We start from the raw sequence: 72,089 nt of genomic DNA, 5'->3' as shown, positions 1-72,089 counted from the left end.
TTGTAAACCGTTGATAAGCCTGATTTAATTGCAGAAAGAATATTACAAACTGCAATATTAATTTAAGCTCAGGGGAGCTATTTATGTTGTTATTGTTAACAAATACCTTTCTGTTTCTTGTGAAAGCAGATCCACTGGTTGATTACGATAACACTTCCTCCCTCAAAAACTTCGGCAGTGAGTGAAATAAAAACTGTTACACGGTTTGAAATCACAGACCTTTGAAGTCTTCACGGAATCACTCACGTGACTCCGAAGTAAAATAGTAAGATTAAACGAGTACTTACCAGTATGAAGTTTGATCTGTATTTTATGAGGAGTTACGGTGAGGTATTACGTGCCCTCCGCTCCCACCCTCAATATATAGATCAAACTAATAAACTGATGTCTCATGATCTTTACTATCTTACTTCAAATATTGTGTTTATCCCGTGATTTCACACCGCTGCTTCGAAGTATGCCGCACCTGCGCACTGGGCTGGGTTCTTCACGTAATACCTCACCGTAACTTCTCATAAAATACAGATCAAACTTCATACTGGTAAGTACTCGTTTAATCTTACTATTAAAATACACTTGAATGGGTACAAAGGAGAGGTTTGGAAGAATATGGGCCAAGTGCAGGCAACTGGGACTAGTTTGGTAGCATTGTCAGCATGGGTGAAGCAGGCTGAAGGCCCTGTTTCTGTGTTATTTTGCTTTATTATTCTATCAATATACCATGCTGAGCACTACTGATAAATAATGGATCGCAAGCGAGTTATTGTAATGGAGTTCATTATGAAAAAGTTTCACAATAGACAATAGACAATAGGTGCAGGAGTAGGCCATTTGGCCCTTCGAGCCAGCACCGCCATTCAATGTGATCATGGCTGATCATTTCCAATCAGTACCCCGTTCCTGCCTTCTCCCCATATCCCCTGACTCCACTATTTTTAAGCCCTATCGTGCTCTCTCTTGAAAACATCCAGAGAACCTGCCTCCACTGCCCTCTGAGGCAGAGAATTCCTCACTCACAACTCTCTGTGAGAAATAGTGTTTCCTCGTCTCCGTTCTAAATGAACATTTATTCATCCAACCATTGAAACCTATCAATGTACTTAGTGGTCTGTTTGGCCCATCTTCCATTGGTTTCCATTGTTGTTCAATGACAGATCATTTTAATTTCCTAAAATATAAATGTCACTTTACACTATATTGAGTTAATAATCTGTCAATTTTTATTTGAAAACTAGACTAAGTGGGACTAAGTGGGACCCGTTGGGTCCCATGTTTACACGGGAGGGCTGGTCCCCCAATGCAATATTCCACCTCTCCACCAATTCCAATATTGGTGGCCAGTGGGGGTGGCTTTCTGGAGCGCTAGTATAGGTGTTGTGGGGCAAAGGGACTGGTTTCCAGAGGGCTAGTATGGACATTGTTAGCCAAATGGATTCTTGGTCTGGCAGTTCAGTCACTCAGGCCTGGTGTGCTGGCAGCTCAGTCACACAGAGCTGGTGGGATGGCAGCTCAGTCACTCGGGCCTGGTGGGCTGGCAGAACAGTCACTTTGGGCTGGTGGGCTGGCAGTTCACTCACGGGTATTCCTTGAAATTCCATTTCAAGCAGAGTGCAGGCCACCAAATTCAATTTCATAGCATTTCAAGCAGAGTGCAGGGCACCAAATTCAATTTCATAGCATTTCAAGCAGAGTGCAGGCCAAAAAATTCAATTTCATAGCATTTCAAGCAGAGTGCAGGGCACCAAATTCAATTTCATAGCATTTCAAGCAGAGTGCAGGCCACCAAATTCAATTTCATAGCATTTCAAGCAGAGTGCTGGCCACCAAATTTCACACACACACACACACACACACACACACACACACACGCACGCAGCACGCATGCACGCATGGCACGCGCACGCGCACGCACGCACGCACACGCACACACACACACACACACACACACACACACACACACACACACACACACACACACACACACACTGACTCACACACCATATTTAAGACAGTAAACTTTCTTGAATCTACTCCCACGGCTGAATGCGATCTCTCCACCGTGGGCCTTCCACAGTCAGTGGCACATTTCCGCAATTAGCAAGACCTCTGCACTGTCCGGCAATTACGCAATAAGCGTGACCTCTGCACTCACCGAAAATTACGCAATCAGCACGACCTGTCCACTAAGTGAAAGTCACGGAATGAGCGGGAGCTTTGGACTAAACACAGTCGGACCGAACAAAGCATTTATTCCTTCCAAACACAGTCGGACCTAACAAAGAATTTATTCCTTCCAAACACGGTCAGACCTAACAAAGCATTTATTCCTTCCAAACACAGTCAAACCTAACAAACTATTTATTCCTTCCAAACACAGTCAGACCTAACAGAGCATTTATTCCTTCCAAACATAGTCGGAACTACAAAGCATTTTTTCCTTCCAAACACAGGCAGACCTAACAAAACATTTCTTCCTTCCAAACACAGTCAGACCTAACAAAGCATCTATTCCTTTCAAACATAGTCGGACCTAATAAAGCATTTCTTCCTTCCAAACACAGTCGAACCTCATTGCATTGCAGCTTCAAGCACAGGCAGGGCAGGCCAAATAACTCATTGCATTGTCACTTCATTTCCAATGTTAAACACTCATAACTTTTTTTTATTTATCATCGATCGGAAAAATCTTCAGGGCTGCCTCAGCAGAGGAGGACTGTGAGTAAGATGGCCAAATATCATAGTGATATATGGTAGCGTTTTTTCTAAAATCAATATACAGTACAGACAGGAAGTGATCAAGATGAGACTTTTAGTTATATAGATAATCAATGATGTTAGCATTTGTTATAATACAATTGCACAACATCATTAACTAAAATAAATTATCATTTTAATTAACTCTATCATCATTATCTCTTCAACCATTTTGCATTTTTTTTACATTCAGTTTCTTAATTATGTCCAGGTTACTGAAATGCTGGATTAAATGGAACACATTAGAACTGTCAAAGCAGTTATTTTACTTGCATTTACAATTTGTCCAATGAATTATCAAATACATATATGTTGCTTGAAAGGATATTGGCATTATTATCGACAATAAACCTAAATTGTTACAGCAAAATAATGAGTACATTCATCATTTAAAATAAAGCAGTCCAGTGAGAAAATAATTTGTCAAAGTTTCAAAATTAGCCATTTAGTTCAGAAACGTAGGCAGAGGATACAATTACAGTACATATTCCATTTATATAATTTATTTAACATTTACAATGAAAGGTAAGTAAATCACAAAAATTACACCATGTCAGTGTAATCTTGGTGATTTACTTAATTTTCATTGTAAGTAATTGTTACCAATGTTGATTTTTTATTAAATTCACACTTATGCTCACATATCTGATATGTACTCTGGTTCAAATAACATTTGGTTTGATGTCCAGGGAATAGTAGTGGGAAATGTACAAGTAATTTAACATGGTTGCAGTAATTCAACAAAGGATATGAAATATGAAAGTCTGAAGAAGGGTTTCGGCCCGAAATGTCGCCTATTTCCTTCAGACCATAGATGCTGCTGCACCCGCTGAGTTTCTCCAGCAATTTTGTGTACCTTCAATCTTCCAGCATCTGCAGTTCCTTCTTGAACAAAATGATATGAAATAAATATCCGCATTTGTACGATGTTACATATTGGAGAATCTGTGAGAAATACAGTATGTCTGTGGTAAATTTACAAACCACACTCAATGGAAATTAAAGACCTAATAATTTCCTCAAGAATTCGAAGACCATTGTAAATCAGATATCCTTCACTAGACCAGGAGACTGTTGATTGCATGAAGTGGAGCACGAGATCCAAATTTTTTAACAGTGGAACTTTTCATGTGGCCATGGCTCCGTAATTTCAAAATGCAGGGTGGTAGAGAAAGATTCTGTTTCCCTGCCAAATTAATTCCTTACAATGGAATAATCACAGTCAGTACCCCTAGGCTAGAGTGAATGAATTGAGCCTCTGTCGGGCTGCAGTGTTGCAATATGAAGTTCAGCAAACAAAGAGTCTCATCAGAGAAAAAGATGCTAATAGAATACTAATGCATGTCAAATGTTTGTCATTTCGGTTTACCTAACGGCTTGTGAATTTTTGGGACATTTCTGCAAAATAGCCAACATTTCTTCACATGCATTTTAGCAACTTTTGACTTTCTGCACATTCACCCCCAAACAGAAAACATGAAATTCCAACTGCTTTTCCATAAATCTTCTGGGGTTTTTTCTGAGATTGCCGGTCGGAGAAAAGATAAAAATAAATGAACTGATGTGGTCCATTTGGACCCCAAGTCTTTTGATAAGGTATTGGTATTAGTATTGGTGTATTATTTTAATGCACCAAGATACAGTTTACTAATGTCATGTGCACTGAGTTATGTCCTCTAATCTGCAAAGATGGAAATTGCATTACAGCAAAATCTGGCCGCAGTGTCATAAGTGTATATAGAGTAGAGTAAGGGGCTGAGAATGACTATTTGTGGTGAACTGGTTTTGAAAATTGTGAAGAATGTTTTCTCACCTATCTACACTAATTGCCGTTTATGTATCAGGAAGTTGAGGAACTAGTGATAGAGGGGGATACTGACTCCTAGGTTGAGAAGTTTGGAGATGACCAAGGTTAGGATTATGATGTTGTAGGTAGAGTGATAGTCAATAAATAGGAATGTCCAGATTTTCAAGTAATGAGCTTGAGTTCACAATCGAGGGAGTTCACATCCACTGTGGTGCTGGTGATGGTAGGCAAACTGCAGTAGATCAAGGCCGACTGGAAGCTAGAATTAATATGTGCCATGACCAACTTCTCAGTGAATTTCATGATGTTGGATGTCAGAGCTATTGGGCAAGAGTCATTAAGACATGCTACCCTGTTTATCTTTGGAACCAGGATGATAGTAATCTTCTTAAAGTCGGTGGGAACCTTGTCTGAAGAATGGTTTCGGCCCGAAACGTTGCCTATTTCCTTCGCTCCATAGATGCTGCTGCACTCGCTGAGTTTCTCCAGCTTTTTTGTGTACCTTAAAATGGAGTAGTGAGAGATTTAAGCTGTCCATGATTGCTCTTGTCAACTGGCCCGTGCAAGTCCTGAGGACATCGCTGAAGCCTCTGTCGAGGCCAGTTGCTCTCCGTGGGTTCACTCTCAGGAAGGCCAATCTGACACCTGAGGCGATGACCATGAGTACAGGTGCAATCAAGGCTGTTGGAGTGGATGATGCGATTCCACCAACCTTCTGCTCATAGCGAGTTTAGAATGCACAGAATTCATCAGGGAGAGACACAGTGTTGCCAGCGATACTGCCCATTTTCCCTTGGTAATGTATTATAACATGCAAGCATTGTCATAATTAGCAGGTATTTATGTGGTTATCGTAAGAGTCTAGTTTGGTTTAGAAATCTTTTCGGCATCCTTGAGAGGAAGAAGATTAGATTTTATTGCCTTCCTTCACAGTGAGGAATGTGGAGAATCTTGTTGTTGCTTGGAGAAGGTAACAACAGAGCAAACAGAAATAAAATGTACCTGGAGACAGTAAGACTGATTGGAGAACTAAGAAGCGGAGAGATGAAGAGAGAAGGAAAGCTCCAGCATTTTTGTGTCTATCTTCGGTTTCAACCAGTATCTGCAGATCCTTTCTACACAGTTCATCAATGGTTTCTGGTGGGGGAACACTCATATCGTTTTCTTTGGCAGGAATTACTTGACACACTTACTGATGAAGTCTGTGGCAGCAGTGGCATACTCATTTGGGTTGGTAGTGGAGTTCTTGAATATTGACCAGTCCACCGACTCACAGTGGCCATCTCAGTAGATGTCATCTGTTTCCTCAGACCAGCACCATGCATCTTCCTGTACCAGATCCTCCCGCTTCAATTTCTAAAAGTAAACCGAGTAAAAGCACAGCCAGGAGCACTGAATTTCCAAAATACTCGTCGAGGGATGGAGGTCCCTCGAGCAGTGGTTGGGGGTGTTTGTGCCTTTGGTGAGACATGAGATAGTATTTTGGTAGCACACTATTGAATCAGATTGAATATTTAATAGACAATAGACAATAGACTGTAGGTGCAGGAGTAGACCATTCGGCCCTTCAAGCCAGCACTGCCATTCAATAAGATCATGGCTGATCATCTAAAATCAGTACCCCGTTCTGGCTTTTTGCCCATATCCCTTGATTCCTTTAGCCCTAAGAGCTAAATCTAACTGTCTCTTGAAAACATCCAATGAATTGGCCTCCACTTCCTTCTGTGGTAAAGAATTCCACAGACTCACAACTCTCTGTGTGAAAAAATAGTTTCCTCATCTCCGTTCCAAATGGCTTAGCCCTTATTCTTAAACTGTGGCCCCTGGTTCTGGACTCCCCCAACATCGGGAACATGTTTCGTGCCTCCAGCGTGTCCAAACTCTTAATAATCTTATATGTTTCAATGAGATTCCCTCTCATCCTTCTAAATTCCATAGTATACAAGCCCAGTCATTCTATTCTCTCAGCATACGAATCCCGCCATCCCGGGAATTAACCTGTGAACCTACCCTACACTCCCTCAATAGCAAGAATGTCCTTCCTCAAATTTGGAGATGAAAACTACACGCAATACTCCAGGTGTGGTCTCACAAGGGACCTGTACAACTGCAGAAGGACCTCTTTGCTCCTCTTGTTATGAAGGCCAACATGCCATTCGCTTTCTTCACTGCCTGCTGTACCTGCATGCTTACTTTCATTGACTAATGAACAAGGACCACCAAATCCCATTGTACTTCCCCTTTTCCCAACTTGATACCACTTAGATAATAATCTTCCTTCCTGTATTTGTTACCAAAGTGGATAACCTTACATTTATACACATTAAACTGCTTCTGCCTTGCATCTGCCCACTCACCCATCCTGTCCAAGTCACCCTGCATACTCATAGCATCCTCCTCACAGTTCACACTGCCATCCAGCTTTGTGTCATCTGCAAATTTTGTAATGTTACTTGTAATCCCTTCATCTAAATCATTAATATATATTGTAAATAGCTGCGGTCCCTGCACTGAGCCTTGTGCTACCCCACTAGTCACTGCCTGCCATTCTGAAATGGACCCGTTAATCCCCACTCTTTGTTTCCTGTCTTCCAACCAATTTTCTATCCATGTCAGCACTCTACCCCAATACCATGTGCCCTAATTTTGCCCACTAATCTCCTATGTCGGATCAGATTAGAAAAATCAATTAAACCATACTGTCTCACATTGAGGAGTTATAAATGAACAGGAATATGAAAATAAGAACAAGAACAAGAAACAATTTCTCAGTTGGGGATATGACTAAGAGGAATCGTGTTTGTGGTTCAAGCAACTCACAATCTATTTCAATGATCTGGTTGAAGGGATCATAATATATCTATAGAAATATATATATATATCATATCATTATATCATATCAACATATTATTTATTAAAAGTCTGATGTTGTATGTGTGTTTATGTGTATATGTGTGTGTATATGTGGTTGTCTTTACATCTTCGCAAAAACACTATGCGGTAACGATTACATTTTTAAATATTCTGATTGACATTTTTCCCCTCGAGGCCGAGAGCTCCTTCACTGAACATTCTATGCTTTATTTCTAGACTTATTATTAATTAAATTAAAAATAAATAAAAATACTGAAATTATAACGACCAGCGTCAACTGATGATATCACAATTGCTCGGCTAGCAGTTATCAGCTTCACAAGATTTCATCCTATATTTCACGTTATTCATGATTAAAGCTTTAAAAATGCCAACTTTCACAAGATTTATACTGTTAGAACCATTCCTGCCATCTTCCAACAAACTTCGACCCAATGTTGCGACACAGGAACACTGAACCTTTCACCTCACTGGAGGGGGAGGGCAAATTGCTATTGCAATATGAAGGTAAGTGCAAGTGGGGCATCCGAGTAGAGAATAGGTGTGTTGGAGGAGCAGAACCAATGGGTCTGCACTTGGTATAGTATTTACTAAAACTCTGATCTTGTTTGTGGGTATAGGTGTGTGTCTTCACATCTTCGCAAAAAGACTACGCAGTAACAATAACATTTTTACATATTCTGATTCACATTTTTCCCCTCTAGGCAGAGTCACCTTAACTGAACATTTTATGCTTTATTTCTCGACATTACTGATTATTGTTTAAAAACATCAAAAGACTGAAATGAACAGCTTTCACTGCAGCAAGCACCCCCCGGGTTATTCACACCCCATGCCCCCCCCCCCCCCCCCCCCTCTGAGTTATTCACAATCCCTACCTCACCCCCCCCCCCCCCCCCCATGGGTTATTCACACATGCTCCCCCTCCCCCGTGGGTTATTCACCCCCCCCCCCCCCCCCGGGTCATTCACACTCCCCCTCTCCGGGTCATTCACACCCCCCTCAGTTATTCACCCCCCCCCACACACTCAAAAAGGCAGCCAACATCCCCCTCCCCTCTCTACCCTCCCCTCCTTCTCTACCCCCAACCCACCCCCTATACCTCCCTTCCCTCTCTACCCCTCTCCCTCTCTCTCCCCTCATCCTCTCTGCTCCCCCTCCCTCTATGCCCCCTCCTTCTCTATCCCACTCCCTCTGTACCTCCCTCCCACTCTCTCTCTAGCCGCGCCTGTACAGCTGCGGGCTATGCGTATGTGGTTAGGGCGGAGGATGTGGAGAAATTAGTGAATGAATAATATTAATATAATATCAAGGGGGGAGTAGAGGGCATGTGTGTGGAGGGTGGTTAGTGTGTGTGTGCGAGATGCCGCAGGCCCCCCCCCCCACCACGCTACCATGCGCTGAGGGGACAGGATCCAATGGGTCCCACTTGGTCTGGTATATTTATCTATATAATTAAAAGTCTCATCTTGACCACTTGGCTGTGATTTTTTGGCTATCTTACTCATAGTCCTCCGCTGCACAGGCCCTGAGGATTTTTTCCATTGATGAAAAATAAAAGACTTATTAGTGTTGAGATTCTCTCTCCTGTCAACCACCACCATGAAGGCCACACCCCTTTTGGTGGGAGGGGTAGGGACAATAAAACCTGGAGGTGTGGGCTCAGTCTGTCTGCACGATGGTGAGGGAGAGGTCATGACTCTCTGTCTGAGCTTGCATACTCACAGGACACTGTGAATATGCAATGTACTTGAATAAATGATTTATTAGTTCTTAATGAAAATGAAATGAGTTGTTTGGCCTGCCTTGTGCTTGAAACTGCAGTGTGTGTGTGAGTGTGTGTGTGAGTGTGTGTGTATGTGTGAGTGCGAGTATGTGAGTCTCTGTGAGTGTGTGTGTGTGAGTGTGTGTGTAAATGTGTGAGTGTATGTGTGAGTGTGAGTGTGTGAGTGTGTGTGTGTGTGTGTGTGTGTGTGTGTGTGTGTGTGTGTGTGTGTGTGTGTGTGTGTGTGTGTGTGTGTGTGTGTGTGTGTGTGTGTGTGTGTGTGTGTGTGTGTGTGTGTGTGTGTGTGTGTGTGTGTGTGTGTGTGTGGTGGAGGGTGTTTGTGTGAGTGTGTGTGAGTCTGTGTGTATATTGGAATTGGTGGGAAGGTGGAATATTGTGTTTGGGGACCAGCCCTCCCGTGTGAAGCTGGGACCAAACGGGTCCCACTTATTCTAGTATATATATGTGCGTGTGTGTGTGTGTGTGTGTGTGTATGTGTGTGTGTGTGTATATATATATGTATATGTGTGTGTGTGTGTGTGTGTGTGTATATATCTATCTATATAATATTAAAACTCTGTGGCTGCTGGCTGGCTGGCTTCTGGCTGGCTGTGTTCCTGCCTGGCTTGTGGTTGCCAGCCTTTGACTCATTGCTACGCCAACGCCAGACCCAGAAACGCCAACATTTCGGTAGAGATTTCACTTTTCATTCCAAGTATCCATTCCTCATTAAATGTATGTACACATTTTTAATAAAATCCTTCTCCCTCCCCCCCCACTCATACATTTTGCCGCATCCTGCTGGCCAGCGACCATAACGGCTGCTGGCGCCCACCTCTTGCCGCAAAGACGCCATTTAAAAACAGCCGCACTACTGACTGCGGGAACGGCTTGACTTAGAGGACCACGTCTCCCGCGGGGGCTACGGTTAGGGAACGGCTGCATTGGGGGAGCAGACCCAACGGGTCTGCACTTGGTCTAGTATATATATGTGTGTGTGTGTGTGCGCGCGCGTGTGTGTGTGTGTGTGTGTGTGTGTGTGTGTGTGTGTGTGTGTGTGTGTGTGTGTGTGTGTGTGTGTGTGTGTGTGTGTGTGTTTGGTGTGTGTGTGTGTGTGTGTGTTTGGATACGCTAGACGCATGCAATCGCATGCTGGTGGGACAGGACCTTAAGTGAATGGACAAGCACAAGCAGATACAATATAGGTGGAAAAATGTGAGTTTGTAAGCTAAATAGAAAAGTGACATTTGAGTTGTGAAGTTGGCACAAGATGCCAGATAGCTGACTACGGCTTTTCTAATGTCCTTACATTCTAATGAAACCATTGTTTCTTCTGACTGCATCATGTTCCAACCAAAGTTATATGCTGCATATGTTCCGTAGGATTGCAATACTCTTGTAATGGCAATTTCAACTTTTCCAATGTCCAACTTTCCATTGCCATTGCTACACAGGCAGGTAGGAGTGGTTGTACGCAGATGATAAAAAGAAACGGATCCTGCAGTCGTTATTTCCAGTTTAATTGATTCTTTATTGAAGTAGTTGTACAGACAAAAAAGTAAACATACAAGATCCTCTTAATTCTTGTTATAAAATTTGTAGCTTTCCATTCTTACTATCTGATCTGGTAAGAACTGCATTTTCTCTTCCGTGCCTGCTAGTCTGATCTGCCCACACCCTCCCCTGGTATGTTATATGTAACGTTCATCTAAGTATCAAAAGCCCATCCCCAAGCATTCAGAATAATACTGCTAGAAATATCTAGACAAAATAATATAATATGCTAACAGTAACTTGCTAAAGCATGAATGGCTCCTGCAACTCATGTTGTTTACATTCTGATGGTAGAAGCATCAATGGATCATGGAGATCATTGTTGGAATGTGAACTTGCTGGATTGTTCACAAACATCCTGCAGACGATTGGACTTGCTGTGGGAAGATTTTCCTCATTCATTTCAATTGACAGGAATGACAGTGCAATACCTATTAGGTATTAGATAACTAACGTTGTGCTTCCAGCTACTAATGGCTTTAATTTGCATCTAAAATTGTTAAGGAATTGAACTGGCTAGATGCAGGAAAAATGTTCACTATGTTGGGGGAGTTCAGAACCAGGGGTCACAGTTTATGAATAAGGGTTAGGCAATTTAGGACTGAGATGAGGAAAAACGTTTTCACCCAGAGAGTTGTGAATTTGTGGAATTCTCTGCCACAGGCGGCAGTGGAGGCCAATTCACTGGATGTATTCAAGAGAGAGTTAGATATAGCTCTTAGGGCTAATTGATACAAGGGATATGGGGAGAAAACAGGAACGGGGTACTGATTTAGGATGATCAGCCATAATCATATTGAACGCGGTGCTGGCTCGAATGGTTGAATGGCCTACTGCTGCACCTGTTTTCTACATTTCTATGTTTCTATCTCACTCACAATCTGACAGTCTTTGTTCTCTTCCATTGTTCCAACAAAGCTCAATGGAACAGTATCTCAACTTCCAACTGGACACATTAGAACCAGGTGCGTCCAATGGAAGATATTTGACCGTAAAATCAGCTTTGTTTCCTTGGCTAAGAAAGAACTGCAGATGCTGGAAAAATGGAAGGTAGACAAAAATGCTAGAGAAACTCAGCGTTTGAGGCAACATCTATGGAGAGAAGGAATTGGCGACGTTTCTGGTCAAGACTCTTCTTCAGACTGATGTCACGGGGGGGGCGGGAAAAAGAAAGGAAGTGGGCGGAGACAGTAGGACGTATGGGAGAAATGGGAAGGGGGAGGGGGAGGAAGGAGAAAGCAAGGGTTATCTAGATATCTAGCAAGGACTATCTAGACCCCACATCTAATGTTTCCTTCTTTACAGCTGATTCTCAGACTCTTGTATTTCAGGTCTCCGGAAGCTGCAGTATTTCAGCCCCAGCATTGTTCTCATCCCTCTCTCCTCAGCTCTCATCCATTTCTATTGAGCTACATCTCATCCAGACAGATAATACATCTCATCCAGACAAACAAATTAGTATTCATCGCTCTGTGCTCTCTGGCACCATCACCACCCACATCATTCAGGCACTCCGTTTCTCCATTCTCTTCCAAACATTCTCATTATTCACTCCATCCTGCTCTTTCTATGCAAAATTAAAACATATTTTATTTATTTCTATCTTTTCCTAGATTTGATGAAAATCACCAACTTTGATTCCTTCTCAACAAATGCTGATTTATTTGCTAAATATTTCCAGCAATTTTCATTGTTTATTTCAGATTTCCAATATCTTCAAAACTTTTGATAACATTTCAATTAGGTAAGATGAAAATGTCATTATATTTTTATTAGTCATACATTATGGAAATAGGCCCTTCGCCCCAACTTTCACATGACGACCAAGATGTCCCATCTACACTCGCCCCACCTGCCTGCATTTAGCCTATTTCCTTTCATCACTTTCCTAGCCATGTACCTGCCCAAATGTCTTTTAAATGTTATGATAGTATCTGCTTCAACTACCTCCTCCAATAGCTCATTCTATACACCCACCACCCTTTGTGTGAAATTGTGCCCCTCAGGTTCCTATTAAATGTTTTCCTTCTCACCTTAAACCTATCTCCTCTGGTTCATGATTCCCTTACTCTGGATAAAAGCTTTTGCACATCTACCCTATCTGCTCCTCTCATGATATATAAGATCACCCCTCATCCTCGTGCACTCCAAGGAATACATTCCTGGCCGGCTCAACCTCTCTCTATGCCTCAAGCTCTCAATTCTTGGCAACATATATATATATTTTTTTTAATTTTATTTTTTTAATTAGAAGTACAGTAAATTACAGTAATACACATCACATATATCTTATTACATTTGTTGTACCACTTCGTTTTTCTAGCTTTAAAAAAGGTAGAAATAAAAGAAGTAAGGAAAGTGAGCAAGGTCGTGAAGGTGCAGGAAAGTGTTGGGAAAAGAAAGCCCCTTAGGGAAGAAATTAGAGAAGGAAGTAAAGAAAGGAAATAGACCCTAGAAAGAAAAGAAACAAAAGGGAGAAACAATCGCTCTATTATAAAACAAAACTCTGCAAAAAAGGGTATACCAACCGTGTTTTTTTTTTTACCTCCCGTTACCAGATCCTGGTACAATTTATTTTTAAAATTACTATTGCACCTTATGCTTGTAATAGTTCCATAAATGCAGACCACGTCTTTTGGAAGTGGTCTGCTTCGCCTGCTCGGAGGAGTCACATCTCTTCCAGATGTAATGTTTTGAACATGTTTGAATTCCACATTTTTATTGTTGGTACTGGAGCATTTTTCCAAAATTTGAGTATAAGCTTTTTTCGCATTATTAGCCCGTAATTAAGTAAGTTCTTTTGAAACACGTTTAGTTCGGGGTTACTTTCCGATATTCCAAAAATTATCCATTCTGCTTTTGGTACAAGTTTTATTTTAATTAATTTTGTGAAGATTTCAAATATTTTGTTCCAGAATTTTGGGATTTTTATACAAAAAAACAAAAGAGTGCGCTATGGTAGCTTCTTGTGACTGACATTTATCACAAATGGGTGAGACATTGGGGAAAAGTTCATTTATTTTAGTTTTTGAATAATATAGTCTATGTAATGTTTTGAATTGAATTAGAGTTTGTCGTACGTTGAGAAGCATTTATGCACATATAGTAAGTGTTTTTCCCTGCTCTCTTTTGAAATTTTTATAGCCAGTTCTTGTTCCCAGTCTCTTCTAATTCCCTCGGTTGTAGGTATTTCTATATTTAAATTAATGTTGTATAAGTATGATATTGGATTTGCTGATTCAGCATTTGTCTTCATGGCTTCATCCAATAGGTATGGGGGCATGTTATGGTAGTCTTTTGTGTATTTTTTCAGCTAGTCACGGATTTGAAGATATTTTAAAATATTGATTATTTTTCAAATTATGTTTCAGCCCTTGCGTAATTGTTCAAATAATAGTTGCATGTTTTTCCTAATTCATACAAGTCTCCCCCGTTTTGATTCCCATTCTTTCCCATTGTGTAAATGATTTATCTATAATTGAAGTCTTTAAACGACGGATTATTGACTATTGGCATTTTTCCGATAAATTTCTTAATTTTAGATTCTGTTTTATTTTGTTTCCAAGTTCTAATTGTGCTATGTACCATTGGATTTTTATTGTAATTTTTGTTATTCAGATTCATTGGTGAGAGGAGTCGCTCCTGTATTACACGGAGAGCAACCCTCTCTCAAATTACAATTCATTACTATGGGGTTAGAGCCACTGATCGAAAGTGATTATGGCATATTTTTAATATTTACGGCCCAATTATAATACATAACTTTATTTACATTTATTTTTTAATTTTATTTTTATTGCAGTGACATGTTAATCACATTCTGTACATAAAATATATCTTATTACATTATGTTGTACCACTTCATTTTTTGAGCTTTAAAAGAGAAAGAAATAAAATAAGTAAGAAAAGTAAGCAAGAATCGTGAAGGTGCAGGAAAGTGTTGGGAGAAAACAACCCCTTAGGGAAGGAATTAGAGAAGGAAGCAAAGAAAATAATTAAGACCCTAGAAAGAAAAGAAAAAAAAAAAAAAAAAAAAGGGAAAATCAATCGCTCTATTATAACACAAAACTCCGCAAAAAAGGATATACCAACCGTTTTTTTTTTTATACCCCCCATTACCAGGTCCTGGTAGCCTTTTATTTTTTCAATTACTATTGCACCTTAGCTTGTAATAGTTCCACAAATGCAGACCACGTCTTTTGGAAGTGATCTGCTTTGCCTGCTAGGAGGAGTCTCATCTCTTCCAAGTGTAATGTTTCGAACATGTTTGAAATCCACATTTTTGTTGTTGGTATTGGAGCATTTTTCCAAAATTTAAGTATAAGCTTTTTTCCGATTATTAGCCCATAATTAAGTAAATTCTTTTGAAACATATTTTATTTCGGGTTACCTTTGATATATTCCAAAAAAGATCCATTCTGCTCTTGGTAGAAGTTTTGTTTTAAATAATTTTGTAAAGATTTTAAATATTTCGTTCCAGAATTTTTGAATTTTTATACAGAAAACAAAAGAGTGCGCTATGTTAGCTTCTTGTACTGACATTTATCACAAATGGGTGTGACATTGGGGAAGAGTTTATTTATTTTAGTTTTTGAATAATATAGTCTGTGTAATGTTTTATATTGGATTAGAGTATGTCGTACGTTGATCGAGCATTTATGCACATATATTAAGTGTTTATCCCAGCTCTCTTTTGAAATTTTTATAGCTAAGTTCTAGTTAAAATAATGTTGTATAAGTATGATATTAGATTTGCTGATTCAGCCTTTATCTTCATGGCTTCATCTAATAAGTCTGGGGGCATATTATAATAATCTTTTGTATATTTTTTCAGATAATCACAGATTTGAAGATATTTAAAATATTGATTATTTTTCAAGTTATATTTCAGTTGTAATTGTTGAAATGGTAATAATTTCCCTAATTCATACAGGTCTCCGAGCGTTTTGATTCCCGTTCTTTCCCATTGTGTAAATGATTTATCTATAATTGAGGGTTACATAGTACATAAAGTTAGGGAGCGCTAGACCACCCATCTCTTTTGGTTTACTAAGGTGTGCTCTTTGTATTCTGTGGGATTTATAAACCCATATTAAATTTGTAATGTCTGAGTTTTTTGAAAAACGTTTTTGGAACATATATAGGTATTAATTGAAATAAATATAGGATTTGTGGTAAAAAGATCATTTTTATCACATTTATTCGACCTATTAAAGACATTGGGAGCATTTTCCAGAATTTGATTAGATTATTTAGTTTCTTAAGGGACTATAATTGGCATTAAACATAGCCTGATAGTTTCTAGTAATTTCAATTCCTAAATATTTGATTTTTTCTGTAGCTATTTTAAAGGGGAATTTCAAGAGATGTGTTGAGTCTTTCGGTTTTATCGACATAATTTCACTTTTGTTCCAGTTTATTCTGTATCCTGAGAAAGATCCAAAGTCCTCAATTAGATTTAATATGTTTGCTATACTGATTTGGGGTTTTGTGATATACAGTAGTACATCGTCTGCGTATAAAAATATTTTGTTATTTGAATATTTTGTATTATAACCGTAAATATCAGGGTGTGTTCTTATTTGTTTCAGCTAAAGGTTCAATTACCAGAGCAAATAACAGCGGTGATAATGAACATCCTTGTCTATTGCCCCTTGATAATTGGAATTTCGTAGATAGTATATTATTAGTTAATATTCTAGCCGTGGGTTTGTTATATAATAATTTTATCCATGCGATGAAGTTCTCTCCCATTTGAATTTTTTGCAATACTTTAATCATATAATCCCATTCTACTTGATCAAACGCTTTTTCTGCGTCCAATGAAATGATAGATTACTCTTGTTCTTGAGATTTGTGAGAGTGCATTGTGTTAAGCAGATGTCTCAGGTTATTAAATGAATGTCTCTTAGGTATAAATCCCATTTGATCATTTATTAATTTACTAACATATTGACTTAGTCTTCTAGCTAGTGTTTTCGCTAATATTTTTTGATCCGTATTTAACAAAGCAATAGCTCTATATGAGCCTGGTTCTTCTATATCTTTATCTTTTTTAAGTATTAATGTGATCGTTGATTCTGCTAGTGTTTCAGGTAAGATTTGTTCTTTAAAAGCGTATGTATACATTTTCTGTAGTGTAACTATGTTGTCAAAACATTTATAAAATTCATTACTGAATCCGTCTGGTCCTGGTGTTTTCCCATTCTTAAGTGTGTTCATTGTGTCTTCTATTTCCTTAGATGTAATTTGTGCTCCCAGTTCCTCTTGTTCCTTCAGTTCTAGTTTTGGAAGGTTACAATTGTCCAGAAATTCTGAAACGTTATTATTGTCTATTAGCGTTTTCGATGTGTATAAATTCTTGTAAAAGTGAGCAAATCTTTTATTGATATCATTAGGTAGTGTTAATAATTCCCCTCTATCTGATTTAATCTTTTAAATTGCATGATCTTTTTCTCGTATTTTCAGTTGGCGTGCCAAAGGTTTATGGGGTTTATCCCCAAATTCGAAATGTTCTTGTTTTGTAATTTGGAATAGTCTTATAACTTTCTCTGACAATAATTTATTTAGCTTAAATTTCAGTATTAACATTTTATTATGTTTATCCATAGTTGGATCTTTAGCATTATCTATATCTAGTTGTCTGATTTGTTCTTCTAATTGGCTTTGTTCATTCTTATTCTTTTTGTTTTGAAAAGCTTGATACGAGATAATGACTCCTCTAATAAATGCTTTGAAGGATTCCCATAGTAAAGTGGACGATATACCTGGTGTATCGTTTGTCTCAAAAAATAGGTCCATCTGTTTTTTTAGATATATACTCCCTTGTGGGTCTTTCAGAATTTGCAGAACGATTTGTTCGTAGACATTCCTCTAATTTTAAAACGAAAGTTAGCTGGGAGTGATCTGAAATCGTATTGGTGTGATATTTAGGGTACATAGTATAAGGGATTAGTTTTGTATCCACTAGGAAGTAGTCTATACGTGAGTATGTTTTGTGTACCATTGAATAAAACGAGTATTCCCTTCCAGTCGGATTTGCGATCCTCCAGACGTCTGCTATATTTGATTTTTTTAATATATGTATTTAAGAGTTCACTAGTTTTAGATTTCATACTACCTCTTTGTTTTTGCATCGTTTTATCTCAGTACGGATCTAAAACACAGTTGAAGTCTCCTCCAATTATAACATTTTGGTAGTTAAATTCTGCGATTTTATTCAGGATTTTATTAAAAAATTGAGGATTATCAAAATTGGGCGCATATATATTTACCAAAGTGATTGGCGTAGAATGGATCTCTCCTGTAACTATAAGATATCTCTCTTCCTTATCTGATATAATGTTCTTTGATTTGAATGGCATTCCTTTGCGAATAATAATTGTGGTGCCTCTGGATTTCGAAGTATATGAGGAGTGAAATGTTTGACCTATCCAATTCACCCTCAATCTCATCTGATTTTGATGTTTAAGATGCGTTTCTTGTAGAAAAGTAATGTCCGTGTTATATGATTTCAACTGAGCTAGTATTTTGCCCCTTTTAATTGGTTCATTAATACCCCTTATATTCCAGTTACAGAGTGTGATTCCTCCCATTTTCTTTTGTTTATCATCTTGCATTTTCTCTGATTTTAATACCCTTATTTATTACGGTGCATCCATACCTCAGGACTCTGGATATTTGGGGGGCGTTTATATTACTAACTTCCTTGGTAGATCCCTTTTGCGATTGTCCTTGAAAAAAAAACCACATAGTTGTGACATATTGTGATAAAAAAAAAATTGAACAAGTAAAATTACAGTGTCTGGAGCATTCGACACTGTAGTGAGTGTCCCACCCGACTGTGGGATTCGACATCTATTCGACGTCCGAAGTTGATGTTGTACAATTAGCTCCACTCCCTTAATTACTCTAAACCTAGGAGGGCGGTACCATTTCAAAATCAGTTATATTTCACCCAATTAATATATATATATATATTTCATTCAGACTTATCAGATCTTGTGTTCAGCTACTGTGAAATTTATATATCTAACACTTTCATCTACTAATTATTTATAATTAGTTATACCTTTGATAATAGTAAGCTGTTAGTTGAAAGGGTTAACCAGAATCAGGCTCCTGGAATTATGCCAGGTGCCTGAGTCTCCTCCCTTCCCCACACGAACTACATAGCACTTAAACTTTCAGTATTATCTACTTTAATTCTAAAATTTGTTATTTATTATTTCTTTATCCCTGCTTAATTGTCTCGCTCTATATACGAGCTAGTCAGTCTTTTTAACACTTTATTACATTTTGCCCATTATATTGCTCAGGTTAGTTTCCATTTATATTTCTATATTAGTATTGTTAATTATTGTTAATTCTCTATATTTTGTAAAGCTATTTTAAGATCTTAAACCACCATTTGTCCTTGTGATGTTTCCCACATTCGGCTCTGCTGTTTGTCTCTGCGTTGCTTATCAGTCTTTCCTTCATTTTGAACAAAGAATGTCCTTGAGTTGAATTCCAAAGCGTCCAAAGGAGATAAGGTGTCTATACCAGCGCACGTGGAAATGCTCTTCCATTTTAAACTTTTAGAGAATGGTGTTTCTTCCCTTATCTTCAGGTATTCTCTGTGAAGTCATAAAAGGAAAGAATTTGTCCATATCGTCCCACTGCCTTGATTAATCTTCTGTTTCTGCCACAATCTCTTGGGCATATTTATAAGATGCGTCCGATATTAGTGAAAGTTTTCTCTTTTCCCTTGAAAGTAATGCGCATCCTGGACGGATAAAAAAACCGCCACATCTGACATCTTTAACTCCATGGAGAATCTGTCTTGTCTGTGAGAACGTTCTTCTCTTTTGCACGATCTTATATGGATAATCCCGGAGGTGTTTGATAGAGTCGTTTCCAAACGTCATCTTCACTCCGTATTTGATTTTTTTCATCAGCTCTTCAAGTGCTGAAATGTCCCGAAGTTTGACTATAATCTGTCGTGGGTGGGCTGGATCTGCTTGTGATCTTGGCTTAAATCTGGGTATTCGATGTGCCACTTCAATTTCCGGTTCCACAGGTAAATTGAGTACATGTTTGATTAAGATGGCAGTGAACTCACGGGCATTGTTTCCCTCTGCCCCCTCTGTTACTCCCAGTATTCGGACATTTTGGCGTCTTGAGCGAGCTTCGAGATCAAGACATTTATCTGAGACTTTCGCCAGTTGACTCTTGAGGCTGTCTAGTTCTAGCTTCATTCCCTGCATATCTTCAGCCATTTGTTCAACAACTGTTTCCATGTCTTTCATTGCAGTTACTTGTGAAGAAACAATTACATGCACAGCCTCAAACTTCCTCATAGACTCTTCTTCCCCTTTATTAATTCTCCCCGTTAGCTCTTCATGCACATCCTCAATTCGTTTTTGTATAATGCCAATGCAGTCAATAACTTTTTGATTACCAGCATTGATGTTCGACATATTTTCCATCAATTTAACATAATATTTTCCATTATTTTTGAGTTTCCAGCCTCAATATCCTTTCTCAGTTATCTTACCGAGTTCTTTATCTCCTCCATTTCATTTTTCTCCGTAGTAGCCATTTCAGTTTTGGATCTTGTAGCCATTCCAAAATCCACTTCAGAGGTCTGTTCTTCAGTTTTCTGGGTTTTCAGCAGTTGTTTTGAGATTGTTCTCTGAGGGCTCTGATCTGAAGACGTTTTTTTCATTTAAAAGCCTTTATCCTCCGTTTAAATCACAGCGCTTACTGATGACGTCATCAGCGCGACGTCCCGGGGCTCCGGTAAGTTTTTTGAATTGGTCCCGACCTCCAGACCCGATTTTAACGCGAAAAATCGCGATTTTACAGCAGCGGAGCTAAAAGTTGCGACTGCTAGTCCAGCATGGCGCCACCGGAAGCCGGCAACATATTTTAAATGTCTTTTTTTCCCTTCTGCTTTTAGAGACTGTAATTTTTGTAAGACTTTTGCTTTGTTTTTGAGTGACGCAGTTCTAGCTAAATCAGAAGCATGCATTTGGCAGCTGTCAAAGTTCTTTCCAATTCCCACAAATTCCCACATTAGGGCTGGGCCTCATCAAGAGCAATTAGGCCAAATGTTTCACCCCAAAGTAGTAATTGTCTAAATTACCTGAGGTAAGGTGAAGTCATTGGAAAATAACGGCAAGGGTAAAATGGTCTCAATCGAGCACTGATTTTGGCCCGATAATTTAAGGACACTCGTACAGTATGTTAATGTTGAGACGGTGGACTCTGTGGGCCAAAACGCCTGTTTCTATGCTGTATCTTTTAATCAGTCAATCAATATGTGGAATGTTTCGTATGGGAAGGAACTGCAGATACTGGTTTACACCAAAGATAGACACAAAATGCTGGAGTAACTCAACGAGACAGGCAGCATCTCTGGATAGAAGGGATGGGTGACGTTTCGGGTCGAGACCCTTCTTAAGACTCCTTCTTATGCTGCTGAGATTTTCTAACGTGGAAACTTGTACAAAATGCCATAAACCACTTATTTTTGTACACATTTCACTGGGCACATAAAGAAGGGCAACATTTTAAATTGGAAACATCTACTGCATTGGGAGAATCGTGATAACCAAATTTTATTTAATTTTGTAGTAATGTTCATGAAGTTCATTAACTTCATTACTTAAATGTGACATGCTATTGTGGAAAACATATCACATCTATCCGCAGATTGTTTGTTCTATTTGTAGGAGGGTTTATATATTCTACATTGCAGTACGTAGCTTAATCAAAATATCTGGGTTGATATTAGCCATGGGAAAAGTAACGTTTTTAACTGAAAACATCGCAAAATCAGCTTAAAAACTTGCTTCCCTACAGTACAAATTGGTTCTGTAAATATTAATAGTATTAAGCATAATTGCGTTGGAAATTGCTGCTGGAAATAAAAACATTCTCACCAACAAGTAGATTTTAAGCTCTTACAGTATAAACAGCTACCTTAATATGCTCCGTCATGAATTATTCAAATAACGGATCAAACGTGAGCATATGAGGTTCTAACAAACCTCTCATACGAAAATACTTAATTCTATTTGATCCAGGATGTCTATTATTCATTTGAATTTACGAATTTTATGAAAGTTTTAAACTAATGTCAGGAAATTCTTCCTGTTAGTTTTAAACTAATTAGATTTAAACTAACGTCAGGAAAGATTATGGGTCTGAGATTCCACTTCAGATGAACTGGCTGTTATTTATTTACCTGGGCAAAAGCTGAAGGTTCACAAGCACAGGCTGTACGGCACTGTTCGAAACATAAAAAATAGCTACAGGAGTAGGCCATTCGGCCCTTCGAGCCAGCATCGCCATTCAATATGATCATGGCTGATCATCCAAAATCAGTACCCCGTTCCGGCTTTATCCCCATATCCCTTGATTCCCTTAGCCCTAGGAGCTAAATCTAACTCTAACTCTCTCTTGAAAGGTTTCACAGTGGCCCCAGAAGTGAAATCTTCTGCAGAATTTTAGGCACTTTGAGTCCACTTTGTCTGCAAATTAGTAACTTTTGGGGAGAAATGGCTGCATACAGGGTGCAGAATCTAGTTCACAACATTGTAGTGCACCAGTTCCATAGACAAAGGTCAATGTCCCCAATAGAGATGGAGGTGAATCGGACAGTACCATAGATAGGGAAGGACTGTACAGAAGCCTGAACAAACGGGAAAAACGCTGTTCTAAACTAATTTTATTCTATCCTGAGTTTCGCAGGATCACACCATTATTATTCAGCTGATCCCGAGGTGCTATGCTAAATATCTATGTTGATGACCTCTGCTGACCTTTGTAGATGTCAAGCTGGTAGTAATGTACCTCTTAGCATCCAGGCAGTGACAGGGAGAGGTGGATATTGAGGAGAAGTATGGTAGGTTTTATGCTTATTGCCCTGGAAATTGTTCTGACAAGCACTGCCATTGGGCACTTCTGATACAACTGAGTTTTCAAAGCACAGATGTCATTGAGGCAGAAGACAGACACAACATGCTGGAGTAACTCAGTGGCTCAGGCAGCATTTCGGGTTGAGACCCTTCTACCAACAGAGAGTCAGGGGGAAGGGAAATGAGAGATATGGATGGTACTTAAGACAGATGAATGGAAGATATGCAGCGAGTGCAATTTTAAAATATTCTCCTTGCCCAGGGAACCCAAACCAGGCCTGTATGATAATTTGTCACATTTCTTTTTACCACTTTATAGCGTTATGACATTTAAAAGACATTTGGACAGATATATGGATCGGAAGGATTTAGAGGGCTATGGGGCGAGAGAAAAATAAAATTGGAGGGCAATCAGTGTTTACACTTTAAAGGAATTTACCAAAAATTCGGGAAATTCTGGTTCCGGCCCACCGGATGATTTGGGAAAAAGAATTTGCGACCATCCATGCCTGCACAGTTGGGGGATGCTGGTGACGCAGTAGCGATGCAAAATGACGACACAGTCTCTCTGTGCTTGCGCAGTGAGCAGGATCAGATCGCCACCATTTTCACTGCATCGCCTCGATGCGCCGGGCCTAGTTTGGGGGAGTGTGGACCATGGGGGGTTGCGGTGTTTGCCCGCCCAGTCCATTGCCTCCATCCACGGTATCGGAGCCTCGCCGGCGAGACCGTTCTCCCGTCACTAGGCGGGATGCGGGAGCTACTGACTCTGAACACACTCCTGGCAGCGGCCGTGACCCTGGCCATTGGCCCACGCCACCCCCCCCGCTGCCCCCCCGCCCGGCCCCTCACCTCCCCCCCCCCTCCCCCCCGCTGGCTCCTCGCCTCTCCCTCCACAAGGAGTCACCACACGTCACTACATGCGTCACCACGCATCACGCCCCGTCACGACCCGACCACAACGCGACAACATCTTTTCACGCGGTGCCGAAAATGTCGCCCAAGTGGGACAGGCCATTCATGCTGTAAAACCTGAGGCCAAGGCTTTCAAAGGCGGCGTTGGCGGCAAACTTCTCCCTGGCAAGGTTCACGATCACCTCGGGCTCGAGTCCACAGTGCTCGAAGAAACTGTCCAAGCCCAAGCAGGCTTGGGAGAAGTGGCAGCTGAGGTCAGAGTGCGAGCGCCGTAATCCGCCTTCATCAACCCGCCGCTTGAGCAGCTCCTTGGGGCGACCTGTTGCTGCTTCTCGTGGCACTGCTGGTGTAGTTACTTGTGAACCCTGGGGTGTTGCTGGCGAGGCTGCTGTTTCTCCCTGGGGTGCTGCTGGTGTAGTTACTTGTGCTCCCTGGGGTGCTGCAGCCTCTGTACCCTCTGCTAGTTACCAAATGGAACTCACTGTGGAATGATCAGAGACCGTGAGGCCTGGCATCTTCGATGTTCTGACTTGCCGGCTCTGACACGCTGGCTGTTCCCCTGCTGCTTTTCGGCCAAGGGGAATCCGATGTTTGGCTTGAGGCAGCGTGACAGAGCCGGGCCGGGCACCTGCGATAGGGAAAATTATTGCCGTTTTTCGAGCAGAGCCGGGCGTCAGCAGCCGTTATGGTCGCTGGCCAGCAGAGGTGACAAAATGAGTGCGTGGGGGTGGGGGAGTGTTTGGAGGATTTTATTAAAAAACGTGTACATAAAAATGTCCAAATGTTTTGAGGAGTGCATGAGTGAATGTAAAAGTGAATTAGCTAGCGAAATGGAAAACAATGACAGACAGACAGACAGACAGACAGACAGAGTTTTAATAGTATATAGACCAAGTGCAGACCCCGAGGAGGAGAGGTGGGAGAGGAGAGGGGGGGAGAGGAGGGGTGAGGTGGGGATGGGGGGGGGGGGAGGGGGGGGCAGGAGGAGAGGAAAGGGGGGAGATAGAGAGGGGGGAGAGGAGGAGGGGGGGAGGGAGAGGAGAGGGGGGAGAGGAAGGGGGGGGGGAGAGGAGGGGGGGAGAGGGAGTGGGGAGAGGGGGAGAGAGGAGGGGGGGGGGAGAGGAAATGGGGGAGGAGGGGGGGGGGAGAGGAGGGGGAGGGGGAGAGGAGGGGGGGACTAGACCAAGGGAGAGGGGGGGGGAGAGGAGGGGGGGAGAGAGGAGGGGGGGAGAGGAGAGGGGAGGGAGAGGAGGGGGGGAGGGGGGGAGGGGAGGAGGGGGAGAGGAGGGGGAGAGGTGGGGGGAGGAAAGGGGGGAGAGGAGGGAGAGAGAAAGGGGGGAGAGGAGAGGGGGGGGGAGGGAGAGAGGGAAAGGGGGGAGAGGAGAGGAAGGGGGGAGAGGAGAGGGAAAGGGGGGAGAGGAGAGGAAAGGGGGATAGGAGAGGAAAGGGGGAGAGGAGAGGAAAGGGGGATAGGGAGAGGAGGGGGGAGGAGAGGAGGGGGGGAGGAGGGGGGGGAGGAGGGAGAGGGGGGGGGGGGAGAGGGGAGGGGGGGAGAGGAGGGGAGAGGAGAGGAGAGGGGGGGGGGGGGAGGGGGGGGAGGAGGGAGAGGGGGAGAGGAGAGGGGGGGAGAGGAGAGGGGGGAGAGGAGAGGGGGGAGAGGAGGGGGGGGGGGAGAGGAGAGGGGGGAGAGGAGTGGGGGGGGAGAGGGGAGTGGGAGGAGAGGAGAGGGGGGAGAGGGAGGGGGAGGGAGGAGGAGGGAGGGGGAGGGGGGGGGGGAGGAGGGGGGGAGGGAGGGGGGGGGGGAGAGGGGGGGGGGTGAGGGAGGGGGGGGGAGGGGGGGGGGGGGGGGGGAAGGAGGGGGAAGGAGAGGCGAGGAGGGGGGGGGAGGAGAGGGAGAAGGTGAGGGGGGGGGGGGGGGAGAGGAAAGGGGGAGAACCTAAAAAACATTTTAGAACCAAAAAAGACACATTCTACAAGCATTGTAGAACCAAAAGAGACACTTTTTGCAAGCATTTTCGAACCAATAAACACTTTTTGCAAACATTTTAGAACCAATAGACACATTCTACAAGCGTTTTAGAACAGTTACATTTGAATGGAAATGTGTTCAGTGTTATTCACAGCTCAGAGAAACGTGATCCTCTGCCTTCCTCCAGCCTGCAGACACTGATTGAGGCACACCACTTCCTGGTTTTATAGTCCCTCCCCCCTGCCGCCAGCAGGGGCAGCAGAGAGAATGGGGAATTTTGTAAAATCATTAATATCTCTGTCAATTTTCATCGACGGGAAAAATCCTCGGCACACATATGGCGGAGGGGGGCTCTGAGCAAGGTGGCCAAAAATGACGGCCATAGGTTGTGGCGGTCTCTCGGAAATCACAGCACAGATGGCCAAAACCGGTCAAGAACAGACTTTTAGTAATATAGATAGATATGTTATGGAATCAAAATGAAGAATTATAAATTCACATTTCATAAATGGTTTCACAATTCAATAGTATTGATATTCAGTATTCCATACTGAAATTTGAGAATACATGTGGAAAGCGGCTGTGGAAAGCATCTTGTCCGGAAATATTACAATCTGGTTTGGGAATTGCTCCTCCCAGGACAAGAAGGCTCTGCAGAGAATAGTGCGTTCGGCCGAACGCACTTTGGGAACTTCACTCGCCCCTCTGCAGGAACTATACATCAGGAAGTGCAACTCCAGAGCCAATAAGATCATGGGAGACCCCTTCCACCCCTGCAACGGACTGTTCCAGCTGCTACGGTCAGGCTAACAGCTCTGTTGCCAAGCTGTGAGAACGACGAGGTTGAGAAGGAGTTTCTTCCTAGAGGCCATTAGGACTGTAGACTCCTATCTCACCAGGGACTAACTTTACTGTACCACTCTACTGCTTTTTTAAAAATTGCTGTTTTATTTTCCGTTTTCCTTCCGCCCACAATATTTAATATGTAAAAGAATATGCGATTCTGTTCCATTCTGTTTGTAGTTTGTTTGGTTGTTTGTTGTTTGTCTTTTTGCACAAAGTCCACAAGCATTGCCACTTTTCATTTCACTGCACCTCTCGTATGTGTATGTGACGAATAAACTTGACGACTTGACATGAGGTTGCATGCAAAATACTGATTTTCAAAAATCCAGTTTCTGCGTAGTACGTTCTATTGCATTTATGTGAGAAATACCTATTTCCCCAACAAAGTACTGATTTTCAGCCATCAAAATATGGAAATGCTTGGTGAAACCTGGCAGCTCTGCAATTATTCACAATCACATTATGTTTCAGAATTCAAAATGTGATTTGTGATCTTGTTTATCAGTCATCATGGAACTAGAATTTGCTATAATAGTATAACAGTAAAATAGGTTAGTTTGAAAGCGATCATAGTAATGTTAATACACCATTTAGTTTGACTTCAATTTTCATGATGGAAATTGAAGTTGAACTAAATGTCGTATTCACATCACTATTCCATGTAGAAATTGATGTGATGTGAAGTTGTCAGGTCAGGAGGACCATTAAAAGTGCACTGCACACACTAACACAGTCTAACAGTAATAAGCAATCAAACCAACACACAAAACATTTTCTAAATAAAGGTTTTCTTTACTGGAAAACTTACAGTATATTATTTGCAGTTTTTGCATGCTCCTTTATAACATTTGACATAACATTTTACAACAGTATAACTTGATTATTTAAACAAGGACAACAATTCTTGATTTAAAGAAATGTATACAACAATGACCCCAATTATCCCATTCCACCCAATCATTACTCTTGACTCAACCAAAATTATTTCTGAAATATTGGTCATGGATTTGGTAGAAAAATGCTCCAAAATAATGCTCAGAATGCACCAGAGAGCATCTAAAATCCCAGAGCTTCATACGGGCCTGTCCTATGCCCTCTGGTTCTTGGCATTTCCACCAGTGGAAATAATTTTTTTCTACCAACTCTGACTAAACCCTTTATGGGTTCAAATATTTCAAATCTGATTTCTTCCCAACCCCTGTTCCAAGAATAGCTTTCCCAGATTCTCCAGTTCATCCAAACACCTAAAGTTACTCATCCCCGGCCTCATTCGAGTGAATCTCCAATGCACCCTCTCTAAGAACTTCACACCTTTTCTGATGTGTGGGCCCAGAATTAATTATAAGGAAATCTTTAAATGCTTGCACAGTGGCATCTGCATGTGATCAAAATGATTATTAAACACTTGCATCTTCTCCATTAAATTTAAGTCATTTGCTGGGGTGGGAATTAGAATACCCTTTCAAACAAGGAGCCTCAAGATAACCTCACCCCGACTTGGTTCACAAATATTCCACAGAAGTCTGTGGATTCCAAGTCAATGGATATTTTTAAGGTGGAGGTGACAGGTTCTTGATTAGTAGAGCCAGGATGTTTAGGCACTAAAAAACTCTGAAATAGGCAGGCTAAGAAGCATAATATAATTACATAAAGGCTAAAAAAAAGGCATTTATTGACAAAAAAGGCATAAAGAGGAATGTATTTCCACCACCAAAATATAGTTAAAATTATAATATAAATGTATACTACATTAAATGACCAAGTTGCTAGCATTTTTACGAGCATTTCTTTTCATATTATCTGGTGTTAAACTATTCCGTCTGTCAGACAGAATATGCTTCAGTTGTGAAAAACTTCTTTCTGCCTCAGCTGAGGTCACTGGTTGCATACACAAAACAAGGTACAGACTCTCTCTTCATGTCAATATCTTGGCATTACACCTACCTTTGAGAACTTTAGCTATGTCTTGTATTTCTTCAAGATCTTTGTTAGCTAAAATTACTCTCTCGCATTTTCCTTGTATGTCTTTACCTACATCACCAGGAACTTTACGAATATTGTCAGTTACTTTGTTTAAAACTTGCAAGTTATTCACAAATATTTTGCCATGTTTATCAAGGGAAGTGATAGCTTGTGAGAAGTTTGCAAAAATGGAAGCAATAAACACAAGATTGCGGTGGAGGGACTTTTTCTGCATGATTTCACTGACGATCATGACTGGAGTAGATTCTTCTTCTTCAAAACAGTTGATGATTTATTTTATCTTTCCAAAATTTGCTGCATAGTAGAGTACAGCAAAGAGCCATGTACCCCTCCTAATCAAGGGCTGAGGAGGTAGCAGAATCTCGGGTGCCATTTCCTTGAACAACTGCACACATGACAGTGCTTTGAGGAAGATTTTCTTGACATTGGAATCTAGGCGATCAACATTTGGAAACAAGCTACATACGTGCTTGGCAATTCTATGAAGTCCTTGAGATAAGCTTGTCAAATGCAACATTTTGGGGAATAAAACTTTAAGAGCACGAACAGCTTTTTCATGTACGCAGCTGCATCAGTCACAAACAGAAGAACATTCTGTTTAAGAAGGAACTGTAGATGCTAGAAAATTGAAGATACATAAAAAGGCTGAGGAAATTCAGCGGGTGCAGAAACCCTTCTTCAGAATGATCAGTCTGAACAAGGGTTTTGGCCCAAAACGTAGTCTATTTCCTTTGCTCCATAGATGCTGCCACACCCGCTGAGTTTCCCCAGCATTTTTTATCTACCTCAGAAGAACATTCTTGTGTTTTATAGCTTCTGACCAAAGTACAGCAAGTGGAGATGTAAACAACTGAGCAATAGTTGAACTGTTTGACTTCTCCAATACTTCCGATGTCAACAAATACTCCTTTAATGGTTGACCTGCCTCCAGTGTACCGATGACCACATTGGCAACATATCTCCCCACAGCATCAGTTGTCTCGTCTACTGAGATCCATATTTTGTTGCATGCAACTTTATCTCTAATTTTCTGCACAGAAATGTTGAAGTTGCTGTCAACATAATTTTTCCGTAATGATGACTCACTTGGCATAGGTTCCTCTGTGTATTTCTCTAGAAAACCTCTGCGAGATTTGTTTTCCAATTTCCACAATGGAATACCAGCATCAACGAATGCCTTGCACAGATCACTCAAAAACTCACATTTGCGTCTGGAGCCAGCAGTAAATGTAGTGAGGAGACAAGCTTGGTTATTTCGCTTGGGTAGTCTACACCCCAGCGGTATCAAAATTGACTTCTCTAACTTTAGATAGTCCTTGTCTTCTCCCTCCTCCCCCTCCCACCTTCCCAGCTCTCCTTCTAATCCTACAGTGTCCCACCCCCGCCCCCCCCCCCCATCAGTCTGAAGAAGGGTCTCGACCCGAAACCTCGCCTATTCCTTCTCACCATAGATGCTGCCTCACCACTGAGTTTCTCCAGCATTTTTTGTCTACCTTCGATTTTTCCAGCACCTGCAGTTCTTTCTTAAATAGACCTTGGAGAAGACTGAACCAGTGGGCAGCGGCATGAACAAATGAATGACCAATGGTGGCGCCCCCGGTTTTGCCCTGGTGGTGGAAATTTTCTTGTTGGGGACACAGGAGTAATGTAACTTGGGAGGCCATGGGTTTCAAAGCTTTTGCATGTTGATCTGGAGATTTTAGAGGAATGTGATGCTGGCAAGTCACCGGTTCTAAATCAGTTAGGCAGTGAGCTGAAAGTGTTTCAAAATGGAGAGACCAAGAATAACAGGTTCATGGTTCCATAAAAGTGTTGTCACAGGTGAAAAGAGCAGTGAAGGTGACGATCGGCATGCTGGCCTTCATCTGCAAGAGCATTGAGTTTCGAAGTCAGGAAGTCAGGTTACTGTTGTATAAGATGTGGGTGATGCCACACTTGGAATATTGAGATTCATTCAGGTTACTAGGTGATTCTTCAGTAAGTGTCTACTTTAGTGTCCCAATACTTTGATGCTGTATAGACGGAAAATCCGTAATTCTATACCACTTCTTCCTTTTCCATATTGTTAATAAACATAATCCTGATAAATAAAGATTAAACCCTAGAGGATAAAGTGTTATATTTTCATTTTTTTCCCCGATGTTCGATGCCAACCCCCGGCAAACCGCATGTCCCGCTGGTTACTCTTAAAAATTCCTGTCGTCATATTTATTTGATGGGGGATCTATCTTAAATGAAAATATTATTAAATGGTAGGTATTAATCACTTAAATATTTTTCACCCTTCAAAATATGCCTCTATTCTTAATAAAATTATAAATCTTAGTTTTTCAAAAATGTCTTGTCCCGACGATTGGAGTCAGATGCCATCACTCACCTGTGTTGCGCCATCCCTCGTGGATATAAATGGAATAGACGCGCACTTCCGGTCTTCAACGACCGCAGAATTCGAAAGTCACCTACCGTGTGAGTTTCTCCTGATTTGCGGGATGAGAAGTGTGCCAAAACTCCAGTTTTTGCAGCATAACGGGTGAGTTGATTTAATCAGCATCATATCCTAACTCTTTAGAACCCATAGGAAATCAAAAAATTAATTAGTTTTTGATTTGTAGTGCAGATAGGTTTGTGCCATGTGCCACACATCCAAACAATATAAACAGGCATCGCCTTCCGGCGAGGCCATGCTGGGCTAAAGGTTTGGGCCATCATATCCATAATGCTCATCTCCGTCACTTAACCCCCGATCTCCCGGGTGATGGTCCCTGAAAGTTTGGTCAGAACCAGACCAGGCATATATTTTTTTTGTTTATTTGTTTTATATGCCCAGCTCCAGCTCCATCTCCAGCTCCATCTCCAGCTCTATTTCCAGCTCCATCTCCATCTCCAGCTCTAGCTCTATTTCCAGCTCCATCTCCAGCTCTATCCCAATCTCCCTCCAACTCCTCCAGCTCTAGCTCTAGCTCCATCTCCAACTCCATCTCCAACTCCATCTCCAACTCCATCTCCAGCTCTAGCTCAAGCTCCATCTCCAGCTCCTCCAGCTCCTCCAGCTCTAGCTCCATCTCCAGCTATCTCCAGCTCCATCTCCAGCTCAAGCTCCATCTGCAGCTCCTCCAGCTCCATCTCCATCTCTCTCTCTAGCTCTAGCTCTATCTCCATCTCCTAAACTAGATCATCTCCATCACGCTGTGCAATATCCGTCACATGAGTATTTTATGCTCATAAAGTGTTAATATTGTTTTAGAGGAAGTTGGTGAAAAGTTATGTGACGGTTACCATTTTTTGCAAAAATCACCATTTTTTTCAGCAGTAAACAGTTACGGTTTAAAATCAATGCGTTAGACTGACAAAGGACTTTTTGGTGGATTATTTGAGGAAGTTTCTCTATAATTTGAAAGACTGGGACAAAAATTTGATTTCATATTCTTAAATCAGTTATATTTTTGTGTTGTTCATCAATAAAAGCCGACGGATATATGACTGAATGCAATGGCCAACCTGGAAAAACAAGAGGAAAAAATAAGTTAAATTCTCTAAAAGATTGCGCCAAACATATTTTTCCCATAGTAGAGATGTTCATCTATGTGAAACGACATTCAAAGTTGCAAAAATTTAAGTTTTATAATCGGTTTTCCAGAAAATTAAAAGTAGACATTTACTGAAGAATCACCCATGGATATCAAGTTGTTAGATCATTCATTTATTCTTTTAAAATAAAGCTTTTATTCAGACACTATTGTAACATGCATTACGTTCGCATGCCACTTGTGAGTACATCACCATTCTACATCAGAACAAAATCGTAATAGTTTTTTAATGCATTATGCCATTAATTCTTGTGTTTTGTTTAGTTTTGAGATAGTTTAGAGTGGAACAGGTCCCTCTTCCCACCGTGTCCGTGGCGATCAGTAATCCCTGTACACTAACACTATCCTACAAACACTAGGGACAATTTACAATTAAATCAAGCCAATCTGCCTAGAAGCCTATACATCTTTGGAGTGTGGAAGGAAACTGCAGAACCTAGAGAAAACGCTCGTAGGGGGTGGGGGAGGGAGAATGTATAATCTCCATACAGGCAAGCACCCATAGTCAGGATCGAAACGGGGTCTCTGGCGCTGTAAGGTAGCAAATTTACTGCTGTGCCATCATGCCATCATGGTCTCAGCATGTGTCTCTGAGAATAGTCTGCAGACCAGAAGGTGCTCTGTTACACAGCTGCAAGGATGAACCTTGACGAGGACCCTTTCCAGTTGTTCTTTGCAACTGCACAATTCATAAAGAGGTGGGCAATCGTCTCATCTTCATTGCATCAATCCTGGGGCCAGCGTGTGGTCTGTTGAGATGCTGCCGGTGTCGGAAGGATCTGACAAGGAGGGTCCCTCTCACTGCCAACCAAGTTAAATCTTGATGTCTGATGGTGAGTTGTGACAATGAGCCATTCTGACATGGTGCTTTTCCAATTCTGTAATGAAACATCATTTGTTTTGTTACCTTTGTTCTAATTATTTCTTCTAATCAATTGGCTGCACATTTAGTTCAGTATGGAGACAATCGGAATCTATTTTGGCATAATGAATTAAAAACTCATGATTTGGCTTTGACGTACAATGGTGATGTATTTACAAACAGCATGTGAACCTAATGCATGTTATAATGGTGTTTGAACAAAAGCTTTGATTCAGTTTGTTAAGGTCACAGGGTTGATTTCTATCTAGAGTAGCTGGATGAAGCACAGAAGGAGCTGATCATGGACTTTAGGAGGGCACATCATCCGAGGACGTACACTCCATTGAGGATAAATGGGGATCCTGTGGATAGGGTGAACTGTTTTAAATATCTGGGAGTCCACATCTCCGAGGATATGATATGGGCATCACACGCCGCAGCACTCATGACTAAGGCAAGGCAGCGCCTTTACCACCTCAGGCAATTGAGGAAATTCAGAGTGTCTCCGAGGATCCTCCAGTGCTTCTACGCAGCGGCGGTGGAAAGCATCTTGTCCGGGAACATTAACATCTGGTTTGGGAATTGCTCTGCCAAGGACAAGAAGGCTCTGCAGAGAGTTGTGCGTTCGGCCGAACGCACTATGAGAACTACACTTGCCCCCCTGCAGGAACTATACATCAGGAGGTGCAACTCCAGAGCCAACAATATCATGAGAGATCCCTCCACCCCTGCAACGGACTGTTCCAGCTGCTACGGTCAGGCAAACGCTTCCGTTGCCATACGGTGAGAACGGAGAGGTTGAGAAGGAGTTTCTTCCCAGAGGCCATTCGGACTGTAAATGCCTATCTCAACAGGGACTAACTCTACTGAACGTTTTTCCTTCCATTATTTATTATGTAAAAGAATATGTGTGTTATGATTGTGTTTATAGTTGTTTGGTTGTTTGGTTGTTTGTCTTTTGCACAAATGTCCGCGAGCATTGCCACTTTCATTTCACCGCACATCTCGTATGTGTATGTGACAAATAAACTTGACTTGACTTGACTTGACTTGAAAGAAAACCGGACATGGTGAATTACATTCTTGTGCCAGAGCCTGCCTTATTTTGATTCTACTTAACTAAATTGGCCAGACTATAGCGAGTACATGAACTTCTCAACCCCATTTACCTAAATGCATTCTGCAGATCAAATTCTGGTTGCACGTGGCAGTTATTTTCAGACATAATTTTAATTGAAGTTACTGTATAAATGACAAAAGCAGACATGATTTACCATCACAAATAGATAAAAGACTGTGGATGAAAATCAGCTGCACGATGTCTGTAATTCTTTCATATACTTACCTGAAATACCTTTTCTGTAAACTTTAATACTGCACCAGCACTGAGATGAACTGTTTTGCCCAAGCCATACTGCAGGTGTAGCTGTTGCACAGTTTGTTTGTTTCCTCTCTTGAGCTCAATTATTATTCTTTTTTTTAATTTTACCTCTAACACTAAAAGCTTAATCTAGATTCCATGCAGCATTTGTATGTTTGTAACACATTATGACTCTTTCCCAGGTTAAAGGTTGTTAAAAATATAATCGCAAAAAACAATAAAAACTCACTTGAACTTGAACTTGAAATGATTCCACTGTCCTGTGTGCTTCACTAACCAGACAAGGCAATTTTGTTCACACTTCTGATATGCTACTTTTCAGTTCATTATTAAAGAAGGCCTGTTGAACATTTTGTGGTGTGCAATAACTGATCTAAGCAGCAGTATATTTTACAACCCTCATGTATTTTATGTTCAGCGACTCGAAGGTCCAGCAAATTCACACTTGGTTTAATGTGCTCCAAACTCCACATCTTCGTTCTCTCCAAAAATTGAATCGGAGGAGTATTTTATTAACCATATAACACATAACCATTTAACAATTACAGCACGGAAACAGGCCATCTAGCCTGTTCTAGTCCGTGCCGAACACTTATTCTCCCCCAGTCCCATCTACCTGCACTCAGACCATAACCCTCCATTCCTTTCCCGTCCATATACCTATGCAATTTATTTTTAAATGATAAAATCGAACCTGCCTCCACCACTTCCACTGGAAGCTCATTCCACACAGTAACCACTCTCTGAGTAAAGAAGTTCCAATTCATGTTACCCCTAAACTTCTGTCCCTTAATTCTCAAATCATGTTCTCTTGTTTGAATCTTCCCTACTCTCAATGGAAAAAGCTTATCCACGTCAACTCTGTCTATCCCTCTCATCATTTTAAAGACCTCTATCAAGTCCCCGCTTAACCTTCTGCACTCCAAAGAATAAAGACCTAACTTGTTCAACCTTTTTCTGTAACTTAGTTGCTGAAACCCAGGCAACATTCTGACAAATCACCTCTGTACTCTCTCTATTTTGTTGACATCTTTCCTATAATTTGGCGACCAAAATTGTACACTATACTCCAGAATTGGCCTCACCAATGCCTTGTACAATTTTAACATTACATCCCAACTTCTATACTCAATGCTCTGATTTATAAAGGCTAGCACACCAAAAGCTTTCTTTACCACCCTATCTGCATGAGATTCCACCTTCAAGAAACTATGCAGTTATTCCTAGATCCCTCTGTTCAACTGCATTCCTCAATTTGATACCATTTACCATGTACGTCCTATTTTGATTTGTCCTGCCAAAATGTAGCACCTCACGCTTATCAGCATTAAACTCCATCTGCCATCTTTCAGCCCACTCTTCCAAATGGCCTAAATCTCTCTGTAGACTTTGAAAATCTACTTCATTATCCACTACATCACCTTAGTATCATCTGCATACTTACTAATCCAATTTACCACACCATCATCCAGATCAAAGTTGAATTCCAATTTTCAAAATGTATAATTTAAAAATTGATGGCTTAAGTAATTAAATCAAAAACCAAAGACAATCAGAACTAATATATTTTCCAATGCTGGTGAGAAATAGATTCAATTTATAATTCACAAAATTATTTTTTTTATTTCTAATTCAATAAATGAATACAAATGCATATTGACCTGGGGTTATTTTAAAGATTTGAGTTCCTTCTAAAGAAAATGGTTGATTGAAGTCCGTAAACAAACTGAAGCAGACATAGAAACATAGGTGCAGGAGTAGGCCATTCGGCCGTTCAGGCCAGCACTGCCATTCAATAAGATCATGGCTGATCATCTAAAATCAGTACCCCGTTCCGGCTTTTTCCCCATATATCTTGATTCCTTTAGCCCTAAGAGCTAAATCTAACTGTCTCTTGAAAACATCCAATTCATTGGCCTCCACTTCCTTCTTTGGTAAAGAATTCCACAGATTCACAACTCTCTGGGTGAAAAAGTTTTTCCTCATCTCAGTCCTAACTGGTCTACCCCTTATTCTTAAACTGTGACCCCTGTTTCTGGACTCCCCCAACACCGGGATAATTTTTCCTGCATCCAGTCTGTCCAATCCTTTAAGAATTTTATGTTTCTACTAGACCAAGTGCAGACCCGTTGGGTCTGTTCCCACAATGTGCGGTTGGTAGGAGAGGAGGCGGCACGCAGTGTCACACGCACTAACTATCCCCCCCCCCCTCCCCACGCACTCACCCTTGATATTATATTAATATGATTAGTTTGCTCCTTTCACCCCATAACCACCCTATCTACTGACGCATAGCCCCCAACTTGCAGTCACATCTAGAGAGGGGGAAGGGGGGGCAGGGATAGAGAGTGAGGGCAGAGAGAGAAGGGGCAGAGGCAGAGAGAGAGAGAGAGAGAGAGAGACAGAGAGAGGGGCAAGAGGGATAGGCGGGTGGAGAGGAGGATAAGAGTGAGGGTGGGTGAGGGGGGAAAGGGGGGAGGAGGGGAGGCGAGAGAGAGGGGGGTGAGGGGGAGAGTGAGGGGGAGGAGAGAGGGGGCGCTGAGAGGGGATGAGGTGGGGAGAGGGAGGGGGGGGAGGGGGGAGTGAGGGGGAGAGAGGGGGGGGGCGCTGAGGGGGGATGAGGGGGGTGGGGAGCAGGGAGGGGGGAGGAGAGGGGGGAGGAGAGGGGGGGGGGGAGGGAGAGGGGGAGGGAGGGGAGGGGGGAGGGAGAGGGGGGGGGGGGGGGGGGGGGGGGAGGGGAGGGGGAGGGGGAGGGAGGGGGGAGGGAGGGGGGGGGAGGGGGAGAGGGGGGGGGGGGGGGGGGGGGAGGGAGAGGGGGGGAGGGAGGAGAGGGGGGGGAGAGGAGAGGGGGAGAGAGGAGGAGAGAGGGGGGGAGAGGGGGGGAGAGAGAGGAGGGGAGAGGGGGGGGGAAGAGGAGGTGGGGGAGAGGAGAGGGGGAAGAGGAGAGGGGGGGGAGGAGGAGGCAGGGGGGAAGAGGAGAGGGGGGGAAAGAGGAGAGGGGGGGGAGTGGAGAGGGGGGGGGGGGGAAAGGAAAGGGGGGGGGGGAGTGGGAAGGGGGGGGGGGGGAGAACCTAAAAAAACATTTTAGAACCAAAAAAGACACATTCTGCAAGCATTGTAGAACCAAAAAGAGACTTTTTGCAAACATTTTAGAACCAATAAACACTTTTTGCAAACATTTTAGAACCAATAAACACTTTTTGCAAACATTTTAGAACCAATAGACACATTCTGCAAGTGTTTTAGAACCACTAAGGACACTTACATTTGAGTACAAATGTGTTCAGTGTTATTCACAGCTCAGAGAAATGTGACCCTCTGCCTTTCTCAAGCTTGCAGACACTGATTGAGGCACACCACTTCCTGGTTTTATAGTCCCTCCCCCCTGCCGCCAGCAGGGGCAGTAGAGAGAATGGGGAATTTTGTAAAATCATTAATATCTCTGTCATTTTTCATCGACGGGAAAAATCCTCAGCACACATATGGCTGAGAAAGGTGGCCAAAAATGACGGCCATAGGTGGCGGCGTTCTCTCGGAACTCGCAGCACAGATGGCCAAAACCAGTCAAGAACAGACTTTTAGTAATATAGATAAGATACCCTCATCCTTCTAAATTCTAGTGAAGCCCAGTCGACCCATTCTTTCATCATTTGTCAGTCCCACCATAGACAATAGACAATAGGTGCAGGAGCAAGCTATTCGGCCCTTCAAGTCAGCACCGCCATTAAATGTGATCAATGTGGTTCCGGGAATTAACCTGATGAACCTTCGCTGCACTCCCTCAATAGAAATAATGTCCTTCTTCAAATTAGGAGAACAAAATTGTACACAATACTCCAAGTGCGGTCTTCAATCCCTCGCAATGAAGGCCAACATGCCATTAGCTTTCTTCACTGCCTGCTGTACCTGCATGCTTACTTTCAGTGACTGATGTACAAGCACATCCAGGTCTCATTGCACCTCCCCTTTTCCTGACCTGACACCATTCAGATAATAATCTGCCTTTCTGTTCTTGCCAGCAATATGGATAACCTCACATTTATCCACATTATACTGCATCTACCATGTATTTTCCTACTCACCTAAACTATCCAAGTCACCCTACAGCCTCATTGCATCCTCATCGCAATTCACATTGTCACCCATCTTTGTGTCATCCGCAATCTTGGAGATGTCACATTTAATTCCCTCGTCTAAATCGGTAATATATATTGTAAATAACTGGGGTCCCAGTTCTGAGCCATGCGTCACCCCACTAGTCACTGCCTGCCATTCTGAAAAGGACCCGTTAATTCTTACTCTTTGCTTCTTGTCTGCCAACCAGTTCTCTATGTCAATACAATGTGCTCTAATTTTTCACACTAATCTCTTGTGTGGGACCTTGACAAAGGCTTTTTGAAAGTTCTGATACACCACATCCACTAGCTCTCCCTTATCCATTCTACTAGCTACATCCTCAAATATTCCAGAATATTAGTCAAGCATGATTTCCCCTTCATTAATCGATGCTGACTTTGACCAATCCTGTCACTGCTTTCCAAATGCAGTGCTATAACATCTTTAACAATCGACAAGCATCTTCCCCATTACCGATGTAAGGGTAACTGGTCTATAATTCCCCATTTTCTCTCTCCCTCCTTTCTTAAAAAGTGTGGTTACATTGGCGACCCTCCAGTCCACAGGAACTGATCCAGAGTCAAGAGAACACTGGAAAATGATCACCAATGCATCCACGATTTCTCGGGCCACCTCCTTGAGTACTCTGGGATGCAGACCATCAGGCCCTGAGGATTCATCTGCCTTCAGTCCCAATAGTTTACTTAACACCATTTCCTGACATGTGGATTCCCTTCAGTTCCTCCCTCCCACTAGATCCTCGGTGCCCTAGTATTTCTGGAAGATTGTTTGCATCTTCCTTAGTGAAGACAGAACCAAAGTACTCGTTTAACTGTTCTGCCATTTCTTTGTTTCCCATTATAAATTCACCTGTCTCTGATTGTAAGGGACCTACATTTATCTTTACTAATCTTTTCCTAAAGAAGCTTTAAGAGCCAGTTTTTATATTCCCCGCAAGCTTTCTTTAATGCTTTTCTCCCCCTCTTAATTAACCCCTTTGTCCTCTGTTGTTCTAAATTTCTCCCAGTCCTCCAGTTTGCTGCTTCCTCTGGCCAATTTATATGCCTTTTCCTTGGATTTAACACTACCCTTGATTTCCCTCGTTAGCCACGGTTAAGAGGCCTTCCCCGTTTTATTTTTTTGCCAGATAGGGATGAACAATTTTTGGAGTTCGTCCATGTGGTCTTTAAATCTTTGCCATTGCATCTCCACGGTAAACCCTTTAACTATAATTTGCCAGTCTATCCTAGCCAATCCCCATCTCATACCTTCAAAGTCTCCTTTCTTTAAATTCAGGATGAACAATTTTATCCCCAAGTGTTTCGAGAGGCTGGTCCTGGCACACCTCAAAAGCTGCCTACCCCCCACACTGGATCCCTATCAGTTTACCTAATACTTAATGTAGAAAGAACACCTCTCACTCACAGTATCACAAATTTATAAATGATGCAAAATCTTAACGGCACTTCACACCGCCTTTTTTTTTTTAATAGATTAGAAGCAATGTGCAGTAGTAGTAAACTGTGGCTCTCCCATTTAAGTGACAAAAGAGAAATGCAACCGAGAATGTAAGAATGAAAGAAATGTTCAAACCCCTAGACTCGATTACAGCTCCAGCGTATGATAAAAGCCTATAGAAGAATAAGAAAACAACCATTATTCCAGAAAAGAAATTAAAACTGTACACCAAACTCGGTAATCTGGGCATCGACCACTTCCCTCTGCAACTGGATACTTGGACTGAATCTAACCAGACAGAAATTGCTCTGATTTTCTGTGAGGTTAGACAAGCAGCGTCTCAGACATGCTTGTTCAACCCTTTAAGCGTTGGGTGATGCATTTTTCCTCCCTAAGTTACTCAGGGCTGTGTCCTAATCGAAGAGTGAATCCTCTACTCCCTCTAGAACCTATGAATGGCACACCTGTACATGGTACTAACACCATCATCAAGTATGCAGATGATACAACGGTGATTGGCCTGATCAGCAACAACGATGAGCTGGCCTACAGGGAGGAGGTCCAGCACTTAGCAGCATGGTGCACTGACAACAACCTGGCCCTTAACTCCAAGAAGACCAAGGAGCTCATTGTAGACTTCAGGAAGTCCAGAGGTGGCACGCACACAAACCCCATCCACATCATTTAACGGGAACGGAGGTGGAACGAAGTGCGAGATTCCACTTTTCATTTTCAGGTTCCTGGGGATGTCAAAGTTTACGATTTTTTGTCTCTTGGACCCCAAAACAGGCCCTCTACACTGATCATCGAAGGATCCCCTCATCAGCGTCTCTTCTTCAAGGAACAAGAAATCCCAAGGTCCATCTGTCTCCTGCAAGATTCCAATACAGAAAACATGCTACCGCTGATTATAACCATCGAGAGCATCCTTACCATACTACATCACATGTACAATGGTATGGCAATTGCTCTGTCTCCGACCGGAAGGCATTGCAGAGGGTGGTGAAAATTGCCCAACGCATCACCGGTTCCACGCTCCCCTCCATTGAGTCGGTCCAAAGCAAGCGCTGTCTGCGGAGGGCGCTCAGCATCGCCAAGGACTGCTCTCACCCCAACCATGGACTGTTTACCCTCCTACCATCCGGGAGGCGCTATAGGTCTCTCCGTTGCCGAACCAGCAGGTCTTGGGGAAGTGTTTTTCTTTCCGTTTAGGCTGTCACTCGCACTAAACAACGTAACCACAATAAAGTGATCTGCAGAAGTCCAAGCCACCCCCCCCCACCCCGGACACTATATTATTTATTTTTATTCAAATCCAAGGCCATGTCGCAAAATGGACCAACCAAGGCAAATTGCTAAATGCAGTTTCTTTGGTCTGGTGGGATAAATGGGGAACCTGACAATGACAATTAAAGTTGAATCTGAAAGTCTGAATTCTGAATCTGACATCATTTGCACGGTTGCATCATCCCACCGGGACCCTGAGGGCTCTGTAACTATAATTTGCCAGTCTATGCTAGCCAATCCCATCTCATCCAGCCGCAAGCCCTTCAAAGGCTCGCTCCTTCTTTAAATTCAGGATCAAACAATTGAGCCCCGGATACCTTGAACGAGGTAGAATATGCTCACACTCAAACATACCACACCATCAAACATACCATATCTCCCTGAAAAAGAAACAAACTCATGCAAACAATCAGCTTTGTATTAAGTTATACCAGCAGTTAATACTTAATGTAGCAAATTCTGCAATAAACGTCTCACTCACAGAGACTCACAAATTATAAATGCAACCAAATGCAAATATACTTGTTTCTTAGAGCTCTCATCTAAATTCAACACTCTAATCTATTTTTTGTTTTAATATTTTATTAGAAGCAATGTACAGTAGTATAAACCGTGGCATATGACAAAATACATTTAATGTACATCTTCAATTTTAAATTTAACAAGAAAGAAATAGAACAAGCGAGAAAGAGCAAGAAAGAGAGAGAGTGAAAGAAATAGTGAATGTGCAAACCCCTAGACTACCAGATAGTGCAGTCCAGGAGTGAATGAGTAAAAGCCTATAGAAGAATAAGAAGACAAAAACAAATGATAATAAAGAAAAAGAAAAAAGGGACCTTTACATGTTGATATACCTGCTTCATTTCTCACCACACCCATCACCCTGTGCGTGTATCGGTTTACTTCCAGAGTTGTGTTGCACCATACTATACTTGTACTGAATCAATGTAAGGAGACCATATCTTTAAAAATTGCTCTGATTTTCCTGCTAAGACGAGTCTCATATCTTCAAGATGTAGCGTCTCAGACATGCTTGTGATCCACATTTTAAGCGTTGGGGTGGATGCATTTTTCCAATATTTAAGTTTACGTTTTTTTGTCATTATCTGGCCGACAACACTCTAATCGAAGCATAATTTCTCTAGACTAATCATTCCAGGAACTAAAAATCCCAATGTTCCATTGCCATATTGCAATGATTCAACAATACATAACCATGCATTCATTGGATTATATAATTTCTGAATATCAGTTTTAATAATACTTACTTACTATGTACAATGATTACGCTTTATTATATTGGTTTATTGAAAGATAAATAGTTTATCAGAATTTCAAGACATTGGTTGAACTGTTGCAATAACTCCAATCAAGGTGGAAGGCATCTTTGTTCTGGCAAGATCATTTTAATTAAATCAGGAAATGCTATTGGTTGTTTGTTTGTTTGTCTTTTTGCACGAAGTCCACGAGCATTGCCACTTTTCATTTCAGTGCACATCTCGTATGCGTATGTGACAAACAAACTTGACTTGACTTGAAATTTTGTTCAAACCTAGTTGTTTGAATGACAATAAATATCATTCCATCCATTCCATTCCAAATGATTTGTGTTTTCCAAACATTTTAGTTTGACTTTGCAGTTTATAAATCACAAGATTAAAGCATTACATAAAAATCTAATAAAACCATTGAAAACAAAATTAAAGGATGAAATAAAAATTCAAATTAATTTGTTAAAAACACAATATATCAAAAATTAAATAGACAATAGGTGCAGGAGTAGGCCATTTGGCACTTCGAGCCAGCACTGCCATTCAATGTGATCATGGCTAATCATCCACAATCAGTACCCCGGTCTTGCCTTCTCCCCATATCCCCTGACTCAGCTATTTTTAAGAGACCTATCTAGCTCTCTCTTGAAAGTATCCTGTGAACTGGCCTCCACCACTCTCTGAGGCAGAGAATTCCACACTCACAACTCTCTGTGTGAAAAGGTGTTTCCTCATCTACGTTCTAAATGGATTAACGCTTATTCTTAAACTGTGGCCCCTGGTTCTGGACTCCCCCAACATCGGGGAACATGTTTCTTGCCACTAGCGTGTCCAAAACTTAATAATCTTATAGGTTTCCATAAGATTACCCTCTCATCCTTCTAAATTCCAGAGTATACAAGCCCAGCTGCTCCATTCTCTCAGCATATGACAGTCCTGCCATCCCAGGAATTAACCTTGTGAACCTACGCTGCGCTCCCTCAATATCAAGAATGTTCTTCCTGATATTTGGAGACCAAAAGTGCACACAATACTCCAGATGTGGTCTCACTAGGGCCCTGTACAACTGCAGAAGGACCTCTTTGCTCTTATACTCAACTCCTCTTGTTATGAAGGCCATTGCATTCACTTTCTTCACTGCCTGCTGTACCTGCATGCTTGCTTTAATTGACTGATGAACAAGAACCACCAGATTCCGTTGTACTTCCCATTTTCCCAACTTGACACTATTTAGATAATAATCTTCCTTCCAATTTTTGCCAAAGTGGATAACCTCACATTTATCCACATTAAACTGCATCTGCCATGCATCTGCCCACTCACCCAACCTGTCCAAGAAACCCTGCATTCTCAGAGCATCCTCCTGACAGTTCACACTGCCACCCAGCATTGTGTTATCTGCAAATTTACTAATGTTACTTTAAATCCCTTCATCTAAATCATTGATGTATATTGTCAATAGCTGTGGTCCCGGCACCGAGCCTTGCGGTACCCCTCTAGTCACTGCTGGCCATTATGAAAGGGACACATTAATCCCTACTCTTTTTTTCCTGTCTGCCAATCAATTCTCTACCCATGTCAGCACTCTAACCAATACCAAATAGCCAAAATTAATTTAGCTCTACCCCACCTAAAATGTTTCCTGGGGGAAAGAATTCTGTCCATGTGCTGAGAAAAGCCTGGATGGAGTCAGTAAGGTTAATCAGTCACACAGAATCAATACATTTTATGACAACACTGAATGCTTACCAATCTTCCAGACTGCCTCTTGCCTGTTGAAAGTTGTGACATGTGCTTAAACCGTTTAATGACTTACACCAGAATTTTCCATAAACTTTTGCTGGAATGTTTTACAGTTTAAAAAAAATTGGACTCTTCCACTGCCCAGTTTCAATATCAGGCCCAATAAACAGTGCCTCAGCAATGACCTTCCATCCTATACAAAAATCAAACATTTCATTGTTTGCTTATAATTTCTCAACGTTCCATTTCCTTTCAAAACTCTTCAGGAACTCCTTGTGGGCCGCATAGTTGCACAGTGATAGAGTTTCTGGCTTACAGCACCAGAGACCCGGGTTCGATCTTGACTACGGGTGCTGTCTGTCCAGAGTGTGTACGTTCTCCACATGACCTGCGTGGATTTTTCTCCAAGATCTTTGGTTTCCTCCAACACTCCAAAGACATACAAGTTTGTAGAATAATTGGCTTGGTATAAATGTAAATTGTCCCTAGTGTGTGTAGGATAGTGCGGGATCGCTGGTTGGTGCAGGCCCGGTGGGCTGAAGGACCTGTTTCCGCACTGTATCTCTAAACTAAACTAAACTAAACAAAAAAAGTAAGTTGGGGAATTTAATACACCGTGGAACAATAGTTAGGCAATATTCAAATACTAGCAGAAGACTGACAGGTTGCAATAATGGCACAAAAGTACCGGATAATGACCATGTACAAGAAGAAAGAGTCCAGAAGCTTACCGTTGACATTTACTGTCATTTCTATCATCTGCTATCTCACCCTCAACATCTTAGGGGTTATTCATTGACCAGACATTCAAATGGACCAGCAACATAACCATCTTGGTTACATGGGAATGGCAGAAACTGAGTGTCCTGCAGTGAGTTCATAAGTGATAGGTGCCGAATTTAACCATTCGGCACATCAATTCCACTCCACCATTCACTCATGGCTGATCTATCTTTTTCTCTTAACCCCATTTTCCTGCCATCTCCCCATAACCTCTGACACCCGTATTAATATCTCTACCTTATTTCAAGAGAGAGTTAGATTTAGCTCTTAGGGCTAAGGGAATCAAGGGATATGGGGGAAAAGCCGGAACGGGGCACTGATTTTGGATGATCAGCCATGATCATAATGAATGGAGATGCTGGCTTGAAAGGCCGAATGGCCTACTCATGCACCTATTTTCTATGCTTCTATGTTTCTATATTAAAAAAATATCCAATTACTTAGCCACCACAGCATTCTGTGGCAATGAATTTCATAGATTCACCACCCTCTGACTAAAGAAATTCCTCCTCATCTCCTTCCAAAAGGAACATCCTTTAATTCTGAAGCTATGATCTCTGGTCCTGGACTCTCCCACTGGTCGAAACATCCTCTCCACATTCACTCCATCCACTACCTGATATATTTTCCACCATCTGAAGGGACGTCAGGGCTGTGAAAGAATCTTTTCCGATAGCGTAGATGAGTACAGATCCAGCATCTCGCAAGAAGCTGAGCATCATCCAGGATAAAGCAATCCACCTAATGGGCACCAAAAATTATGCATTTTTCACATTCATTCACTCTGCCAGTGTTACACTATGGCGATGGTTTGTATCAGCCACTGCAATTCCTAGCCAAAGCATCTAGTATTTTTTGTTTTGATTGCAGTAACGTGTGCATTAGTTTTAATGTATCGTGTGATTCTTCTGACATGCAAAATGAAAGGAGCAATACAGAAGGGAATGTTTGAAAGAAAGACAAGTACTAATTCATCAGATGCAACACTATGAAATGCTTTCATTAACTTTAATTTAAGAAGACTTCAAATCCCATAGAAAAATAAACTTGTGATGCAAGTTCATTTACACAGAGGGTTAGGTGGCTGGAATGCACTGCCACAGGGGCAGTAGATTCAATAGTGGTTTTACGAGGCAGGCTGTAAACTTGCAGAAAAAGGAGGAATATGGATCATGTGCAAGTGGGAGTTGAGGTTAGTTCAATTTGGCATCACGGTTGACATAGAATTGTTGGCTAAATGGACTATTCCTGTGCTGTACTGTTCAGTGTTTCATGTAAAATATTGTAATAGAAATAAATAATTGCAGTAGAAGTCAAAACGAGAACCAAAATTAGTCTTCAACAATAATGTTACTATATATTTTAAAATTTGTGAGGTCCCAGTTGTACAAAAATAGAAATCGCATCTATAAGAAGCTTGATATATTTGACTGCCTGAGTATATTTATGTTCTTTCAGATTAATACGTATCAAAAAATTCAAACCAAAGTGTCAGTATTAATTCTAGCATGTTAGTGGTTAATGCTTTCAACTATACTTAAGTACATAACATCACTGTTAAAGTGTATATTTCCCCACTAAATATGTAATTTTTTGAAAGGCAAATTGTTTGCTGTTCATTATGCCGGAAGCGCTCGTCATGTTGAGTGGGTAATAATAGGAATAATTTTGAGTTAAGTACATAATTTTATTGTTGAATCCTCCCTTCTACTCACCATTACAAATGCTAATCTGTTAATTATCCATTTACTTAATAGTCAAGCAAGTGTAAAAAAAATCTCTTTCAATGGTCCTAAACGACCCTGTTAATATAAATATTAAAAAGCACTTTATTAATTTATCACCTTAACTCCACAGAATATTCTTAGAGATTGCTCTTATAATGAGCACTTGATTTAATGTGAGAAAATACAAGTCTTTAATTCTTTGTACAGTGTCATGAATTATTTTCATTGAATTTTAGGATTAGGTTTAGGTTTATTCTAAGTGAAAGGCTCTGTTTTGCTTGTTATACCTTACATTAATATAATCAAGTCAAACTCAAATACAACAGATAGAGCAAAGGGCCAGTTCCATAGACATAGTTGTAATATATTATATGAAAGGATTGACTGAAAGCTAGCAAGTGAAAGCAAATTTTAAGGATAGTCTACGACAGATTTTTATATTCTGCAACCTCTCCTTGGGATTATTCTGACATCCACCTGTCAGCGGTTCCAATGCATCTGGAAACATTAAAGGAAGCAATGGTTTTAGGCATATGCACCTGGACTCTACTATCAGAAGTTCATAACTCTGAATCATTCCAAGTGGATGTGGTAGATTCATGCTATAAGGTACATGGATAGGATAGGTTTAAAGGGATATGGGCCAAATGCAGGCAGGTGGGATTAGTGTAGATGGGGAATGTTAAAAAAAAAAAAAAAAATATGGGCAAGTTGGGCCAAGGGACCTGTTTCCACACTGTATGACTCTATGTCTATGTCTATATCTAAGACATCACAGGATCTCCACGTAACTGGTAAATAATAATATTTTTTTAATAGAAACTATTAATCAGCAATCGTATTCATATTTGTCCAGATTATGGCTTCCCAAAAATTTAGGATGTGATAGGTTTCACCTACCTATCAAGCTGAAGTTCTATGTCAACTGCAAGGCTTCAATTTGCTGAATGTTGTGGCATTATGCCACCACAATGCAGTTGTGAGCAGTGCAGTGGTGCAGCTGGTAGAGCGCCTGCTTCACAGCACCAGAGACCCAGGTTTGATCTTGATCTCCGGTAGTGCTTGTGTGCAGTTTGCATGTTCTCCCTGAGTACACATGGGCATGCCAAATGTTCTCACACATCCTAACGATGTGTGGGTTTGTAGGTGAATTGGCTATGATAAATTGCCCCTAGTGTGCAGGATGTATAGAAAGCGCATGAGAGCTCACAGGAGGTTTTGGTCACTCTGGAACACTGAAAAGCCTCGAGCTGGATCGACCGAAGCGCGAGCTGCATCTACAGACCGCGGACACACACACACACACACACACACACACACACACACACACACACACACACACACACACACCACACACCCACACACACACACCCACACACACACACACACACACACACACACACACACACACACACACACCCACACATGCACACACACACACACACACACACACACACACACACACACACACACACACACACACACACACACAGCAAAGGTGGGGGCCATGGAGAGCAGAGGAGCGCTGTCTGCGCAATGAAGAGGAAGGTAAACGGCTGCCACAGAGTATGGTAAGTCCTTTAGAGAGCGTGGGGTGGGGGGGGAGGAGAGAGAAGGGAGAGAAGGGGAGATAAGGGGAGAAAAGCAGAGAGAAGCAGAGGGAAGGAGAGAGGAGAGAGAAGGAGAGAGAAGGAGAGAGAAGGAGAGAGAAGGAGAGAGAAGGAGAGAGAAGGAGAGAGAAGGAGAGAAGGAGAGAGAAGGAGAGAGGGAGAGAGAGAGAGAAGGAGAGAGAAGGAGAGAGAAGGAGAGAGAAGGAGAGAGAAGGAGAGAGAAGGAGAGAGAAGGGGAGAGAGGGGGGGAGAAGGAGTGGAGACAGTTTTAAGAAGTTTAATAAAGTTTAGTGGGCATTTTACCTACCGGTGGGTCTTCTAGGTCATGAAACTCCAATGACCCAATCAGCGAAGGAGATGACCTTCGACTGCCCGTAAGTAAATAGCGACCCCACTCCACTGGCTTCGACTAAACGGCGACCTATTTTTAGTCGAGGCCAGTTTTAAACATGTTGAGAAAAAAAGCAGCAACCTCGATGAAGCCTTGACCACGCGGAAACCACTTTCGACCATTAGGAGAGTGACCAAAACCTCCGGCGACCTCATGGAAACCTTGGGCCGTGGACTAGGTCACCAGAGGTTTCTGTTCAGGTTTCCTAAGTCGGACAGGATCTTTACGTGTTTTTCCCCAATGAGCCAATGAAATTCACCTGTCATCACTGGCTACAACCTATGAGAACCTAAGAGAACCTTTGACCTCCTGGCAACGCACTAGGATCTCCTTGCGACCCACCTTCGGCATGAGAATTCTCGTTACTCTCCATGGCGGCTTCATTCTAGTCGCTGTAAATTTGTTGAAAAATTGGCAGCGACCATAATGAGGCAGCGACTAGTTCCCAGAATGTGGAAACTCCTCACGACCATGAAGGTGATTCCCCCGCAACTACCCGTGAACATGTGGTGACCATGTGGCGCCTGCATAGTCGCCTAAGTGGCGCAGGCCCATAAGGTACTCAAATTATTATCCTGTTCTCTGTATTCTTTCAGTCTTTGCATTGGACCAGATGCCTGGGTCTTTAGGCCCATTATAGTGATGGAGAGCGAAAATATAACCACGTCCAATGAACCGTAAGCAGCATGGAGGAAGTTGCATTGGGGACCTAAAGCTGAGGTCCTATTGGCTGAAACGTTCGTGCTGTCTTACTGTCCAGAAAGGATCATCTTCCTCATCAGCCACTTAGACAACCTTGGAATAATGATAGTGTAGCTGTGTAGCTGAAGGAGGATATAGCGGAAATGGTGAATGCAGAGGAATGCAGCAGGTGGCAGTGACGACAGGCCTCTTTGGACAAACTATCTGATAACTGAAATGAACTATACTTTATTACATAAGGGCTTAAATGAGACCATTGTTTTGTTTGGACCTTGGATAGCAAGTGCCAGATTTATAAAGCCGTAGATTATACCCCGCCAATGACCATTGCCAACAAATAGAAATCTTCTTCACCACTGAATAACATTACCATCAAGAGGCATTTAATTACCAGGTACTTAAATCACAAGGGGAAGTCCAGGCACTATGTATACTGCAGTTGAAGACACAAGTCATCAAAACTTGTATTTGTCACTTGTTTGCCACAGATGTTGACAAATTCACTCAACGTGCCTGTCTGACCACAATGCCAACCATTAACACCTGCAGTATGAAATCCAAGCAACATAATATCTCCTTTTGCATACGTATCTTCTCTTTTCTTGTTGCTTGGCCACTCACAAAGTTGGAGATATGCTTGTAACAGAATATTAATGTTCCCTCACCAAACACATTGCATGGGACAGGGACACAATTCCTCATCATGGCAACAGGAAAAACAAGAAATAGTAATGTTCTTTGCGGCCCACTATCCACAAGTACAAACAAACCAACAGAAAAGGACTTGGGGACTAAATTCACCAGTTTATGAAAATGGGATCACTGAGTGTGATTAATCTGTGCTTGTTGTTGCCAATGCAGGCAACTTGTCTGTTTTGTGCTATTGCTCAATTGTACAAATTGCTATGTGAATCAGCGGTAACTACAGTATTCCTGAAATGCATGACTCTACAAGAGGCACGGAGTAGCAAGTGGCAATCACCCCTTCAAACAGAACTCTTGGAATTAAAGGCAGACTGCATCAGGTGCTGGTGGCTTTTCAATAATAACTGATCTGTAAAAACTGAAGGTTAGTGCAGCAAAGCAAAGAGCAAGGTCTGTGGTTTTTGCAGCTATGACCGGAAGAAAGGAGGGATGTGATCTTTCCACAAGGAAGCTCTGAAGCTATTCATTCAAACTCAGCAGAAGCAGTGGCATTCTAAACCAGAAGTCAGGCCTCAACATAAGTTCACAAGTTCACAAGTTATAGGAGTAGAATTAGGCCATTCGGCCCTTCAAGTCTACTCCGCCATTCGATCATGGCTGATCTCTGCCACCTAATCCTATTTTCCTGCCTTCTCCCCATAACCTGGGACACCCATTCTAATCATGAATTTGTCTGGATATCTCTATGCCTTAAAAATATCCATTGACTCGGCCTCCACAGCCCTGGTCGTCGGGATGGATCTGATTATACCCGCGAAAGGACGACCTTTGCGCCCTCCAGATGAGCCGAGAAATCTTGGATGTTCTGGACTGGATACCGATCTGCCGTGGTTACGGCGTTGAGATGCTTGTAATCACTGGAAAGTCTCCAACCCCCGGACGCTTTGGGCACCATGTGCAGCGGGGAAGCCCAAGGGCTATCCGACCGCCGGACAATCCCATGTCCTCCATAAGCTGGAACTCGTCTTGTGCGATGCGCAGTTTATTGGGCTGGAGGAGGAGAGTGCGGGCGTGAACCGGTGGGCCCTCGGTGGGAATGTGGTGGACCACGCCATGACGGTGCGCGGCCCTGTCAAACCGGGGCATGAGCAACCCTGGGAATTCAGTGAGAAGGGCTGCGAAAGGTTGCTGGATCTTAACTACCTCGTCGAGTTGCTGTTGGGGCGTGGGCGGATTGCGCAGCTTGACAGGGCACAGGTCCGACACTGGAACCATGCGCCCGCCTCGCACATCGACAAACAGCGAGAATTCGGCCCCCAATGTCGTTTGAGCGATATTTGCAATGGTGAACTTCCACCTATACGGGTGTGTGTCAAAATTTAAGTCCAGGGTCCGCGTACCGTAAGTGTGAATGTCACTCGCGTTGACGGACAAGAGGACGGGTCCTACCTTACCTACGCGGGTATATCGGGCGGTCGGCGGCAGGATGCTGGCTATGGCACCGGAGTCGACCAGGAAACGGTGGCCAGAGTGGCTATCACGGACAAAGAGGCGTTTATTTGGGCCGATCGCATTCGCCTCTATGGATGATTGGCCGAGGCATTTCCCTGAAACGAACAGGGGCTTCGGCATCTTCGGGCTTTGGTACCGTAGCACAGATGGTAGTAGCACCAACGTCGTCGGCTGTAGACCACTGGTAGCGGTGATGCTTCTTCGGCGCTGGGCTGGGTTTCATCTTCCTCCTGGTCGTCTTATTTGCACCCGCGCCGTGACGCGGGAGCAGGTGAAAGCACAAACGTCCCGCCGTCTGTGGGCCCACAACTCGTCAGCTCTCTCTCCGAGTTGTTGGGGATCGCTGAAATCAGCCCCGGCGAGCATCAGTTGGACTTCATCGGGCATCTGCTCTAGGAACGCCTGTTCGAAGAGCAGACATGGGCGGTGCCCATCCATCAGGGCTAACATCTTTGCCATGATGGTGGATGTCCACCGATCGCCGACACTGTCCATGTGTAGAATCTTCGCCGCCCTGTCTCTGTGACTGAGACCGAAGGTATGGAGCAGGAGGGCCTTCAAAACTTCATACTTAGCGATCGTCGGCGGGTCTCTGATGTAAGGCAACAGCCTCGAGGCACAGTCCTGTGGCAGAGCTATCATATGAAAATACATGGTGTCGTCCTCAATAAAGCGGGGCAGGTGGAACTGTGCCACAACGTGGGCGAACCACACCCGAGGTTGATCCGGCCAAAACAAGGGTAGTTTGAAGCCCGGTGAGCCCTGCCTCGTGCCAGCCGATTCTGCGGGAACGTAGTCTTCCTGCATTATCTTTGCTTGTCTAACGATAGCTAGACAGGTCGGGGTCACCAATTTGATGGTCGCAAGAACGGCAACTGCGTTTTATCAACTTATTTATTTTGAAAATAACTTCTTAGTTCACAGGTCCTTCCAAACACGTCTGGCCACAACAGTGGTCAGCACACAACTGTCGCGTGAAAGCGAAACCGCGCGATAACAGCAGCCGCTCCCGAGTCACGTGACTGCGGTTTCCGAACGCCGGGTTCGATACCTGCATGCGCCAGCAGGAGCCGCAACAGTATCTATAGGTAATTAGCTACAGGGTATTGTTTTCTCTAGGGCATTGAGACCTGATAGAAGTGTATAAAATGACGAAAGGCACAGATACAGTAGACAGTCAGAATATTTTTCCCAGAGTAGAAATGTCAAAAGATTAGAGGGCATAGTTTTAAAATGAGATGAAGATAGTTTAATGGAGATGTGTGAGAAGTTTTTTTTTACACAAATGGGGATGAGTGCCTGGAATGAGCTGCACGGGGTGATGGTGGAAGGAGATGCCATGGTTACATTTTTGAAGCTTTTAAATAAACACGTGGATATGCTGGGAATGGAGGGGTTCGATCATGTGCAGGCAGATGAGGATAGTGACACGGATATTATGGGCCAAAGGGCCTGTTCCTGTGCTACCAGCTGCACCACTGACAGCACAGCCAGCAGTCATGCAGCTGGTAGAATTGCTGTCTCACAGTGCCAGACACCGGGTTCAATCCTGATGATCCTCTAATGCGGCCATTGTTCCGAGTGCCAAATCCCTTCAGCGGTACCTGCAACTGAAGCTATGGGTGGATTAGTAGACCTTGAAGAGGCATTGACACTTATTTTAATGTAGAGGGGTAATAGAGGTAAGGTATGTGATTTGAAAGTAATGTATCATCTGCGGGGGAGAAAAAGTACGATTTACTCGACACCGCTGCGAAAATGGCACTGTTAAATGCGCAAAGTTAAAAAAAATCAAAGAACTGCAAATAAACTGAAAAAATAAAGATTATCTGGTGCTTTGTGCGTGGGAGCTTGTTGTGTGCATTACATACGTGACCAGATGGAATTACTGTGTTTAAACAATAAATAAAATGTGCTTCTTGTTGTCATGGGTGAGGGGGGAGTGGGAGGAGTTTGTTCATTGTCATGCACACTTTTCATCATCCCGCCAGGGTATTTGTGTCCCCACCATGTTCTAAAAGTGATTTATTATGGCTGCCAATGCCCCGGTCCATCTATCCCCACGGCCAGGGGGGGGGGGAGGGGGGGGGGGGGGGGGGGGGGGGGGGGGGGGGGGGGGGGGGGGGGTGAAGTACCCTGGTGTGGGTGTCAGGGTCCGGCGGTGGTGCATCGCGGTCAGTGACTCTGGGTGGGTGGAGGGTCCAGACTGTCCCCAACTCTGCTGCAGCTAACGGGGACGTTGCCGGGTTTTCGTCCCCTTGTGTCTGCGGCCCCGCTCCACCCAGCCCCGTGTGTGGGTGCACTACTGATCACAGTGCGCCGCATGAGGGAGACGAGGCAGAGGTCAGCCATGGTCGGACAGCACTGACCCCAAGGGGAAGAAAGTGGGGGCTGTCCCGAGGGATGCGCTCCTTTGTCCGCTTACATCTTGGTGCTCAGGTTCAGAGTGCCCAGTCACCCTCCAGCCCTGGGCGGTCTTGTGTGGGAAAATAGCCCCCACCCTCCCGTCTCCCCCAGCCAGTGATGTGATGGACACGGACATCTGGACCAATCACGGACAAGTCCCGCCACCCCCTGCCCCCCCAGCGACATCATATCCGTTATCCGTTTTTCGGCTTTTTGGCGTTGTTTCCGTTCGGTTATTTGGCTTCCACTTCGCTTCGGCTTCTCGTCCTTCTTCGCCATGTCCGGGTACTAATGTATCCATGTGCTTACTATCTCTTCCTATCACAACCCTAGCTTGCTGTCTTTCTCCTTTCAGTCGGCTGGAAACCGCTAAATGACCCAAAGTGGTGGAGTAATTCAGTAGGTCAGGCAGCACCTCTGGCGAGCATGCATTGGGGAAGTTTTGGGTCAGGACCCTTTTTCGGGACTCTCCCATCCTTCCAAGCTCTCTCTCCCTCACCCTCCCCCCTCCATCACTATCAGTCTGAGGAAGGGACCTGACCTGAAATGTTACCTATTCATGTTCTTCAGAGATGCTGCCTGACCCGCCGAGTTATCCCAGCACTTTAACATCCTTTTGTGCAAACTAGCATCTGTGGTTCCTTGTTTCTCCAGCTGAACACCACTACTTAGTTAAGCAGTAGAGAATGGTGTGGATCTATCATAATTTAAAAGAAAAAAAGAAAGTGGTGGAATTACCCAGGAAACAATTCCTGGAAACATCAGGAACAATGTTCACATTCAAACATGAAGTGAAGTGAAGTGAACATCCTGAGTGGAATTACTCAGGAAACATACTCAGGAAATGTTTGAACCACAACAAACATTGTGCTGTGGAGTGCAAAGCATGACTGACATTTCATCTCAAGGTGAAAGATCATTGATCTGAAATGTTAACTTTGTTTCACTGTCCACAGATATTACCATATTGAGGAGTGTTTCCAGCATTTTCTTTTTTACATTTCAAACCTCTTCAAATTATTTAAAATGTCATTTCAAATTCCACTCATAGCTATCAGCACAGGATGGAATAATTTACCTTTTCCCCAATAACGGCAGTGGTACCATTCTCCTAACACCAATCTTTGAGATATGCTTTCAATTTGCTGAATCAATTGACCCACTGCCAATATACAGAGAACTCTGGTAGTAATCCAGAGATTTTCATTCTTGTCGTCTGGTTTTCGTATCTAACAGCTCTGCAGGAAGTGATGGATTTCAGTGAGGTTATCCTCAATGAAACACAGAAGTCTTGCTCTTTACACTTTGTTCGGGTTCACATCTGAGAATTGTTGCACTCTAGTTCAAGTTCACGTTTATTGCCACCTGCACCAATTAAGGTACAGTGGAATTTGATTTACCATGCAGCCACACAATCAAAAAGAGCACAATACACAATAGAATATAACATGGACATCCACCACAGTGGAATCAACATTCTTCACTGTGGTAAGGGAAATGGTCCCTATTTCACCATTGGGGTAATTTTGGTCAGTACAAAGTATTTCAGTGCATAGCTTACCAATCCCTGTAGACAATTTTACAACACTCTAAAAATCACTGAACACATAAACAATTGCAGTAATACCCAATGGAAATCAATTAACAATGACCCGCATGTACATGTACGAGCCATTTATAAAATGAAGATGGGGTTCCTCCCATGCCAAGTCAGCTGTGTGAGGTACCACAGCTGAACACAGAGCATTAGTGAAGCATTGTCCTCCAAAATTACTCTGCAATTTTCGAACCTACACTGCACATCGATTGTCTTCTCTGCATACTTCTGGTAATCATTTGTTGCCAAAGCACTGCTGTCCTTACCAATGTACCAGCTCAGTGACTCATTAACATTGCTCTTTACGTATCAATTTATTTAGTACCTGTAACGCCAAAAGAACACATACTAATGAACTGAAATTTCCACACTTCCATAAAGTGATATCTTTAAATCGTCGAGGCATCCATAGGAGACGCCAGAGGGTAGCGATTGTATAATTAAATAATAACAGGATGTTAGTGGTTAAGACAGTCTGGAAAGACCCAAATAATGGCACAATCACGAGTATTATTAGTAAAAAGACCAGAAAAATCCAGCTTATTTTGAATAGGTATTATAGAGTTCGCTTTCGGGCAGCACATACATAAAATTACAATGAGTGCTTTATTTCATCTTGAATGTGAATGTGATGCCAGTTTGCATTGAACTAATACTTGCAATGGTTTAGAGTTAGCTACACCACCATGTATGCAAGGAAACATTCTGATTGCACAGCAATTTCAAGACACTCAGCTTTGCAATTCAAACACAAAAATAATACATTTATAATGTTAATAAATATTTTCAAATATATCAGAGCTGCTGTTGTCACTGAGATTTATAGATTCTTAAATGGATTAAACTTTTAACAACTGTGATAAAACTTGGCAATAAAAATATCTTGTTGGATGAAGTGCCAAATATGTACCCTATGGATACTATTTCAAAACATTTAATTCAGTATTCCAGAAATATTATTTACTTACTCATGATGAGTCGGGTGGAACCATCGAGAGTGGCAGCCTCGCAAGCAGCTGTCCATCCTTTCACCGTTTATGTTATTTTTAGTGTGTCTAAAAGTATGTTTTTTCAAGATTTCTTAAACTTTTTTATGTGGGAGTGATGGAGGGGAATAGGAGGAAACCGTTTCCCAGTCACTTACCTGGACCTAGATGCGTTTCTTTTCTCCGAGTCACATCTTCGCCCCCCCCCCCCCCCCCCCCCCCCTCGCAGCCTACCAACTGGATTGGCGCGGCCTTTCCTGCCGTTGACCGGCCAGAGCTTCAGCAGCGGCGCAGCACTGAATTTCATCGCGGAGCAGGACGATGCCTTACCGGGGATCACCGTGTTGAAGCTCCGTAATGCTGGGCCTGCTGATTAACACCGTGGAGCTGTGGTTTGTGGAGCTTCTAGCCGCGGGCGGCACTGACTTTAACATCACGGAGTGATGAGATCTTTTGCCGAGGGTCGCCAGTGTTGAATCTCCGCCCAGCTCGGCCTGTGGAGTTGGAAGCCGCGGACTCCGGTAGGAAGTGGCCGATTCGGAAACTCCAAGCCGCTGAGTGTGTTCTTCCGTTCCGATGCCGGAGCTCCGATTATCCCAGCGAGAGGGCCTGAAAATCAGGCCACCATAGCGTCGACTGCAGAGGGCTCAAAGACCCCGACCATGTGTGAATAAAGAGGAAGATAACTGAGCTTTACTACTTTCCCTCACAGTGGGAAACGTTGATTCCGCTGTGAGTGGATGTTCATGTTAAATCCTATCATGTGTTGTGTTCTTTTTATTCGTATGGCTGAATAGTAACTCAAATCTCATTATACCAATTGGTGCATGTGACAATAAATATAACTTGAACTTGAACTTGAGATCAGCTACTGCAAAATTTGGATTTGATGTCTACCCTACTCTCCAACTCTATCTAAAATCCATCACTATAAAATATCATAGCAACATAACTGCCTCAAGAGGAGGGTAGATTGCCAATGATGTACTGGTATTCTTCTAATTCTTGCCAACTAACTCTAATCAAGAACCAGCATAAGATGACTCACCTTCCACTGTGCACCACGACAGCTGTTAACCTTTTCCTAAACGCCAAGACATGGTGCCGCTGCGTTAGAGTTGCTGCCTTACAGTGCCAGAGACCAGTGTTAGATCCTAGCTACCGGTACAGTGTTTGTACGTTCTTCCTGTGACCTGCGTGGGTTTTCTCCGGGAAGTCCAGTTTCCTCCCACACTCAAAAGACATATAGGTTTGTAGGCTAATTTGATTGATAAAGTTGTAACTTGTCCCTTGTGTGTGTAGGATAGTGGGGTGATGCCCGTTTCGTGTTGAGTAGTCGCCCAAAGAGTTGTACCTTTTTCTGGTCGCCGCTGGATTTTCAACATGTTGAAAATTTTCGGCAACCTGTTGTGACTATGACGGGTGCTGGCAAGTCGCCAAAAAAATGGTAGAAGTGGGACAGGCCCTTTAGTGTGTGGGGATCATTGGTCGGCATGCACTCAATGGGCCGAAGGGCCTGTTTCTGTTCTAAACTAAATCTCTAAACTAAACTGAACTAAACTAAAGCTTGAGAGAGATCAAATTTGACTGGAATATAATTAACAATACACTACAAAATATAACATAATGTATTACAACACAGAAATAAATCATTCAGCCCATCTTGTCGATGCTGGCTCACTGCAAAGCAAACCTATCAAAACTATCCCCCTCTCCTTATTCCCATGCACTCTTACAATATCTCTATCTCGCATGCTCATTAACCTCTCTTTGATTTGTTTACCACTCACCTACATCGCAAATAATTTGCTTGAGCCAAATAACCTAACATCATTTCTTTAGATTATGGGAAAAACTGAGAAACCAGAGGAGAAACCGAAATAGTCACGGGTAGATTGTGCAAACTCCGCACAGATAGGAGCCAAGGTCAAGATAGAACTCAGATTGTCAAAATTGTGAGACAACAGCACTAACTGCTGAACCACCTAAAATAAATCTCCAGAAATAATACATGCTTGTTAAAATATTCAGTCACTGAACTTTCATAAAATAGATTCTTGACCAAACAGGACAATATTAGTTAATTGATTGCATGGGGAAAATAATGAAGAATCAATATAAAATGTCAGTGTGGGAAGACGCAAGATTCAGAAATAGCAGTATTTATAAAGCATTCCTGCATCCATATCAGATTGTGTGCAAATACAAATGTTTTGAATCAATGGATGCTGAATTGGTTCCAATCTGACAACCAGATGCACACTTACACAGTATGAGGCTCATCAGCCACCATTTTGGTAAGAGGATTTATGCAGGGGTTGCCAACATCTGCTTGAAGTATGTGGAGCAGCTAGATCATGGTATCAATCAACATGCACTGCAGAGTTAGTACTTATCCTGGCAAGTTGGAGCTCCAGATTTCAGACAATGCTTTGTCTTGCACATTCCTTCGATGTTATTAAAAGTGGCAATCTACTTCTTAAAGGTCACATGATGATTGGTTTACTTTGGTTGCAGTTGATTCTGAAAGAGGTGGTGTTAGTTAAATCTGCCAAAATATATAGGGAACTAGACTAAGTGGGACCCGTTGGGTCCCATATTCACAGGGGAGGGCTGGTTCCCCAATGCAATATTCCACCTCTCCACCAATTCCAATATTAGTGGCCAGTGGGGGGAAGGTGGGGGGTGGGCTTTCTGGAGTGCTAATATGGGTGTTGTGGGATGAAGGGACTGGTTTCCAGAGGGCTAGTATGGACATTGTTGGCCAAATGGATTCTTGGACTGGCAGCTCAGTCACTCAAGCCTGGTGTGCTGGCAACTCACTCACTCATGGCTGGTGGGTTGGCATTTGAGTCATGGTTATTCCTTGAAATTCAATTTCAAGCAGGGTGCAAGGCCACCAAATTCAAGTGCACTTTCCTACCACTTCAAGTAGGGTGCAAGGCCACCAAATTCAAATGCAGTTTCATACCACTTCAAGCAGAGTGCAAGGCCAACAAATTCAAATGCAGTTTCCTACCACTTCAAGCAGGGTGCAAGGCCACCAAATTCAAGTGCAGTTTCCCACCACTTCAAGTAGGGTGCAAGGCCACCAAATTCAAATGCAGTTTCATACCACTTCAAGCAGAGTGCAAGGCCAACAAATTCAAATGCAGTTTCCTACCACTGCAAGCAGGGTGCAAGGCCACAAAATTCAAGTGCAGTTTCCTACCACTTCAAGCAGGGCGCAAGGCCACTAAATTCAAGTGCAGTTACATATCGTTTCAAGCAGGGTGCAAAGCCACCAAATTCAAATGCAGTTTCATACTATTTCTAGCAAGGTGCAAAGCCACCAAATTCAAATGCAGTTTCATACCATTTCAAGCAGGGTGCAAGGCCACCAAATTCAAGTGCAGTTTCCTACCACTTCAAGCAGGGTGCAAGGCCACCAAATTCAAGTGCAGTTTCATATCACTTCAAGCAGGGTGCAAGGCCACCAAATTCAAATGCAGTTTCATACCATTTCAAGCAGGATGCAAGGCCACCAAATTCAAATGCAGTTTCATACTACTTCAAGCAAGGTGCAAGCCCACCAAATTCAAATGCAGTGTCATACCACTTCAAGCAGGGTGCAAAGCCACCAAATTTAAATGCAGTTTCATACCATTTCAAGCAAGGTGCAAGGCCACCAAATTCAAATGCAGTTTCATACCATTTCAAGCAGGATGCAAGGCCACCAAATTCAAATGCAGTTTCATACCATTTGAAGCAGGGTAAAACCACCATAAAACCACTTATGAACCACACTCATTGTTCAGTAGACATTCAGTGTGTTCAGTTGATTCACAGCTCAGACTGAGAGTCGTGACCTCTCCCTCCCCCATCTTGCGGCGACTGAGCCACATCAACACTTCCAAATGTTATAGTCCCTCCCCCTCCCACATGAAGGGGTGTGGCCTTCATGGCATTATTGATAGGGGAGAGAATCTTAACATTTTTTAAAAATTAATGTCTTTTATTTTTCATCGATGTGAAAAGTCCTGTTGCCCTGATGAGCGGAGGGGGACTGAGTAAGATGGTCAAAAATCACATCTGTAAGTGGAAGTGTATTTTCTACAATCAATATACAGCAAAACCAGGAAGTGTGCAAGATTAGACTTTTAATTGTATAGATAACTACAATAAGTGGGACCCGTCGGGTCCCATGTTCACACTGGAGGGCTGGTTCCCCAATGCAATATTTCATCTCTACACCAATTCCAAGATTGCTGGCCAGTGTTGGGGGGGTAGGGGGCGGGGCATTCTGGAGCGCTAACATGGGTGTTGTGGGCCGAAGGGACTGGTTTCCAGACGGCTAGCTGGACAGTGGGCCGAATGGATTCATGGGCTGGCAGCTAGCAGCTCAGTAACTCTGGCCTGGCAGTCTGGCAGCTCAGAAACTCAGAAACTGCTGAAAACAGGTGAGAGACTGTGAGAGAGAAGGGGGAGAGAGTGGACAATCAATTTAAGACATTTTCATCTTGTTTTGCAGTTTCAAAAGGCCCACAGTTGCAAAAGGCACACAGTTGCAAAAGCACAGTTGCAAAAGCACAGTTTAAAAACACATAAAGGGCACTCACGGCTCAGTATTCTCAGTGTTCTGTAGATTTCCAGCTCAGACTGAGAGTCGTGACCCTTAAATATTTTATTTTTCATCGATGGGAAAAATCCTCTGGCCCTGACAGCTGGAGGGGGACTCTGAGTAAGGTGGCCAAAAATCACAGCCGTTGGGGGGAGGGACACAAATAGGGAAAGCTAGTAGACAGTGTGTGAGGCAGGAGGCAGAGAAGGGAAGCACTCAGACCCAACATGTAGGGGGGAAAGAAGAAAACAAAATAAACAGATAATAAGAGGTGGTGGGGTTCTTAAATGGGTGAGCAGAGAGACAGAGGGGTGTAAAATGGGGGTAAAAGCAGTAGATAGCAAGGTGAAAAGTATAAGTGGCAGGCAGACAAATCTAGGGCAAAAATCAAAAAGGGCCACGTTTCAACATAATTGTATAAGGGGTGAGAGCGTTATTAAAACAAGCCTGAAGATGTAATATGGAACAAAAGCAATCTGATGGAGGAATTTAAAAGGTGAGGTAACATTTGTGGAGGCAGAGGAATGTTCGATGTTTCAGTTTAAAAGCCCATTGCAAATATTACTTGTGGTTCATCATTTTTTGATTACAGATTTCAATTTTTTCTTACAGTAGGTAGTGCATATATGGAATGAGCTACAAGGAGGCAGTTGAGACAATTGGTATAACCACAATTAAAATACATCTGCTACCTCCTGCACCCATGCAGAACTAAAGGACTTCATTAACTTCAACACCAATTTCAATCCTGCACTCAAATTCACTTGGACCATCTCTGACACTTGCCTCCCTTTCTTGATCTCACAGTCTCTATCACAGGAGATAGACTATCGACTGACATCTATTACAAACCCGCTTACTGAACTATCTGATAACACTTCTTCCCAACCTGCTCCCTCCAAAGGATCTATCCCCTACCAATTCCTCCGTCTGCAATGCATCTGCGCCCAAGATGAGATGTTCCATACCAGGACATCCGAGATGTCCTAATTCTTTCGCGAACGGGGATTCCCCTCACCAATCATAGGTGAGGCCCTCACCCCTGTCTCCTCAGTACCCCACAGCTACAGCCTTGCTCCCCCTTCCCCTAATCGCAACAGAGACAGAGTCTCCCCAGTCCTTACCTTTCACCCCATCAGCCATCGCATACAACACAATGGGGTTAGGTTAGGTAAGGGGGAAGTGCAGCGATACCTTAGTGTCCTTGTACACCAGTCACTGAACATTGGTGTGCAGGTACAGCAGGCAGTGAAGAAAGCTAATGGAATGTTGGCCTTCATAACAAGAGGATTTCAGGATAGGAGTAAAGAGGTTCTTCTGCAGTTGTATAGGGCTCTGGTAAGACCACTTCTGGAGTATTGCGTACAATTTTGGTCTCCTAATTTGAGGCAGGGCATCCTTGTGATTGAGGCAGTGCAGCGTAGGTTCACGAGATTGATCCCTGGGATGGCGGGACTGTCATATGAGGAAAGATTGAAAAGACTAGGCTTGTATTCACTGGAGTTTAGAAGCATGAGGTATAGAAACATCTAAAATTATAAAAGGACTGGACAAGCTAATTGCAGGAAAAATGTTCCCAATGTTGGGCGAGTCCAGAAACAGGGGGCACAGTCTTAGTATAAAGGGGAGGCCATTTAAGACTGAGGTGAGAAAAAACGTTTTCACCCAGAGAGTTGTGAATTTTTGGAATGCTCTGCCACAGAGGGCAGTGGAGGCCAAATCACTGGATGGATTTAAGAGGGTGTTAGATAGAGCTCTAGTGGCTAGTGGAATCAGGGGATACAATGAATGGTGGTGCTGGCTCGAAGGGCCGAATGGCCTCCTCCTGCAACTATTTTCTATGTTTCTATGTTAACACATAATCCTCCGACATTTTTGCCACCTCCAACGGGATCCCACCACTAGTCACATCTTCCCATCTCTACCCATTTCTGTCTTCTGCAGAAACCGTTCCCTCTGCAACTCCCTGGTTAACTGATTCCTTCCCACTCAAACCACCCCCTCCCCAGGTACTTTCCCCTGTAACCGCAGAAGATGCAACAACTGTCCCTATACCTCCCCCCTCGACGCTGTCCAGGGACCCAGACAATCCTTTCAGGTTAAGCAGAGGTTCACTTGAACCTCCTCCAACCTCATCTACTGTATCCGATGTTCAAGTTGTGGAGTCTTATACATCGACGAGACCAAACGTATACTGGGCGATCGTTTCGCTGAACACTTTTGCTCAGCCCTCCTGATTCTCCTCCCCATTCTCCTTCCCATTCGCACACTGACCTTTCTGTCCTAGGTCTCCTCCATTGGCAGAGTGCGGCTAAATGATAATTGGAGGAACAGCATCTCATATTTCACTTGAGCAGCTTACAGCCCAATGGTATGAATATTGATTTCTCTAACTTCAAGGAACACCGGCATTCACTGTCTTTCTATCCCTCCCCCACCCAAGTTGCACCAGCTTCTTGTTTTCACCCAACAAACAGCTAGACCTCACTATCTCCATCGCAGGTGATAGACTATATCCACTATAAACCCACTGACTCCCATGGCTATCTGGACTACACTTCTTCCCACCATGCTTCCTGTAAGGACTCCACCCAATTCCTCCGTCTATGCCGCATCTGCTCCCAGGATGTGGCATTCCACACCAAGGCATCTGAAATGTCCTCATTCATCGGGGAACGGGGGTTCCCCTCCTCCACCATAGATGAGGCTCGCACCGGAGTCTTTTCCATACCCCGCAACACTGCTCTCTCTCCCCATCCCCCCACTCGCAACAAGGGCAGAGTCCCCCAGTCCTCACCTTTCACCCCGCCAGCCGTCACATACAACAAGTAATCCTCCGTCAGTTTCGCCACCTCCAACATGACCCCACCACTCGCCACTTCTTCCCATCTCCCCCCATATCTGCCTTCCGCAAAGACCGCTCCCTCCGTAACACCCTTGTCAATTCTTCCCTTCCTTCCCGTACCACACCCTCCCCGGGCACTTTCCATTGCAACCGCAAGAGATGCAACACTTGTCCATTTACCTCCCCCCTCGACTCCATTCAAGGACCTAAGCAGTCATTCCAGGTGCAACAGAGGTTCACCTGCATCTCCCTCATGTTACCCCTAAACTTCAGTCCCTTAATTCTCAAGTCATGTCCCCTTGTTTGAATCTTCCCTACTCTCAGTGGGAAAAGCTTATCCACGTCAACTCTGTCTATCTCTCTCATCATTTTAAAGACCTCTATCAAGTCCCCCCTTAACCTTCAGCGCTCCAAAGAATAAAGCCCTAACTTGTTCAACCTTTCTCTGTAACTTAGTTGCTGAAACCCAGGCAACATTCTAGTAAATCTAACAATATCCCTTTTCCATTATCAGTGTTACTTTTTTGCATATCTTTTATTCATTGTTCTATATCTCTCTACATCATCATCTATAATCTCTCCTTTCCCTTTCCTGTGACTTTCAGTCTGAAGAAGAGTCTCGATCCCCAAATGTCACCCATTCCTTCTCTCCAGGGATGCCTGTTCCACTGAGTTCCTACACATTTTTGTGGCCATCTTTTGTCAGATACACAGATGGGAATGGTTTAGTGAGGTATGCGCCAAACAAGAAGGGAGCCTCTTGATCAGCATGGAAAAGTTGGGTTGAAAGGATAATCTCCATGTTTTATCTCTCAAGTCATTGATATAGATGACAAACAGCAATGGGCCCAGTGCCAATCCCTGTGGCACACCACTAGTGACAGAACTCCTGACTCAAAATCTGCCTTCCACCATTACCCTCTGTTTCATACCATGAAACCAATTTTGTAACTAGCCAGCTATCTCTTCTTGGATCCCATTCAAAACAGCCTACTATATGGACTCTTAATGAAGGCCTGGTTGAAGTCCATTTAGATTACGTCTATGGCTTTGCCTTCATCAGCCTTTCTAGGTTACCTCTTAAAAAAGTCAACCAAAGTCGTGAGACTCCAATCATTTCACGGGCACTTATACAGGGAGATATGGTGTTAACATTTCAGCTTGATGATTTTTCATCAAAATTGAAAGGAGACACGACTGTCTTCCAAAGGTATCCTCTCTGCATCATTGACTAGAAGCTCCGCAGACCACGGCTTTCAAGATGTTGTAGGCCGCAGGCCGGTGGTCGGAGCTCTTCTCCTCTGGGGATCCCCAACGAGGGATCCCAGGTTCCGGGCGCCGCGCCCACGGCTAGAAGCTCCGCAGATTGCAGGTTCAGGCTGTAACAGTCCGCGGGCCAGCAATCGGAACATTACCTTCTGACGACCCCGGCATCGGTTCACCCCACTCCGCTATGAAATACATCTACGCTGCACCCGCTGCTGAAGCTCTGGGCCCGACTCCGGGAAAGGCCACACCAATCCATGGTGTTAGGCCACGAAGGAGGTGACCACTCTGGAAAAAGTCACCACTCCGTGGAGGAGGCAACCAAAAGCGGTTCCCCCCTCACCAGCCCTCGCACAAGACACACCGAGAGACATTAAAACACACATTTGTACATACTAAAAAAAACAGACAAAGTAGAAATGATGAACACGCTGCTGGGAGCCATCTCGCAGCGCCCCCACCGATGTGGGGGCATCCTATCTAGCCACTAGCTATATCTTATTCTATCTAGCCACTAGCTCTGCAACCTTGAATCCTTCAACTTGTGGTTAGGTATGCTGTCCCAGTGTTTGTGACCAAATCTTTAGGATCTTTGCTTCATGAACGTAATAGTTTGGGTAAATGCACAGAGTCTCTTACCCAGAGTAGGGGAATCAAGAAGCAGTGGACATAGGTTTAAGGTGAGGGGGGATAGATTTCATAGGAATCCGTGGGGTAACGTTTTTACGTAAAGGGTGGTGGGTATATGAAACAAGCTACTGGAGGAAGAACTGTAGCTGAGGCAGGTACTATCGCAACATTTAAGAAACATTTAGACATAGTACATGCATAAGATAGGTTTAGAAGGATATGGGCCAAATGCAGACAGGTGGGACTTGTGTAGATGGAACATGTTGGTTGGTGTGAGTAATTTGGGCCGAAGTGCCTGTTTGCACACTGTATGACTCCATGATAGACTACCATTACATTTGTGGTTGGCATATGATGGAAATGCAGAGAAAATATAATCCTACAAGCCAGGCCAACTGTGAGATTTATTGTGTTTAAAACTTAGACTGGGTCTAAATCCTATAAGCCACACATAAATCTGTTTCTGTGCACAATTAAAAAAACCTCCAAAGTGGCAGCACCTTGAGAGGTCTTTCAGCATGACTTTACAGGCATGAACAGCAATCGTGTTCTGCCTGCTGCCTCCTGTCAAGAACCAATGAGATGCGCTTTGTTCTTTTGGTACAGGGAGAACAACAACCTTGTTTATACAATAGTGGCAAATTCCAAAGTGCTGTAAATATCTTCTGCTCCAACATTAAAAAAACCCGATACACAAAATATTATATTTCAAGTGACGTTGACATACATTTGCAAAGATGTCTGGGACTGGTTATACCAATGACTTTTCTGGGACTGGTTCTGTGGCTGCAATCTATCTATTTCTATACTATTACTAAAATTCTCATCTTGACCACACCCGGTCTGCGTTGTAATTAAATTTGCGCAAAAACGATACCCCATAGCACTACAATTTTTTGCCACCTTACTCACCATTATCCTCTGCTGCAAGTCAATTAAGGTTTGTTCTGACCGGTTAAATAGTACAAATGTTATGAAGGTTTAAAAATTGTAAAAACCGCCCCTTCTGGAACCCGCTGTCAATAACGCGGTGAGGAAAATAAAAAGCTGAAGGGGCACAGTGTATTGAGTAGCTTGTGGAGAGTCAGCGCCTCGCGGGGAGTCAGTGGCTTGCGGAGAAACAGCGGGTCGCGGGGAGTTAATGGCTCGCGGGCTGCTTCTGTGGCGACCAGCATGACCAGCCAGAAGCTGCCAAGTTGAACCGGAAGCTACTGAGTGAAGCCGGAGTGGGACTGGGATCTGTTGCGAGAGGCTGAAAACTGAAGGTGCAGGGTAAGTAGAATGTGAGCTACGCACTCCCCAATCCCCCCATTCCCCCCCCCCCCCCCTTCCCCACCCCCCTTCCCCCCACCCCCCCCCTTCCCCACACACCCCCTTTCCCCACACACCACTTTTCTCCACACCCCCACACCACCCCTCCCCCAGTTCCCCCCCTTCCCCCACATCTCCCTTCCCCCCCCATCCCCCTTCCCCCCTCCCCACTCCACCTTCCTTCACACACACACACCTCCCCCCACAGTCCCCCACACAAAAACAGTACCCAATAGTGTTACGATTTTTCGCCACCTTCGCCTCTCCTGTGTTGCGTGAATCAAGCTTTGTTATGATCAGTGAAATATTACAAACATTATTGGTCTTCTCTCCTGTCATTCGCCAGGACGGCGACGCCCCTTCCGGTAGCCGCTGTCAATCACCAAAGAATAAAGCTGAAGGAGCAGAGTGAGCAGAGTGGGGGCAGGGGCGTGGGCGGGAGGCATGTGCAAAGGCATGGGCGCGGCAGGGGCAGGGGCGGGGTACAGGGCGGGGTGGCGGACAGTGGTTGGGGCACAGCAAGCACAGAGGGGGGGGCCCTGAAGGCCCCACCTGAAGCTGTCTCCCTCCCCCCAGTGTAGGATGCTCCCACCTTCCGTAAAAGTAAATGTAAGGTACCCAACATTAGACCTGGGTGGAATGAGTTTGTGGCTGAGCAGTACACTGAGGCAAGAGAGGTCTTTAGACTCTGGTAAGAGGCACTTAGGCCTAGACAGGGGGTATTGTTAGATATGAAAAAACGCACAAATGCTAGAGTTAAGTATGCACTTCGTGTTATTAAGAAAAATGAAAACACAATGAGAGCAGACTCGCTAGCCAGAAAGCTACAGAACAACAACCTTACTAACTTCTGGAAAGAGGTTAAAGTAATGAATAACAATAAAACACCCCTACCGTCTGACATTGAAGGTGTTAGTAGCCCAGACAAAATAGCTGATATTTGGCGTGAGCACTACCGTAACCTTTTTAATTGTGTTAAAAGTAACCCAGTTAGAATCAATCATGAACATATTGATCTCTCAGCAGATATGATAGTTAGGGCAGCAGATGTCTATGATGCCATTAACATGTTGGATAACAACAAAGCCTGCGGTATGGACTGCATTACTGCAGAACATCTAAAATATGCCAGCTATAAGCTCTGCCCTTTGCTTTCCATGTGCTTTAATGGTTGTCTGGTTCATGGTGTCCTGCCAAATGCTATTATGTCTGTAATGTTAGTGCCTGTGCTTAAAGACAAGGCTGGTAAGCTCAACAGTATTGACAATTATCGACCTATTGCATTAGCCAGTATCTTGTCTAAAGTACTGGAGAGAACACTGCTAACAAAGCTAGAAATGTATGTCCTTACTACTGACAATCAGTTTGGGTTCAAAAGAAAACATGGTACTGACCAGTGTATCTATGCTCTTAAAGAGATTGTGTTCAGGTACACAAGCCTGAATTCATCTGTATTCCTATGTTTTATTGATGCGTCCAAGGCATTTGATAGAATTAATCATGAACAATTGTTTGTAAAATTGTTAATTAGAGGTGCCCCAAAATTTTTAGTGAGAATTTTAGTGTTTTGGTATGCCCATCAAACGTTTCAGGTTAAATGGGACAATGTTGTATCTGCTCCATTCTGTGTTAGTAACGGAGTGCAGCAAGGAGGAATTTTGTCTCCTATTTTATTTAATGCTTATATGGATGAATTATCATATCAATTAAATAGGTTAAAAACTGGCTGTCTTGTGGGCAACACTATTGTTAATCATCTTATGTATGCAGACGACCTGGTCCTGCTCTGTCCATATAGTGCTGGGCTGCAGCAGATGTTGAAGGTGTGCTCACAGTATAGCCTTGATTATGACATAAAGTATAACGCTAAGAAAAGCCGCATAATGATACAGGTGCACAACCTTTTAAAGCCTTGGGACCAGACACTTGTCGGATTTCGGACATTTTCGGATTTCAGAATGGAAGATTTTTAGCGTAGATTAGGTAGGTAGCGCGGGCGGCTTGAAAAGTCTGGAGCTGCTGCCTCCTCCCCGGTGACCGGGAGAATCATTGCATAAATGTTAGTCAGTTAGTTTGGAGGGATTTTATGTGGTGGTGGTGGAGTCGGGGTGAAGGGGGAAACTTTAATTCTTAGTCCCCTACCTGGTCGGCGACTCCCAACCTCGCGGAGCTGGGGGCTCCGTCCGGCCGCGGGCGGCGCCGGTTGTAGCTCCGACCCCGGCAACTCTACCCCTGGCTGCGAGGCGCTCCAAATCCAGCGCCGCCCGCGGTCGGACGTCCCAGCTCCGGGAATGTCGGGAGTCGGCGGCGTCGCAGCGCTGGGATACCAGCGGGGAGCGGGCAATGCCTTACCGGGTCGCCGTGCGGCAAGCTCCGGAACGCTGTGGCCGCCGACCCAACGTTCGCGGAGCGTCGCTGGATTTGGAGCCGCGGAGCTGGGGGCTCCGTCCGGCCGCGGGCGGCGCCGGTTGGAGCTCCAACCCCGGCAACTCTACCCCTGGCTGCGCGGCTCCAAATCCAGCGACGCTCCGCGATGTTGTGTGTCGGCGGCCACAGCGCTCCGGAGCTTGCCGCACGGCGACCCGGTAAGGCATTGCCCGCTCCCCGCTGGTATCCCAGCGCTGCGACGCCGCCGACTCCCGACATTCGCGGAGCTGGGGCGTCCGGCCGCGGGCCGAGCTGGATTTGGAGCGCCTCGCAGCCAGGGGTACAGTTGCCGGGGTCGGAGCTACAACCGGCGCCGCCCGCGGCCCCACCGGCCACAGCGCTGCGGAGCTTACTGCACGGCGACCCGGTAAGGCATTGACCGCTCCCCGCCTCTCCGACCAGGTAGGGGACTAAGAATTAAAGTTTACCCCTTCACCCCACTTCACATAAAAGCCCCCCAAACTAACTGACTAACATTTAAGCAATGATTTACAGATGTTTAAGCGTCTCCCGGTCTCCAGGGAGGAGGCAGCCGCTACAGTAGTACAGACCTGGGTTGACCGTGGGTCGTTTTGGGTCAAGTTTGGCGCCAAACGCGAGCTTTGGTGCGCAGACGGCATCTGGAAAAAATGGCCGGTTTTCGGAGCTTTTCGGTTTCTGGAACACCGGATAAAAGGTTGTGCACCTGTAGTTAGAAGCGCTGAGGACAGGGAATCAACTTTTCCGACCTTTTATTTGTCAGACAGTCCTCTTGCTGTGTGTGAGGAAATTAAGTACCTAGGTCATGTCATATCCGATGACTGGACGGATGACAAAGACCTCCACCGACAGCGCTGTAAAATTTATTTTCAAGCTAACATACTTATAAGGAAGTTTTCTATGTGCTCTGTGAAGTGTTCCTTGTTCAGACCCTATATCACACCGTTATATACTGCTCAATTGTGGTCTAACTATAAGAAAAAGAGTATGCAAAGGCTCAAGGTAGCATACAATGATGCAATGAGGTTGCTGCTGTGTGTCCCTAGGTGGCATAGTGCCAGTCAATTGTTTGTGTCCACTAGAGTGCCAACCTGTGAGGCACTCTTAAGACAGCTGATGTTTAGTTTTATGTGTCGCCTGGACAAGTCAGAGAACCACATAATTGAAGCCCTAGTCAGTCCTCTGAAAAGCTGTTATAGATTCACTTCTAGGCTAAGATGGCATTGGTGCACTAGCTTGTATATCTTATAGGCTAATATGCAATTTTTTATGTATTTTTTGTATCTCCTTATACTGTATGATGTGTTATATGGACCTGTGTCTGAAATAAAGTTGAGCCTGGGACAAAGTTATTTTCTTTTCCTTTGCTCTTTGAAAATGTATTGGCTATCTATGTGAAAATTAACTGTGTATTCTCTGTCTTCTCAACTTTCATTAAACAGCGGATGTGGCTCAGCAAAGAGATTGTTCAATTTCTACGCCGCATAACCTGGCATTAGGATTGGTGACCTTGTTGGAATTATTTTTTTATTGTTTTTTTCTTTATAATGACCTAATTTTAAAGGGTCTGCCTTGTAATTAGTTTAAGAGTTTAAGTAAAGCCTTGACTGAGACTGGACAGGACCTTAGAGTGAATTAATTACATATGCACAGCAATTGACCAGAACCTTGTTAGTCTTACAGAAACCACTGAACCAGAGAAATGCAGAAACCACTATCAGCTGAATCCATAACGGCCAATCGTTACAACCAGGAGATCATGAATTGATAAGAAATTGGGATCGGAGGAAATTGGGAGAACGGTGGAAGGAGCCCTTCCCAGTACTACTGACTACACCTACCTACAGTGAAGGTTGAAAATAATCTTCATCGGATACACCTAACATTGCGATATAATTGGAAACTGGAAAAAGGAAGTATGAACTTGGCTGTCCTCCTGCAAGACTGGAGGTAAAAGGAAGCCATACACAATAATAAAAAAGGCCAGTATTTACAGTATCTTACAGTAAAAACCAGCCATGAACATAATGAGCGCACTGCACTGAATTGTATACAGTACATGCCTCCCTAATCCCGGATACTTGGAACGAGTCTCCCCCTGTTGAATAAACTTGAACAATTAACAGTGACCCCTTATTTGTTCTTTGGGGTCCCGGGACTATGAATAAAACCAAAGGGATCGATTTGAGATGGGAGACACCTCTGAGTCACACTTAATCGTAACTACTAGACCTCCAGCAACAGCGAAAGAAATAGGAAAAATGATAAATGACTGGACAAACAGACAATTCATGTTTTAAGTTGCTAATGACACAGAAGGAAAGATCACATGGGTCAGAAAGGAATGGGACACTATGAAAAGCAACAGCTGCCTACTGAGGATCTACCTGCTGTGGCTCTGGTCGAAGTATCCTACAAACTATGGACAAAGCATAATAATCATGTGGGATGAGTGTATTCAGCCCCTGAACATAAACTGACTATAAAAAAGGGGAGCTGCCTTGCCATGAATTAAAACAGTATTGACTGGCCCCGGAGGCTGAACAATGGATAACTATAGTCTTTATGATTGACATGATTGTCTTTATTGCAAC

The sequence above is a fragment of the Leucoraja erinacea genome, chromosome 4 (genome assembly GCF_028641065.1).
Source record: "Leucoraja erinacea ecotype New England chromosome 4, Leri_hhj_1, whole genome shotgun sequence".
Taxonomy (NCBI): domain Eukaryota; kingdom Metazoa; phylum Chordata; class Chondrichthyes; order Rajiformes; family Rajidae; genus Leucoraja; species Leucoraja erinaceus.
Note: the sequence above shows the minus strand (reverse complement) of the source record.